Source organism: Lathyrus oleraceus, chromosome 3 (assembly GCF_024323335.1).
Source record: "Lathyrus oleraceus cultivar Zhongwan6 chromosome 3, CAAS_Psat_ZW6_1.0, whole genome shotgun sequence".
NCBI lineage: Eukaryota > Viridiplantae > Streptophyta > Magnoliopsida > Fabales > Fabaceae > Lathyrus > Lathyrus oleraceus.
The window spans coordinates 277,896,578-277,968,666 of NC_066581.1; the positions used below are offsets into that span (position 1 = coordinate 277,896,578).

Genomic DNA, 72,089 nt, shown 5'->3' on the forward strand with positions numbered 1-72,089 from the left:
TGTGATCTCGACTGCTGGGTCCGCCCGAGTGCGCCAGGGGAAGTGATCAACAACTGGACTGCAGAGGATATAGTCCAAGTTACTCTTCAGACAGAGTAATTTTCTTTTGTTTTTCATTCTGCACAAAACCCTACGTTCTGCCCAAGACGTAGTGGTTCATTGTAGGGCCACATGTTTTCATTGTTTATCATTAATAAAGGACGTTTTGCAAACAATTTTGTGGTCCCTGTCTTTCCATTTTGTTTTTCATTTTTCAAAAAAAAATAAAAATGGCAATGTTTTTGTTTTTGTGACTTTCTTGAACTCTTTTTCTAAAATAAAGCATCAACATGCAGAAATGATCTTATGGCATCCACTATGAACAAATCTGTTATGGCTCAGTATGATTTCGACAATCCCATCTACCAAGCCGAAGAGGAGAGTGATGAAGACAGTGAACTCCCGAAAGAATTGGCTAGATTGTTGAAGCAGGAGGAAAGGGTCATCCAACCTCATCAGGAGGAATTGGAGATTGTGAATCTTGGTACTGAGGACGCCAGAAGGGAGATCAAAATTGGGGCTGCTTTGAAACCTGAGGTCAAGAACAGGTTGATTGAGATGCTGAGAGAGTACATGGAGATATTCGCCTGGTCTTATCAAGATATGCCAGGGCTGAATACTGATATTGTGGTTCATAGACTACCTCTCAAAGATGATTGTCCTTCGGTCAAGCAGAAGCTTCGTAGAACGAGTCCTGATATGGCAGTGAAGATCAAGGAAGAGGTTCAGAAGCAGTTCGATGCTGGTTTCTTGTCAGTAACAACCTACCCGCCGTGGGTAGCCAACATCGTTCCTGTGCCAAAGAAGGATGGCAAAGTCAGGATGTGTGTCGATTACCGGGATCTGAACAGAGCAAGTCCGAAAGATGATTTCCCATTACCTCACATTGACGTATTGGTTGATAATACGGCTCAATCCTCGGTATTCTCTTTCATGGACGGTTTCTCGGGCTATAATCAGATCAAGATGGCGCCAGAGGACATGGAAAAGACGACATTCATTACACCTTGGGGCACGTTCTGCTATAAGGTGATGCCAATTGGGCTGAAGAATGCCGGTGCTACCTATCAGAGGGCCATGACGACTCTCTTTCATGACATGATGCACAAAGAGATTGAAGTGTACGTGGATGATATGATTGCAAAGTCGCAGACAGAAGAGGAGCACCTGGTAAATCTGCAGAAGTTGTTTGACAGGTTGGTCAAGTTCAAACTGAGGCTGAATCCAAACAAGTGTACGTTTGGTGTGAGATCAGGGAAGCTGTTAGGCTTCATTGTCAGTGAGAAAGGGATTGAGGTAGATCCAGCAAAAGTCAAAGCTATTCAGGAGATGCCTGAACCGAGAACAGAGAAGCAGGTTCGTGGGTTTTTAGGGAGATTGAATTACATCGCAAGGTTCGTATCTCACCTAACTGCCACGTGTGAACCTATATTCAAATTGCTTAGAAAGAATCAGGCCATCAAGTGGAATGATGATTGTCAGAAAGCTTTTGACAAGATTAAAGAGTATTTACAGAAACCTCCAATCCTGATCCCTCCAGTTCCAGGGAGACCGCTGATAATGTACCTATCAGTCACAGAGACTTCGATGGGGTGTGTATTGGGGCAGCATGACGAGTCTGGTCGAAAAGAGCATGCCATATACTACCTTAGCAAAAAGTTTACCGACTGTGAAATCAAATATTCACAGCTTGAGAAAACTTGCTGTGCTTTGGCCTGGGCTGCTCGCCGACTGAGGCAGTATATGCTGAATCATACTACCTTGTTGATTTCTAAGATGGATCCAGTCAAATACATCTTTGAGAAGCCGGCTCTCACTGGACGTGTTGCCCGTTGGCAAATGATCTTAACAGAGTATGATATTCAGTACACGTCACAGAAGGCTATCAAAGGTAGTGTTTTGTCAGACTATCTCGCCGAACAACCGATCGACGACTATCAGCCTATGATGTTTGAATTTCCTGATGAAGACATCATGTATCTTAAGATGAAAGATTATGACGAGCCTCTTGTCGAGGAAGGACCAGATCCGGACGACAAGTGGACCCTGATGTTTGACGGGGCTGTCAATGTGAATGGTAATGGTGTTGGTGCGGTGCTGATCAATCCTAAAGGTGCTCATATACCTTTTTCTGCCAGATTGACGTTTGATGTCACCAACAACGAAGCTGAGTATGAGGCTTGTATCATGGGGATAGAAGAAGCCATTGATCTGAGGATCAAAACGCTTGACATATTTGGAGATTCTGCTCTAGTGATCAATCAGGTCAATGGAGATTGGAATACGAACCAGCCGCATTTGATTCCGTATAGAGATTACACCAGAAGAATACTGACGTTCTTCAAGAAGGTGAAGTTGTATCATGTCCCTCGGGACGAGAATCAAATGGCTGATGCATTGGCTACTTTATCCTCTATGATAAAAGTTCATTGGTGGAATCATGTGCCACATATTGCTGTGAATCGACTCGAGAGGCCTGCGTATGTGTTTGCAGCCGAGTCTGTTGTTGCGATTGATGAGAAACCGTGGTATTATGACATCAAGAACTTCCTCAAGACTCAAGAGTATCCTGAAGGTGCATCGAAGAATGACAAGAAAACCCTGAGAAGGCTAGCTGGAAGCTTTTATTTGAATCAGGATGATGTGCTGTACAAGAGGAACTTTGACATGGTCTTGCTCAGATGCGTGGATAGACACGAAGCAGACATGTTAATGCAAGAAGTGCATGAGGGTTCGTTTGGTACCCACGCTGGTGGTCATGCAATGTCCAAGAAATTGCTGAGGGCCGGATATTACTGGATGACTATGGAATCCGATTGCTTCAAATATGCTCGGAAATGTCATAAGTGTCAAATATATGCTGATAAGGTGCATGTACCACCAAGCCCGTTGAATGTCATGAACTCGCCTTGGCCGTTTGCCATGTGGGGCATTGACATGATCGGGAAGATTGAGCCTACTGCTTCGAATGGACATCGCTTCATCCTGGTTGCGATTGATTACTTCACCAAATGGGTGGAAGCAGCTTCCTATGCTAATGTTACCAAACAAGTGGTTGCCCGGTTCATCAAGAAGGAAATCATCTGTCGTTATGGGGTTCCCGAGAGAATCATTACTGACAATGGTTCGAATCTCAATAACAAGATGATGAAAGAACTTTGCAGAGATTTCAAGATTGAACATCACAACTCTTCTCCCTACAGACCAAAGATGAATGGTGCTGTAGAGGCAGCTAACAAGAACATCAAGAAGATTGTGCAGAAGATGGTCGTTACGTACAAGGATTGGCATGAGATGTTGCCTTTCGCTTTGCATGGGTACCGTACTTCAGTACGTACGTCGACCGGGGCAACCCCGTACTCCCTTGTGTATGGTATGGAAGCAGTCCTACCAGTTGAAGTGGAGATCCCTTCTCTAAGGGTATTATTGGATGTCAAGCTGGACGAAGCCGAGTGGATTCGTACAAGGTTTAATGAGTTAAGCCTTATCGAAGAGAGACGGCTAGCAGCTGTGTGCCATGGGCAGTTATATCAGAGAAGGATGAAGCGAGCCTTTGATCAGAAAGTGCGTCCTCGGACATTTCAAACTGGAGATCTAGTTTTGAAGAGGATCCTTCCTCCCGGTACCGACAACAGGGGCAAGTGGACTCCTAATTACGAAGGTCCATATGTTGTGAAGAAGGTCTTCTCCGGTGGAGCCTTGATGCTTACAACAATGGACGGTGAAAATTTTCCGTCCCCTGTTAACTCAGATGTAGTCAAAAAATACTTCGCGTAAATTGACCCGCTGGACAAAAAGAACAAAAGAGTCCAGGCAAAAAAGGGCATCCCGGCGAACCAAAAACAGAAAGAAAAGGTTCGGGCAAAAATTAGGGATATAAATGAAAAGAATTTGTACACCCGGTAAGTCGAAAACCCGCAAGGGCGACTTAGGCAAAAATGGGTATCCTGGTGGATTGAAAACCTGAAAGGGCGATCCAGCCAAAAGAGGGATTAAAGCGAAGGCTACAGGCTGAGTTATCTGTACATCATCTCGCTTTGTCAGCTGCCATCTCGAAAGATGTGATCGGTCCGGTCATTCTTCTCAGAAAGCAAGGAGTTGGGAGGAAAACTGATGATCTATGGGTTATAACAGGATTGGGAAATAGTGGATGCCGTATTCACATTGCCATTAGGATAGTTTATTTTCCTTTTGTGCGCGATTACCTCTTTCTAGGAATTGCTTCCCGATGTATTCGCCTTTTCAGGCACATTTTCAATCAATAAAAGTCGTTATTCAGATAAATAGCTCTCTTGTTTTTATTTTTACTGTTTTGTTTGCAAAAACGTCCGAATTTTTGATAAACATTGCATATAATAAAACATGAAGGCTTAACAATAACTTGCAGAAGGATAAAACGTTTGAAAATCATTTTGAATGTTGAGGACACTTGGGCATATCTTGTCCATGTGCCCTTGGGGCATTGTGTTGTGCTGTATTGCAGGTCGACATCTGTAAGCTTTTCCCCAGCAAGTTCTTCTCGGAGCAAGTTTGATATCTGTCAGAGTTGTATTCCCCTGCAGAGGTGTCTGTGGATGGTATCTTCTTTCCCCAGCAGATCTAAGGATTGCCTACCTCCAGCAGGCCTGTGTTGGCAGATTTCCCCCAGTTGAGATCCCCACTGAATGCCTGGCAGATGTTTCCCCAGGAGTTCCCCCAGCGGAGTTTGTCATGAGAATGTTGTTCCCCAGCACGGCCGTGAGTGCTTCTCCCCAGCAGGGTTGTGAAGGTCTGTCTCCAGTATGATATGATGTGCTATCATCCCCACCAGAGTTGTTCTCCTCAGCAGAGTGGTGTGGGTTCGTTCTTCAGCAAGTTCCCCGAGCGGAGCGGGTTTCAAAGAAATATTTCTCCAGCAGAGTTCATCCTACTTGTGGATTGGACGGGTTCCCGCGGCAGATCAGTATTGGCATCCCCAACTGAGCTTAGTCTACCTGTGGATTGGGTGGATCGTCCCCAGGGGAGTAGTGGTTATTCCCCGAAGCAGAGCTGTTCTACCTAAGGTTTGGTGGAATCTTCCCCAGTGAAGTCGCTTTATCAATCTCTGGTAAAGTGATCTTGTTACTCCTCAATGAGTATCATCCCTGAAGAGCTGCTTAGTGTCTACTTCCCCAGCGGAGTATTGAGTGCTTCCCAAGCGGAGTCCCCGAGTGGATTGGATCCTGCGAAGGATGTCCCCAGCGAGGTCTATCCCGTTCCCGGCAACAGTTTTGTTTCTCCAGCATGAGTGAGAAGTCGGTGCTTTCTCCGCAAAGCATCCCCAGATGAAGGCTCTCCCCGCAGAGCATTCCTCAGTCAGAGTCTCCTTGCCAAGTTGGAGTACCTGATCCTTTGGCTCCGTAGCCAGGATGCATTTGCATTTTGCATATAGTAATCATTGCATCCTCAAAACGCGTAGCATTTCCATTCAATATGGAGCATTACGCCATAGAAAAATTCAAACATATGCATTCATGTGTTCGAAACCAATCAGACAGTATCCCCGGCAGAGGCGGATGTTTGTTTAACTTGTACAGCACGTTTGCTACAGTTGCTCCTGATGGCATTCAGGATAATCCCCACAGAGGTTTATTTCCTCATCCGTTGGTGAAAAGAAAGCATGTTTCTCCCCAGTGAGACCCCCTGCCAGTATGTGGCCTTGCCCTGTCATCTTGTAGATGTCAGTATCCTGTCAGCACCCGCGTGTGTTGTTTCTTTGGTGTCGGTAAACACCATCTTTCGGTGCTTTCCCAGTCATGCGTAGTGTCTGGTATTCTTTGGTGTCTGTAAACATCATCTTTCGATGTTCATAACGTCGTCCCTTCCCTAGTGAAGTTCCTCCTCTCCGTTGGTGTCGATAAACGTCGAGTTTTTCCCGATCATCCGTTGATGATTTGGCTGTGTTCACTCTCCCCAGAGTTCACTCCTCTCCGTTGGTGTCGATAAACGTCGAGTTTTTCCTATGCGTCCGATGATGTATAGTTGATATCTTTCCCCACAGGGTCTTCCCCAGTTGAACCTCCTCTCCGTTGGTGTCGATAAACGTCGAGTTTTCCTGTGCGTCCTATGACGTATAGTTGATGGTTCCCCGCAGATCATTTGGTAATACTAGATGATTCCCCTCAGAATACTCCTCCTCTCCGTTGGTGTCGATAAACGTCGAGTTTTTCCTATTCGTCCTATGACGTCTAGTTGTACCTTTCCCCAAGTGGATCTACCTCCCCGTTGGTTTCGATAAACGTTGTGTTTTTCTCATTCGTCCATGAACGTCTGATTGTATACCCTATTCCCAGTTCATTCATTAATGTCTGGTTGACTTCCCAACCAGAATTCCCAGTAGACGTCCTATTCGGTTTCCGGTTGTGGTGCCTTTCCCTCGTGAAGTGGCTTTCTCCTTCTCCCTTTCGTCCTATGACGTCTGGTTGAGTCTCCCTTTCGTCCTATGACGTCTGGCTGAGTTTCCTCCTTCTCCCTTTCGTCCTATGACGTCTTGGCTGAGTTTTCTCCTTCTCCCTTTCGTCCTATGACGTCTGGCTGAGTTTCCTCCCTTTCGTCCGATGACGTCTGGTTGAGTTTTCTACCTCTCCGTTGGTCTTGGTAAACGTTGAGTTTTTCCCCATTACGTCCGCTGACGTATGGTTGTATCTCTCTCCCATTCATCCTATAATGATTGGTTACCTCTCCGTTGGTTTTGGTAAACGTTGAGTTTTTCCCAGTACGTCCGCTGACGTATGGTTGTATCTCTCTTCCCATTCATCCGATGATGTCTGGTTACCTCTCCGTTGGTTTCGGTAAACGTTGAGTTTTCCCCATTTCGTCCGCTGACGTATGGTTGTATCCTTTCCTGGTTATCCCCAGTAGAGTTGATTTACCTCTCCGTTGGTCTTGGTAAACGTTGAGTTTTTCCTAGTTGTCCGTTGGCATCTAGTTGAGATTTCTGTTCCCATTCATCGTGTGTCGATGTCCGGATGTGGTTGTACCTCTGAAGCAGAAAAAGAAGAAAACAAAAAATTTCCCAGCAGTGTGCAAATTTCTACGGTTCTTGGTATTCAATCCCTGTTTACCCTGAAAGTCTGACAGCCGTTGCTCTCATCCATTCGGGTTCCCAGTTGATTGAATAGGGGCAGCTGTAGCACCTCAAATTTGCACCCTACCATTGTGTACATTCATTGCATACTAGGTCATAGCATTAACCATGTTCACTGCATAACATTGCATTGTCCATTTGCCCAAGTGCAAGCTCAGTTGATGAACTAGGTCAACTGATCAGGAGAATCAGGCAATCAAGCAAGCAAGTGCCATTTTCATTGAGACAAAGCCCTAGGGTTGATTTTTTAAGCTCATATGGTCCAAGGATCATTTTGAAGTGGTTTGGCCAAAGATTGGATGCTCAGAAGTCACCAGTCATTGTTCAGTCAACCAGAAACCCTAGAAAGTCAACTGTGGTCAACTGTGCCCGATTTTATGGATTGGAAGGTGGGAAATGGTTTGAAAGGCTTCATTCATGTCCATATAAGTCTCATTTGACTTGCCGAAGACCAAGGTTGAAGATTTGGAGGCCAGACAGAAAGTTTCCAAAAATAGCAGATGACCTGTAATTTCAGCTGCCCGAAATGGAAACTTTTTCTCCTCAAAATAACTTCATCATACAAGCTTCAAATGGAATTGTGTCCAACATGAAAGTTGAAGATCTTGTTCTCACAATTCCAAAAAGTCCAAGAACTTGAAAATCCAATGTACGGTTTGCAAGATATGGCTCAGTGAATTTCAGAAAAGACCCGTAATCAGAAGGCCATAACTACCACATGGTTTGTCCAAATTGCAAGTTCTTTATATGCACAAACTCCATTTGACATGTACTTCAAGGGTGCATCATTGGATTTTTCCAAAAAGGGCCAATGCAAAAAGTCACTTTTCAACTGGACTGTTAATTGAACCAGGGGCAAAATCGTCCAACTTGTGAAATAATTGGAATTTTTGAGTGGGGATTTTTGCAACACCTCACAAATGGCATTTGAAATTTGTTGGAATATTCACAACATGCCTAGGCCTTGTGGTTTGAGAATTGGGTTTGAAAATGAATTGGAAAAAATGGACACATAAGCCATCACATGGTGAAATTGGAAAATATTGGGAATTTGAAAATAAGGCCTATACCAACAGCTCCCAAATGATATTTGTGGTTTGCTCAAAGTGTTAATTTGCTGTTAAGAAGCTTCTAATGATCAAGAGCCAAAATTCCAAATGCATGACATAAGCTCATTTGCACTAATCACCATTTTTTGCTTAATCATCATTAAGGAATGGTTTAAGTGCTTGGTATATATATTTAATCCATAACAGAAATTAACAACTAATCATTTTCACAATCTCACAGAAAATTGCACAAGAAAATTCTCTCATTTCTCTCATTTTCTTCAAAAAGTTTCACAACACTCTTTTGCATCAATTCACATTTTTCATGGATCTTTGAGCGAATCTTTGGTGAAAATCATCATTTGTATTGGTTGTATGAGTTCTGTTTGCAGGTGAAATCAAGAATCATTCACAAATTACAACTGTTGGAGCAACTTGCACCTTCCATAGCAGTCACGGATTCTTGCTGATCCAAGCATCGTCGAGCTAGATCGAACACTCCACGCATCTTCCACAACACTATTACGCAGCTGTTTCACATTTTAGAGCTGGAAATCGCGTCGAACCGCTACTGCACTCCAAGAAGAGGTTGGAATCAAAACTCGTAGTTACTTCGATTTCGTTAGGGATATTGTAGATTGTAGCTCATAGATCATGTATCAATCTGTGGATTATATTTTCGTTGAGAATTGGCTGTGTAATTCGCGATTTTAGTTTCGTCGCCATTTGCTCATTCGTTCGATTCGCACTGGATATTAATCTATAAATGAAATCGATTGCATATTTGTGTTCCTGGTGGAAAACCGGTTCGACCGGTATATGATTTATGTATTTCCATTAACTTTTGACCAAAACCTAAGCGGGGGTTGAAGACGATGAAGAACAGACGAAGAACAGGAGAATTTCTGGAAAAAATGCTTCATAGATCCGTCATGATCGCGTTTCACCTTGGTCCCGTGTTTTTTCATTGCCAGAGCGAATTACCAGCTGACACGTCAATAATTGAAACGGCAGTGTATTAGGCGTGACTATAATTATTACTACTTTGCCACTGCATCCTAATTTAATTAAAATAAATTCCAAATAAATATTAAATAATTATATAAAAACTTCTAAAAATCACAAAATGGCCAATTTTAATCCAAAAAAAATGCAGGGATTTTTTGTTGATCATATTTTTTTCTCTATTATTTCATAAAAAATCAAAAATAATTTGTGCTTGGTAAAAAATTCAAATGGACCTAGAGATATTCCAATGTATACATATTTTCATACATGTTGCCATTTTAATTATATAAACTACATGCTTAAGCCAAATAAAAATGAAAATTGAGATATTGATTCTTGACATCCTTCTGGATTTTTTGACATAGGTTTGGTAATTTTTCGGCCTATGGTTTATTATATATGAATTATTGAATTTGGATGTGTAAAAATGTGACATAGTTGGACATGCTGTATTCCCCTAATTATTTACCATGCTTCCCTCTGGCCAATGGCCTTGAATTTTTGCATGAAGCTTGTTTGACATGTTAACATCCCCTATGAATTTTTGTGGATTTTTACAATCCATTTTCAATTTGATTAAGAATTTTGCTTGCTGCCTAACAATTTTTGAACCTAGCTAGTGTCACATTTTTTAGTATGTTGCCATATTCTCATAATTAATCCAATGACCTTGAAAATTGATAGGATAGTTCTTAACCCCTGTAGCTATCTTTTGGCTTTGGTCCTACTAATTTATAATGTACCATTGCTGTTTACCATTGGATTGAAGTTAGCATACATTTGTAGACTTCTTTTGATGTTGTTTTTACATGCTTTGACATGTCTAATTAATTCCCACTGTTCCTTTTATCCAAATTGCTTGAAAATTGACATGTGGCTTGTTGAATGTCTTCTGGTTAGAATGTAATTTTTGTAGATTTTTTGGATCCTTTTTGGCATTTATTTGGATGTGATCTTGCTGGTTGCTTGTATGTGACTCATATTTGCACCTTTTGCCTTATATGTTGCATAAATTAAAATGTGTGCATAGTTTGGATATGGGACCACTTGGGATCCCTTTGTATTTGATATAATTTGACTTTGATCATGAATTGGTTGCTGTTTTAGGATTTTTCCATCTTTTTGACCCTAGGCTAGTCCTAGTGGTCATGTCACTTACATTTGAAGTTAGTTGTGCCTTTTCAGGTTAAGGAGTTAATGATTAAGGAATTTGCTCCACATTATGGATTGTGTTACTTGACACATATGACTAATGTATTTGTTTTGTAGTATGTTTGGTTCATGTGAGCCTTGTGCTATGCACATCATTATTCGTATAATTGTACTTTGTTAATTGATTCTTATGCTGTTATCTGATTATGAATGGGATGCTGATTATGTTGGATTGTTTCCAGGTACCCTTTAGTCGCTCAGTTCTCTTAAGAACTTGCTTTGCTTTGCTTAAATAGCAATTGGCATTGAGGTATAGAACTTTCTTCTTCATGTAGTCTGGAGACCCGGCTGTTACCGGGCCGGGCAAACTGTCTGAAGTCCTCCTTAAGAGGCAATGCTTGTGTATGTTTATATTTGTCCTAAGCAGGGAAAGTCCTCATTTGAGGCAATTGGTGGAAGGTAGGGATAAGCAATCTATCCCCCACTATTCATTGAGTCTTCTCCTTGCTCCCATTACATGGTTGTAGCATTGAGATCCAAGCCCAAGATCTTGTACATTCTACAATCGAGTCTATGTCCTGAGCGTAGAAGGGTCCCCCCATTCTGGACCCACGCTCCCTTGTCTGATGCTCTCTCTGACTTGAGATAGAAGCAATGAGGCACACCCCTCATCACCTTTCATCTAGCTTCACCTTAGCCCCTCAATGGCAAGGTTAAGAGCTAACCTGACCCCGATACAGAGGCTTGTTTGTTGGTGTTGATATGACCCCTCGACTAAAGCCTAGCCTTGATGTTTGAGCCCCCTTGTTGGTGTGTTTATTTCATGCTGTACATGTTTGTGTGGTGTGATTGTATCCCCTAGGTTTGCTAGACTCCGCGTAGTCTCGTTTGCATGTCAATTAAGGTAGCACGGTTCCTTCGTATAGGACTTCCTTTCTTGCTTGAGCTTTCCTAAAACACAAACAAACATTATCCCCTCTTAAGGATACGTCAACTCCTTCTACTACAGGTGAGTAAGTCTCCAAAGGTCGAGCATCAGGTAGATTGTGTAGTGACGTTGTCCACCTAAAAAACACAAACCAACAGGAATAGTTTAGCCGAACTACGGCAACTCTGATTCTCATGTTCAGATGAGATACGTAGGCACGAGATGCGATGTCTTGTCGAGTTTTGACTAACACCTAACACTAATTCTTTTCTCTCGCCCTCGTTGCGATTGAGACCTTCCCTTTCTCTTGCCTTGGTTGCAATCGAGACCCTTCTTCTTGTTGTGTGCTTGGAAGCTGATGTAAGTCCATCGAGTGGCGTTCGGGTTCCAGTGTGTGTGTGTTTCGGTTCGGATGCTGATGTAAGCCCAGTGATTGGCATTCAGGCTCCACGTTTGCCTTTGCCTGTGTTAGTTTGTGTGCGTGTTAGCCGAGCTACGAATGCTCTGATTCTCCTTCGTCCAAAGGAGATACGTATGCATAGGATGCGATATCCTAGCGAGCATGTGTCGTTTTCCCAGTTTGAACTACTTGGACTCTGATGTCTATGCTTGATAGACTAAGTAGGCCCAGGACGCGATATCCTGCCGAGTCAGTTTCAGTCTGTTTTCTTGCGTCTCTTTCAGCCAGTATCTATGTGTGTGTGAGCAGTGTTTTAGCAACCATTTTCCTTCCTTTTGTGCGTGGATCCCGTCGAGTACGACGGATGCGTAGGGGTGCTAATACCTTCCCTTCGCATAACCGACTCCCGATCCCTTTCTCTTTGGTCGCGAGACCATGTTCTTTTCCAGGTTTACTCTGAGCGTTTCCTTTCCCTCTTTTGGGATAAATAACGCACGGTGGCGGCTCTGTTGTTCTTGTTTTCCCGCCGGTTTTTCGCGTAATGCGACACATAGTTCCTAGCATTGTGGATCCCATTGGTCTCTATTATGATAACAATGGTGCTATCGCACAAGCTAAGGAGCCTAGATCTCACCGACGATCCATACACATACTCAGGCGTTATCATCTCATTCGAGAGATAACAGATAAAAGATATGTGAAAATATGCAGAGTACCTACACTTGACAATATCGTTGACCCACTGACAAAGCATCTTGTGCAGCAGAAGCATGATGGCCATACTAGATCTATGGGCAATAAGGGTATGCCTGATTGACTCTAGTGCTAGTGGGAGATTGTTGGTGTAAGCCCTAGAGGCCAATACTTTTGGTACTTGTATCAAATTATTTATTAATATTAAAAGGCTTTTTCTTTATTACGTTTGTTTAGTAAAGTCCCTGGAATAGATAGTCCGTTTAATGTATTAAGTGTGACTTAATCATGAGAACACATTAAACATAAGGACACTATTCTTAAAGTATCCGTAGTCGAGCTTTAGTGTGAATTGGGATAACATTAAAGCATTAAGACTTTTATGTTTGTAGACTGATGATCACATCTCATGGATCATGGATAAAGAGTTATCAAGTCTTAAACATAGGTATGAATATTAGGAGTAATATTTATACCGGATTGACCCGCTATGAGAATACTATATAGAAAGTTATGCAAAGTGTCATAAGTTATTCTCATGGTGATAATGGTGTATACCACTCTTCGACCTGAAACCACTATGGACCCTAGATGTAGAGCCGAGTGCTTTATTGTTGATCAAACGTTGTCCGTAACTGGATAACCATAAAGACAGTTGATGGGTACTCCACGAAGCATGCTGAGGGACATGAGTGACCTAGATGGAATTTGCCCATCCTGCATTACAGGATAAATGTCTATGGGCCCAATATTGAACTGGACAAGGATGACACGGTCTATGCCTTGTGTTCAATATAGACATAAGGGCAAAAGGGTAATTATACACATAAGTATTATCACAGAAGGAATTGTCAGATCACATGACATTTTCGTGTCTTGGGTAGCAGTGATGTGTTGCTAGATACCGCTCACTGTTTATTATGTTAAATACGTGATTTAATATAATTGCCAACGCCGCGAAAACCTACAGGGTCACACACAAAGGACGGATTGATGAGAGATAGAGTAACTAAGGAATACCGTAAGGTACGGTGCCCTTAAGTGAATTATAGAACATCGTAAGGTACGGTGTACTTGAGTAGAATACGAAATATGGTAAGGTACCATGGGCTTAAGTGATTTTGGGCATATTATAAGATATGGGCCAAAATACACTTAAGTGGGTTTTTAGCTTGAAGCCCACACAAGTGGTTCTATAAATAGAACCCTTGTGCAGAAGCATTTTTTTTGGTGGTTGCATTATTTTCGTTTTCTCTCACTCTCTCTCTCTCACTCAAAGACTTCACTCGTACCAGCTAGCACTGAGATTGAAGGAATCCGTTCGTGTGGACTGAGTAGAGACGTTGTCATCGTTCAACGTTCGTGATCGCTCCGTGGATCTGCATCAAAGGTTTTGATCGTCACAAGAGATCTGCACCAAAGGTTTCAACCGTCACAAGAGGTAAATATTCTATCACTGATCATGACCATTCGTAAGGATCTCTAAAGGAGAAAATTTTAATTTCCGCTGCGTTTTGGACCGCAATTCTCCTTCAATAACTTCCCAGATTATAACACTGAACCCCATTTGGAACGTATGGTCTCAAACAGCTCCCCTAGCCTAAAATATGTTGCTTGCACTCAAGCGGTTATAGGTAGGTTTCATATGCCTTTGAAGATAAAGTTCATTGATTCCACAAGATCTATTGTCATGTGGCCCCAACGTTGACCGTTGTCGTATGCCTTCTCCGATGGAATATTGTCGATCCACCGTACTGCATATGCGTTTGACAATTTGATGTCTTCGCGGTAGTGTTTGAAAGAAGATTATGTTAATGCATAACCTGCATTGACAACCTTTTTCCAAAATGTTTTGTCTTTGATCTCCCGCATAAAATTTTGAGCGATATGTCTAATGCAGTAGACATGCGTCAACGGAGGATCCTGCCAGCCATTATCAATGTTTTTATAGGCACTCACTATTGACGGGTGTCGGTCAGAGATCAAACAAAAGTTAGGTTGATGAGAAACATGCAATCGGAGATTTTTTAGGAAAAAACTCCATTCCTTAGCAGTCTCCCATTTAACTAGGGCAAAGGCGATTGGAAAAATGTTGTTGTTTCCATCTTGTACCACTGCCATTAGTAGCGTTCCTTTATATTTCCCGTACAACCATGTACCATCAATTTGTATAATAGGTTTACAGAAAGAAAAACCTTTGATACATGGTTGATACGCCCAAAAGAGTCAATGGAATATTCCATTTCCAATAGCACAAGTCCCGTCTGGGGTATACAGCGACAACGTTTCCAACTTGACAAAAGTCCATGGAGCATACTGTTAAGAGCCACCAAGTATTTTGGAAGTTGTTTGTAAGACTCCTCCCAATTGTCATACACTTTTTCAACCACCTTTGTCCTAGCTATCCAAGCCTTCCTATATGATGGAGTATAGTTGTATTGTGTTATAATATGCAAGATTATTGTACTCACCTTTAACAATGGATTGTCGGTAATAACAGATAAAATTTCATCGCATATTAACTGAGAGCTAAGTTTGCGATGGTCTTGCATTGGGTTTGTGAGCATGCATGTGTGAATTGGAGCCATAGAACTAATCTTCCAAGAATCACTCCTCTTCCGGTAAGAAGCTGACAATCGAAAAAGACAGATCTCATTTCGGCAATAAATCTTATACCTCATTGCATTAGTTTGATCAACTCTGTAATCAACTGATAATTCCATGTGATACTTTTTAATGGCTTTTACACATTCTTCTTTTGTGGGAAATGTGTCTCATTCTTTCAATGATCCTTGAATTTGCACATAAGGATTGTAAAATATATATGCTGAAGGTTTATCTGCACCCAAATTCAAGCTTGACATGTGTTGAGGTGAATAATATACATGAATAGCTGTTAATGGCTCCTCTTCTTCTTCATCATTCACCATTGAATCAACCAATAACTCGACTTCTTTTTCTTCCTCATCAACAACATTGACTTCAGCTTGTTCGCCGTCATGAGTTTCACAAAACACTTGTGACTAATCAACAAACTGAGACATTTGTTGTTGTTGTGGTAATATATATATATATATATATATATATATATATATATATATATACACACATACCATTATACACATATTGTTCATGACTGACAAACATATGCTGAACATCGTCATGATCTCGAATCTTCAAATGATAAAACTTTACTTGGTTGTCTGCAAACTACACCGTATTTTTATAGATGATTTGTCCCACATGACTACACTGCAATTTCTTTTCTACGCCTTTTTTTTCAAATGTGAAAAATTTGATCGTTGATTTATTGTAAACCGAGTTAATTCTGTGTTGAGAAAACAAAAACTGAATAATTGATGCTGAAATATTTCACCATCGATATGGGCACTGATCATGTAATGTGGTGATGAAGACACTTTTTTAAATGTAAGTTTAGTGTTTGATGGTGAATGCATTGATCTTACATTAGCATGCAGTTAAATAGGGGATATGGTGAATGTACTGATCACACAAATAATCTGCAAAGACAAGACAATGCAATTCAAAGAATCCATGCAGAGACAAGACAATGTAAAACATGCGCCTGCATGATTATCTGCCTTAATAATCCAAAGCTAGCCAAAGCATGCGCCTGCAAAAAAGATGCTTCTGCCATAATAATCCAAGGCAGGCGCCCTTATTAATGGTGCATAAAGCAAGGCATGCGCCACTAGCCTTGATGCCTATTCCTTGTATGGATAAAAGGCATGCATGCACTACTATCCTTGACGCCTACCCCATTCTTCACATGCATGCGCCCTAACCTTACCCCTACTCCCATGTTTCACATACTTCCTATCTCATATATAAATATTGCAGTAACTCACAACACTCAACATCCACAACACTAACAATCAACCTCTACAACATGCAACCTATACAACACTCAACCTCTGCAACACTCAACCTCTGCAACATTATGTCTCTATTGACTATGGGTGATGAACACCGAGGAATAATCAACAATATCGCGACATTTGTATGTTATTGCTTATTCTTATTCCCATTACTTCTTCTTACTTATTTCTTACTTATGTTTCTATTGTTTATTACTTCTTCTTACTTTATTTCTTACTTATGTTTTATTAGGACCCAAAGTGATTTCGATGTCGTGTACATGAATATATATCACACGATCCTTTGATAGAACCATATATTCGAGGATGCGGTTTTGGTAATCTACTCAACATAGTCTCATACTCGGTTGACTACAAATTTATTCTTGCTTTGTTAAAGAGATGGAGACCCGAGACCCACACATTTCACCTTCCTTTAGGTGAGTGTACCATCACACTTGAGGACGTCTACATGTTGTTAGGTCTAGTATCGACGGTAAGGCCGTAAATGGTAGAGTTAACCAGGATAACTATATATGCAATGAATAGTTGGGTGCCCCTTTGTGTGACGACACAACTACGGGAGAGACTTCTGGTCAAGCTAGGGGTCAATATATTAACTTAAAATATCTTAAACAATATTATGCGAGTATAACATTAACCGAAGAATCCACCGATTATGAAAAAATAATTAAAGATCAGTTTTATACTATGATTCTATTTGGTAATTCTTTTATTTCCTGAAAGTATTGGTAATACAGTAAATATTATGTATTTGTCGTTGGGGAGGTAAGCACATATATTTGGGGTTCATCTGTTTAGACCAATCTATATAGTGCGTTGTGTAAAAATTCCAAAAATAATACTTGTACGTTTTATTCATGCGCGTATTTGCTAAAAGCATGGGTTGGTCAAGAATGTAGGCACTCGCCCTAGTAAACGAGAAGTGATTAATATTCCCCTTGGAAACAAAGGGATGAACTACAACAGGTGTCTAAAACACGCTGTAGTAGTCTATCACAATCTATTAGAACACATTGGACCAGACGATGTAGTACTACTACACAACTCTACATTTGATTTTAAAAAATTATCCAATTACATATTATTTAATCATGTCATATTCTTATACAGTTTATCTGGAGGCCATATCTGGGTCTTGATCATCAGGTTAACCATGATGGTGCTGTAGTTTGGACAGCAAAAACACCAATTATCTAGTTCACTATTGTTGACATGCACCATATTGACCGTGTAAAACTGCAGTTCGACATGCAACAACAAATTCCAGAACCTCCGACGTGTTTAGGAGATTGGTATGAACAAAGAGTCGATGCCCAATGGAATTATTTCAACTAGAGAGACCTCACAAAAGAGATGTGTCATCATTGGAGGAATCGAAGACAACACATCTTAAACGAACCAGTCATACAGGGTGCTAGATCAACTCAACTTTATATGGTATGGTTTATGTCAGTTACAACGCCACAATTTGTGTCTGAGCCAAGGTATTTGATTGATCCATGCCAATGAGCTTCGTCATCATAAGACTAACAACAAATCCACGTATAAGAACAATGCCAACCCATCAAAACCCAACGACCAACCTCACACCATCACCCTGCCATATACACCCAACAACCAAACATCCAACCTCGCAACCCATTCAGGCCACACACCCAAACTCAAAACCAAGAATCAAACCCTAACCACCAACAACCATATGCAGCCACCACAACAGTCAATAGCCCATATGATTCATACGATTCAGGTTCATGACATCGTAGCCCCCCACCAATGAACACCCAAACTGTTGGTGTAAGCCCTAGAGGCCAATACTTTTGGTACTTGTATCAGAGTTATTTATTAATAATAAAAGGCTTTTTCTTTATTATGTTTGTTTAATAAAGTCCCTAGAATAGCTAGTTTGTTTAATGTATCAAATGTGACTTAATCATGAGATCACATTAAACATAAGGACATTATTCTTAAAGTATCTGTAGTCGAGCTTTATTGTGAAGTGGGATAACATTAAAGCATTAAGACTATTATGTATATAGACTGATGATCACATCTCATGGATCATGGATAAGGAGTTATCAAGTCTTAAACATAGGTATGAATATTAAGAGTAATATTTATACTGGATTGACCCGCTATGAGAATACTATATAGAATGTTACGCAAAGTGTCATAAGTTATTCTCATGGTGATAATGGTGTATACTACCCTTCGACCTGAAACCACTATGGACCCTAGATGTAGAGTCGAGTGCCTTATTGTTGATCAAACATTGTCCGTAACTGGATGACCATAAAGACAGTTGATGGGTACTCCACGAAGCATGCTGAGGGACATGAGTGACCTAGATGGAATTTGCCCATCCTGCGTAACAGGATAAATGTCTATGGGCCCGATATTAAACTGGACAAGGATGGCACGGTCTATGTCTTGTGTTCAATATAGACATAAGAGAAAAAGGGTAATTGTACACATAAGTATTATCACAAAAGGATAAATGATGGTACCAATTACGGAAGCGTCGTTGCCCCCCCCCCCCAAGCTATTGGGGACAAATGATGACACATATATCAAATACCACTCGACCTTCCACCGAACTTTCACACCAGCCACCATTGGATCATGTTAGCACTCAAAGACCCCAAACACCTCAGGAAAATCGTGAGAGACCTCGAAGACAGGCTAACGCACCTGAATGTGGAACAATGGGCGTTTCAATCGGGCGGGTCATTGAATTTCTTGTCAATTCTATGTAATTTTTCATTATAATATAATATAATTTTTATTTTCAGTATTTCATTTAATTAATTATAATTATAACATTTAAATTTTTTAAAACATATATGAAAGGAGCATGTGCAACATGCATTGGCGCATCCACTACAGCACACAGTATGTAGTGTACGCGTGCGTCAATGCATGTGGCATCAAGGCATGCATGTTGCGCCTATATCTATTGGATTTGTATGCATGCGTCCAGAGCCTTGGCGCCTCCTATGTAGGTTAGTTGGATGCGCCAGTTCAACATGCGCATCAGTAGAAAAAATTGTTATTTCGGTATATTTTTTGAAAATTTAGTTATTTTGGAATTTTATTTGAAAAAATTGGTTATTTTAAAAAAAATTCTCACTAATTGGTTGAATTTCAAAATTAAAAAAAAAGGGATCAAGTGTTAAAAATAGAGGAAAGGATCAAATTTTGGTTTTGAGTAACAAATCCATTGGCTCTTGTTTTCGTCTATTTTGGAGCTTTCTCTCCAAACTCTCAAAAAGTAAAAGTGGCCACCTTTAAAAACAAAGAGAATAGTTCCATCGTTATCTTCTTCTTTCTGTAGATTTTTAGAATCACCTTTTTCTTTTTCCAGAAAAAGTCATCTTATCATTAGGGATGGAGCCAAATTTTTTGAGTAGTGGGGTCAATATAAATATAAAATTTCATTTTCAAAAATATAAATTATAATTGCTCTCTACGATTTTTCATGTTCTGAAAATGTTGAATGATTTTCTCATTTTCAACATCAACAAAAATATCTCTCTCAATGTAAGTAACTAAGCAATCATTTAACCAATCATCATCCATGCGATTTCGCATTTGATTCTTTATAATATTCATAGCAGAGAAAGCTCTTTTAGTTATTACAGTTGCAACCGGTAATATCAGAGATAACTTTAAAAGCAAATATACCAACGGGTACACATCATGTTTTTTGGTCTCTACGAGCTTGATAGAAAGATCACCAATCCCCTTTAATTCTAAAAATTCACTGTCAGAGCATACATCTAAGAAATAGTTTTCAAGCTGATAATCTAGTGCCAATATTTCAACTTGAGAAAACTCTGAAGGATAAAATTGAGCTAAACGAATCAACCTCTCCTTATCAAATACAGGAAATGAATCTCTTGGACTTAAATAAGCTACACCAAGGAGCAACTCAATATTCACTACTGTAAAACGATTGTTCAACTCTTGAAGTTGTCGATCAATCACTTCATAAAACAATTCAACTTGAAAATTATGTAAATTAGATACTTTCTCCATTTTTCTCTTTGACTTGTTTTGTGCCGGTTGAAAAGTGTCATCCATATTTGGAATGTCAATATCATTATGCTCACAAAATAATGAAACACCATTCAACAAAGAATCCCAACCATTATATCTTATAGTTTGTAGCCTTATTTTGGACACTTTTACTAACTTCATATTTGTCCTTAAAACGGATTTAAAATACCAATCCGAATTAAACTTACGAAACGTATCTCCAAATTTTCTTTATGGAAAAATAATTTCTTTTGGTTGACAAGGACCCTTTTGCAAATAATATCTTCTAATTTCATCTCTATCACTTGGATGATAATCTGATATTTTTGGCCTTAAACCGAGATCATTATGAAGTTTTTCCAATTAAAACTCCAAAAATCTTTTTTTCATGGGAGGACCCAGTTTGGGGCTTCAACGTTCATTAGGTGTCCAAATTTTCTTTTGAAATATTTTTCCATTGCTTATAACTAAAAACAAAATAAAAAATCACAATAAAAATCATATTCAAAAAATTCATAATAATACTATAAAATTGATACAAACACAACAATTTCAAATAAACACTACAAAACTCTAAAAATAAATTTTCTGTCATTAACATAATCTCAAGCTCAATAAAGTAATAATATATCTTTTACTCTTATTACAATAATAAAAATAAATTATAAATTCATAAAGATTAAAATTTAAAAATTTACCTTTTAAAAGATCAACAATGGAGAAGAAGTTAGAAAGAGAGAGACACTTTGCAGTGAGAGAATAAGGAGTGGGAGAAAGATGAATACGAAAAGTGGTTTGTTTCTATTTGGAAAGAGTAACAGAGAATTAATAGGAATATGAAAAGAAATAGGAATTAAACTTTTTAATTTTATTAAAAGAATTTATTTTATTTTAAATGCAGATGGATGTGTGTGACACTCCGTATCATTTTATTAAGTGGGGGTCATTATTAACTTTTCTTCCTAATTTTTAGTAAATTAAATTTATTAATATACTACTTATATTATTAAATATTGATCAATGATGAATGTGGTGGGGGCATAGGCCCACCCTTTCTTCTTAGTACCTTCGACCCTGCTTCCCATAAACCCATTGTCGCGACCTCATTCACCACATCTCACAACCGAACCATTGTCCCTTCCACCATGAAAACACATCCGAGCATCTTTTCTTCCTCACCATTCGTAACCTCTAGCAACCAACCTTAAACACCTTCATTTTCTTCAACTGAAAAACACCCTTAAAGCATACTATATCACCTCTTTTTCTTCACCCATAACAACCTTCGAAAATCTTCAAAACCACCTTCATTTTGTTGGTGTAAGCCCTAGAGACCAATACTTTTGATACTTGAATCGAATTATTTATTGATAAGAAAAAGTTTTTTTCTTTATTATGTTTGTTTAATAAAGTCCCTAGAATAGCTAGTCTGTTTAATGTATGAAGTGTGACTTAATCATGAGATCACATTAAACATAAGGACACTATTCTTAAAGTATCAGTAGTCGAGCTTTATTGTGAAGTGGGATAACATTAAAACATTAAGACTATTATGTATATAGACTGATGATCACATCTCATGGATCATGGATAAGGAGTTATCAAGTCTTAAACATAGGTATGAATATTAAGAGTAATATTTATACTGGATTGACCCACTATGAGAATACTATATAGAATGTTATGCAATGTGTCATAAGTTATTCTCATGGTGATAATGGTGTATACCACCTTTTGACCTGAAACCACTATGGATCCTAGATGTAGAGTCGAGTGCCTTATTGCTGATCAAATGTTGTCCGTAACTGGATGACCATAAAGACAGTTGATGGGTACTCCACAAAGCATGCTGAGGGACATGAGTGACCTAGATGGAATTTTCTCATCCCGCGTAACAGGATAAATGTCTATGGGCCCAATATTGAACTGGACAAGGATGACACGGTCTATGCCTTGTGTTCAATATAGACATAAGGGAAAAAGGGGAATAATACATATAAGTATTATCACAAAAGGATTTGTCAGATCACATGACATTTTCGTGTCTTCGGTAACAGTGATGTGTTTCTAGATACCGCTCACTGTTCATTATATTAAATACGTGATTTAATATAATTGCCAATGCCACGAAAACCTACAGGGTCACACACAAAAGGACGGATTGATGAGAGATAGAGTAACTAAGGAACACCGTAAGGTACGGTGCACTTAAGTGAATTGTATAACATCGTAAGGTACGGTGTACTTAAGTAGAATACGAAATATGGTAAGGTACCACACGCTTAAGTGATTTTGGCATATTATAAGATATGGGCCACATACACTTAAGTGGGCTTTTTAGCTTGCAGCCCACACAAGTGGTTCTATAAATAGAACCCTTGTGCAGAAGCATTTAGGAAGTTAAAATTTCGTTTCTCTCTCTCTCTCTCTTACATACACACACACACACACACACACACACACACACACACACACACAAAGCCTTCATTCGTAACAGCTAGCACTGAGATTGAAGGAATCCGTTCGTGTGGACTGAGTAGAGGCGTTGTCACTGTTCAACGTTCGTGATCGCTCCGTAGATCTGCATCAAAGGTTTCAATCACCACAAGAGGTAATGATTCTATCACTGATCATGCCCATTTGTAAGGATCACTAAAGAGAAGTTTTTTTAAATTCCGTTGTGTTTTGGATCGCCCTTCTCCTTCACATTTTTCATCTCTGATAACCTCCATCTCCACAAAACCATGTGCACTCCTTGTTCCGCATCTCAATTTATCTTCTTCCACCTTTAACCCCACTGAAACTCATATTACTTCAACCTCCTACGCCAGAACAGTACTCAAAGCAGAGCAATAAAACTCATTCAGTTTCGAGTTTTCCATCCAAACAACGTTCGATAACTATGCAATATTCTTAAGTTCAGTAATACATTTCGAAACAACAACAACAAATCCAAGCAGCCACAACTTGTTGTTTCTCCAGAAGTAGCATTTCATGTTTCAGTAACGGTTTCGATTTGGTTTTGTTGCATGCTCATATTACATTTGTTTGTTTGCTATTGCATAAATGTTTATATGATTCAAAAGTTTTGTTTGAATATTTTGTTTCCATCACGTATTTATTTTATTGGGTGGGTTATGTTTATTTTGTTTCGATTTTGATTTAGTTATGTTTTTGGTTTCCGAGTTGCTGAGATTTTTGAATATTGTAACATTTTGAAACGATTTAATGAGTATAATATATGTTTCAGTTGTTGGCTGATTTGTTTGCATTGCGTTAAAAATCAGATTTTTAATCTGTGGATTCGATATTTTCATGTCGTTATGCTGTCTGATTTGTATCGATATATTAATTGGATTTCTCCGCATTATGACTATTGCACACGACATTTCATTTGTTTTAGATACACACAAACCATATTTAAGCACATTACTTATTATTTTCGCATGCGTTTCTTTGCTATACGTTTTTTTTAATGTTGATTGTGAGGTTTACTTCATCTCAATTTAATACTATTTGCTTTACCATTTTGTACGTTAAACCTCACTTTATGATTTCATTATTGAGTGTTTTGAGTTCATTCTCATTCTGTTCCATTTTGCGATGACACATTTCACGTTAGCAATTCCTTTGATTCATGATAGCCTACAACGGTCAAACGTCAATGCGTTTGAATCAAACTTGAACTCTACTTTCATTAGCTTTGCACGTCTTTGTGTTATGTGACATTGATTCACATCCTCGCATCATGATCTTGATCCCTGCATGTTTCATTTTTGCTTTACTTCTTTTGATTCAATTAAGATAAACTTGTGTTATGCATTGTGTCACTATCTCATATCTTTTGGCTTACTCTTAAGCTTTTTTACAATGATATTTTTTGTTCATGTACACTTATTTGCATGCGTTTGCTTGATTGAGTTTGCTTTAACCGCTTCATTATCATACCTCGATTCAAAGAAATGTACCCTAATTCCCATGATGTGTACTAATTTTATCTCTTTATTCTTGATTGCTTATTATTTAGATAGTTTCTAACACAAGCGTAAAATCAACCTTTTTTCAAAAAAAAAGAACAAAAATAAAAACTTGATCCAACGTCGAGTACTTTTCTTAAAGATCAAACCATTTCAAACTTGTCATTTTAATCCATTTCTATCATCCCAACTTCTCAATCATTTTTCTTTTAGCCATTTCAGACCAAACCATTTCAATCTATTTCTACCATTCTCAATTTCTCAAACTTTTCATCTTCCACCATTTTCAAACTCTCTAACCATTTTGTCAAACCTTTTTGCAAATGTTAATCAAGTGCTTGATCCAACGTCAAACCATTTTCTCAATCAAAAATAAAAAACACTTAACCACTATTTAACACTTTTCAATAAATTTGATGAAAGGAACAAGGTGTAGTCCATGATCTCTTGAGAGTTAGGATCCGAGATGTAGTTCTCACCAATCCAAACACTCATCATCCTCAAATAAATCCTTTAATGCTTAATAAACCTCAACTAGCATTAGTGTGTTTTCTCAATCAAAACTTCAATACATCTAAAAATATCAAGACTCTTTCACAAATAAAATGAAAAAGGAACGGGGTGTAGTCCATGAGCTCCCGAGAGTTAGGAAACGAGATATATCTCTTACCTTATTGGACTCTCTGATCATTCAAAAATACTTCAAACCAATCAAACTCTTTTGTCTCCCGTGTGATTGATCCTCAAACCTTTTTCATAAACAAAAGGTATTTTGTCTCAAGATGATGCAATGACATTGTTTTATCCACTTGAACATGTGAGTAAGCTAGCGACATTTTTCGCGAATGTTGATTTGTAAATCCATTCGGTCGTGATACGAATGTTCCCTTTTCCACTTGTTTTAGGTAGCAAACAATATTTTTCATCAATCGACACAAAATAGATTTCGCTAAAGTAGACCAACAAAGAAACATTTTCTACCCAGAACTACGTAGCCTTCAATTTTCTATTGCACCCAGAGATACGTAAGAGTGAGATTCAAAGTCTCGTTAGGCACCATAATAAAAATAAATATTTTTGTCATCTTCTTTTCCTTTTCAATAACTCAAGAAGCTTAACATTTTTAAGCTAACACTAATGCACACAACTAACTAAATGGTTCCCGTTGAGTACAACGGATGTGAGGGGTGCTAATACCTTCTCCTTACGTAGCTGACTCCCGAGCCCTGATTTGGTTGCGACGACCATAATCATTGTCGTTATTTTAGGGGTTTTATCGATATTTTCTCTTTCCTTTTTATGAATAAATAAAGTTCATTGAAGACTCTGTTAAGTTCATCATGTGCGCGTTATGTTCTCATTTTTCGAGGTGCGATACACCCATATCTCAATTTTATCCATCTCGACATTCCATGCACTGATAACTCCATAAAATATCAATAAACTAGATTCTTCAGGACAATAATAACAAGATAAATCATCAGGTAGAGCAATCTCTGAGATTGTCATTTCCTTTAAATCAAAGGCAATAATAACATGGTTAGAGATATAAGGACTATAAACCGGCCAATGAAGAGCCCCATTTAAGAGTAATCCTGATTTGAAACCATATCCGCTTGAAATATAAGGAAAAAGATAATAACCCCCAATTTGTTTCCATTTATTATCCCTCAAGGAGAAAATCTCCAAGTCAATGGAAGTAGAACCATTGTATTCATATGACCCCAAAACTACAAAGTAATCACCCCCTGACGGTTCGTATCCAAAGCCATACATTAACATGAAAACATTATCACAATATGCAATGGTTCCCGGAGAGGCGGGTATTTGTTTGTGGGCACCGGTGGATGGATTCCAAAGGTAGAAGTCCTTATACCCCAAAAGGTTTGGGATGCACCCTTGATTTACTAGGCACCTCGTAAAAAGTCAAAAATACACTTAAATTTTAGAGATACATATTCAAATGCACTCATGCATACACAACTAAATTTTATATTTAAATTTAATTTGAAAATGCATTTTTAGAATATTTCCAAAAATACATTTTCGGAACTAGTAAAACTAAAAGGTTCGAAACTTTCTTGATGATGTTGCTTTTGTTAATATAGATTTAGTTATTTACTTTTGCAAAATCTCGGCATGATAAGTGTCTTCATAACATGAAAACACTTAAAATATATCATGACTGTCAATGTTAAGATATCCACGTGACTTGAGTTCAAGCAACTGACAAAGTTGCTCCTTGTCATGCTCATGTCATGACAGTGTATGGAGTGGTGGATATGTGATTTAACTTATTTAGCTATAGGGAACACCATATTTAAGAATTGTTACTAATTGGACCGAACCAACGAGTAAAATTTGTAGTGGTCTTAAATGATGACATTTTTTGTCTTCTAGATTTCGAAAATGTATTTCCAAAGACACTTTAGAAAATTATTTTTGGATTAAATTTAGTCATAAAATTGGGACGTGACTAAAAAATGAATAAATGTTATGTGTATGGAATACGTCTGAAGATGCATTTCCGAATTCTAAATTTTGAGAGGTATCTTCGTACTTTTATAGAGTGATATTCCACCGCATAAGGTGGGATAAGAAATCCCCCAAAGTTTTTACCATCTTAAGTTAACATTGAAAAACACAACATAAAACTTAATGGTACAAATGGCCAATAAGTAATTATATCAGTTATTATCATATTGGCTTCCCAATATTAACTTTAGTAATACTCGTCCTGATTTTAGAATAATGTCATTTATCTAATAAAATATATGTTTTACGATAAATGTATTTTTGTAATTAGAGTTAAGCTTAAAGTGATTTTAGTCTTTCTATTTTATTTTTTAAACTTTTAGTCTACTTAAAAAAATTAAATGAGAGTTTTTTTTGTCATTTACCATTCCTACTCCATTAACTAGAATATCAATTTCATCTTTCAGAATATCCCACAGCTCATCATCAAGAACTATGATATCAATACATCTTGCTTTTCCACCATTCAAACTCTATAGAGTCTCTACCAAAAGTTGGAGGTCTAGCAGTATGGTTATTCTTTTCAGAATTACTATAACCGTGATTAATAGTAGCATGAGGATTAGGAGTACCATTACTAGTTCTAAATACTTTAGACATGTTTCAATATGTTTTCCTCAGGATATTTTATGTACCACTGTTAAGTGTTTAACATAAACTGTGCTCTGATGTCAAGTGAAGGTGAGAAAAACACAAGAAGTGGGGTTGAATTATGTTAGACTTTGTATTTCTTTTTTTAAAAGCTCTTATCATATTCTAAACACAAAGTATAGAATATGAATCAGAGGTGAGAGATAGGTAGAAGATAAGTAATTCAAGAAAGAAGAGAGATACACAAAGTTATCATGCTTCCTCTCACAACTCGAGAGTAATCCATTCCCCTTGTACTTATAAGAGGTTTTCACTATAATCACACAAGATTACAATTTTCTCAAAAACACAAGCAAGATACTTCTAATTCTTAAACACTAAGTAAGAGACTTCTATGCTCAAGCACACAAGCAAGAGACTTCCAATGCTCAAGCATACAAGCAAGACATTTATATACTCAAGTACACAAGCAAGACATTTTAAATGCTCAAGAACATAAGCAAAAGACTTCTATGCTCATGCACACAAAAAAGAGACTTCAAATGCTCAAACGTTAATTAAGAGTCTTCTAACAATCTACCTAACCGATAAAAGATTAATAGGATAATACACTTGATATATAATCATATGTATAGACAAAATATAATGCAAAAAGGAACTCTTTAAGACTTAGTGATTTATAAAATATAAAAAGGTAAGAATATGTTTTGATAGAGCAACTTCTCTTTGAATGTCAATAGGTCTTCACAATTCTTCAAGTATTAAGTTCCTTATATAGATATGGAAAAGAGTCGTTTGAGATCTTGCACAAGAGATTCCATGAGAAGTTTGAATAGAGATGTTGAGATGTTTATTCAAATGGTTAATGTCATTGAAAGCTTGTTTGAAATCTCTTTGCTACAAAAAGAATGATCAGTTGTATCGCTACGCGAAAAATACAGTGTCGCCATCAGTTTTTATTTATTCCAAAGGAAAGGGAAAATATCGAGAAAACCCTAAAGAATGGTCATCACAACCACGAACAGGTTCAGAAGTCGGTTATGCAAGGGGAAGGTATTAGCACCCCTCACATCCATGGTACTCCATGGGAACCATATAGGATGTTTGCACTTGAATGGGTGTTGTTATTGAAATGTTTGCTTGCCAAAGGTTTTACGGAGTGGAGGTGGATTTTAAATTAGTGTGCTCGCCAAGGATTGGGTCCTTGTGCCTACGTATGCCCACTTGTTGAAATGAGAAATCAGAGCCCCGTAGTTCGTGGGTAAAAATGTTGTTTGTTTTGTTGATTTTATAACCTTGAAAAAGGGTTTTCGATGGTGTCGCTCTAAGGCTCAAACAAAAGGTTTGAATGTGTTGAATTGTTTTTAGGTTTTGAGAAATATGTTATTGATTTCGGATTGCACTAAAGACTATGGATAAAGGCGAATACCTCGAACTACCAAACCAAACATCTTGTGTTCGAAGCGTTCAGAACGAGTGTAGGAAAGCTCCATTCTCATCCCTTCTTTACCACTTAAGGCTCGTGGTGTACAATTCTAATCGTATTTATTGTGTTTTCGAGTTCGATTTGAAAAAAAGACCGCTTGACGTTGGATCAAGGGTTTGCTTATTGATTGCGAAAGAGTGAGCGTTCCTAATGCCTAAGGAGTAACTAAAAGGCAATAATAAAGAAAGCGAGTAAAAGCATACATCTGAAATGGGAGGGGGTACACGTAAAGTACAAGGGAGTGCAAAAATAAATGGTCTCATTGTCAGGTAGCCCAAGAGAAAGCCTTGTGTGTGCATAGGGTCCTAAGCTAGAAAGCGGGTAAAAGATTACAAGTCTTCTTGAGTCTTGAATGCTCCTTCCAAGTTCGGGTTGAGTATTTGTCCAAGGTCTTTTGCAAGGGGTCCTAACAAAAATCTCTAAGTCCATTGTCCAATGTTCATTCCATGCTTGGGAGTTATTGTATTTTTTTGCATTTTTTAAGGTCTATTCCATTTTTAGTTCATTTTAGAATGAGATGAAGAATGATGATACAATATGATAAAAAAGACAAAATAAAAGCAAATAAAGTAAATGACAAAAATTAAATGTTAGGAGCGAAAATTAAAAGTTAGAGGTTAGATGTGGAATTTAAAAGTTAGATGCAAAAAAGTAAAGAGTTAGAAGTTAATTGTTAGAAATTAGATCAAAGTAGAATAATGTTAATGAACAATAAATATCAAAATCGATTCTAAAATATTAACAAAACAAAATCTAAAACAATTAACCAACCAATGAATATCTCACAAATCATTACCAAATTAAAATCTAAAATAATTAATCAAAATTAATATCTAAAATTAACAATCAAGTTCTACACAAATAATATCATAATTATTAATCTAATTACTCTAAAATTAACCTAAGCTAATCCTAATTATCCTAATACCAATTAATTCAAAAAATATGATAAAAATGAGAAAAGGCCTCACAAAACGGCCAGACTGGGCCTTAAAATGATAAGGAATAGGCTCATGCGCAAGGGGTGCCCTATTGGACTCGAGGTATGAAGCCAAAATAGTTCGGGCTCAATTTGAGCCTAAGGCCCAGCGTGAAAATACCATAAATAAGGAGCCAAAGGCTAACTTCTTTCAGAAAATTTTACCTTGTACCCCTACAATTAATCCCATACCCCTACAAAAATTTAAAAATTCCCATTTTACCCTTAATTGGTTTTAACCAATTTACCATTTCATTTTTACCATTCAGTTGAAAATTCCAAAAATTACACTTTCACACCCCTCGCACCGGAACACTTGCAAAAAGACTTCCGGTATGTATTTTTCCAAACCGGAAGACTTTTGGGAAGACTTCCGGAACACAAAAAAAGCAAACCGGAACACTTAAGGAAAGAGTTCCGGTTCACATAAAAAAATTTCAAAAAAAAATTGCATACCGGAACTCTTTGGAGAAGTGTTCCGGTTTGCTTTTTTTGTGTACCGGAAGTCTTTCTTTAAGTCTTCCGGTACGTGTTTTTTTTTTTAAAATTTTTTTTTTTTTTTTTTTTTACAGAAATGGATAATCTTCCCAAAATATGTGTAGATACTACTGATGCGTTTATGACGACGGAAAGATTTGGTACACGAGAAGAGGTTATCAGATGGATTAAAGAGGTTGGAATCGACAATAAAGTAACTGTTATTATCAATCGTTCAGATACTGAAACGGGGAAGAGAGGGAGAAGTAACAAAATAATATTTGGCTGTGATAAAGGTGGGAAACACAAGATTAGTGATAGTGGTACCCAAAGTGCGTCCAAGAAATGTGGATGTCCATTTAAAATCAGGTCGACTCCGGCGAAAGATGGATCTGGTTGGAAGATTGATGTAAAATGTGGGTTACATAATCATGGTTTACCTGATAGATTAGAGGGTCATTCGTTTATTGGTAGGTTGACCACAGATGAGAAGCAACATGTCGCTGATTTGGCAAAGAGACATGTAGCACCTAGAAACATTTTGCTTTCCTTGCAAGACAAGTTTCCTGAGAATGTCACTCGTATGACGCAAGTATACAAGCATAAGAGTGTGATAGAAAAAGAGATAAGAGGTCCAAGGAGTGAGATACAACATTTGTTTAAGCTTATTGAGGATGCAGGATATGTGTATTGGAGTAGAAAAAAGGATGACTCGGAAGTGGTGAGAGAGATATTTTGGGCACATCCTGATTCAGTGAAGTTGTTGAATATATTTCCGATTGTGTTAGTTATGGATAGCACCTACAAGACAAACAAATATAGACAACCTTTGTTTGAAATTGTTGGCATGACATCGACTGAGTTGACTTTTGTTGTTGGATTTGCATATATGGAGTCTGAGCAAACAGAGAATTTTTGCTGGGTATTGGAGAAATTAAAAGAGTTGTTTGTGAAGAAAGACATGTGTCCACAAGTGATTTTGACAGATAGAGATCTTGCTTTGATGAAAGCAATTGAAGTTGTGTTTCCCAACTCGATTAATTTGCTATGTAGATTTCACATTAACAAAAACGTTGGTGCCAAATGCAAACAACATGTGGTGAATGACCTGCAAAAGACGATAGACACATTATGGATGGAAGTTGTCTGGGCTAGTGATGAGGTTGAGTATAGTCAGCGGTTGCATCAACTTGAGCAAGCATGTGTTGATTATAGTGGATTTATTAATTATGTGAAAGACACATGGTTGACTCCACATAGGCATAGATTTGTTGGAGCATGGATTAATCGAGTCCTACATTTGGGTAACACAACGACTAATCGGTACGTCTTATAATTTTATATTTGATTTTTTTTTATGTTTTTTGATGTGTTATTTTCAATATCTGATATTTTTAATACTTGATATTTTCAATATCTAATGGTATTTTTTATATCTGATATTTTTAGGGTTGAATCTGCTCATTGGAAGTTAAAGCAGATGTTAGGAAACAGTATAGGTGACATGGTCAAATGTTGGGAAGCCATGAATAACAACTTGAGGTTACAACTGGGAAACATTAGAGCTTCATTTCAAAAGAGTTTTTACGAAGTTGAGAACGCGCACGTAAGTCCCTTTTATGGTTATTTGCGTGGTTCCGTATCTCGAGCTGCTTTGAGACGTATTGCTGAAGAGTTATTGAGAGTTGATTATGTTGGAACTAACAGGCAAATATGTGGTTGTACTCTTAGAACATCTTATGGGTTACCTTGTGCTTGTGAGTTAGGAAGATACAGAGTAGGTGGTATACCGATACCCATTGATGCTGTTCATGTTCATTGGAGGAAACTAACTATGGAAGTTGAGTTAGAGATAGGTGAAGATGATGGATCAGAGGTGGATATGACAGCTGCAATGGATGAGTTGTGGAGACGATTTAGGTCATTAGATGTTGTTGGGAAAAGGGCATTAAGGAGTAGGGTATGTGAACTAGCATACCCAACAATGACAACATTGTGTCCACCACCTGAGAAAATAAAAACCAAAGGAGGAGTGAAGAAGAAAGGGAAAATAACATTGTGTCCAACATTGTGTCAACTATTATTCATTTTCAAATATAGTCCGTTTACTTACCTCACCGAACCATATATGTCGAGCAACATGATGCTCGTACTTCACCAAAAGCGATGTATCGTACGGCCCTCCTGGATATCCAGTCGGCTCAGCTGCAGCTGCAGATGAAGATGCACCCCGGTCTAACGTGCGGACTGGAATCCGGCCATCTGCACCTCTTCTTCGAACCACTGCAAAAATAATGTAAAAAAAAATAATTAAAAAAAAAAAAAAAATTACGTACCGGAACACTTCAAAGAAGAGTTCCGGTACACATCATCCAAACCGGAAGACTTGAAGAAAGTGTTTCGGTATACAAGTATACAAACCGGAAGACTTTCTAGAAGACTTCCGGTTCAGTGTCCATAAAAACAACAAACCGGAACACTTTAGAGAAGTGTTCCGGTATACACTTTTCAAACCGGAAGACTTACTCTTAAGTGTTCCGGTATACAATGCAAAAACGCCAAAAAAATTTCTTCTCCGGAAGTCTTCAACGAAAATGATAAAAAAAATTTGAAACGGAAAATATACCCTATTTATATGAGGGTATTTTGGTCAAAAAAATTTAAATGTAGGGGTATGGGTACAATTGTAGGGGTATAGGGTAAAATTTTCCTTCTTTCATCTTCCTCTCGTGTTCTCTCTCTCTCCTCTCAAACAACACGCTAGAAAACTTCGCACACTTCCGTCACGCCTAACCTTCGCCGGCAACAATGGAACACATGAACATCGGCAACCTCACCTACTCCATCTCTAAACAAATCCAACGACACCTAATCTCCACTCCGACGCGAACCGAATCGCAAGTCGAACGAGACCTAGCAACTGACAGGAAAATGGAAAGAAAGGAAGGCAATGCGAATCGAAGACATTACTCTGAATCGCAATCCAAATCCAGGTATAATCTTGATTTTTCACTTTTCTCAGATGTCCGTGCTTCTCCTTCTTATCGTCACGCTTGTATGTTGTTGACTTCGCAGAGCTTGAATTCGAATTTGTTTCCATTGTGCGTCGATCTTTGTTTGCTGTTTGGATTTACAGTGGTTGATGTGGAGTTGTTATGATGTATTGAATCGTAGGGATCGAAGGAAACACGGGGAAGAAGGAGTCGAAGGTTTAGCAGGTTACGTTCTTTCAGGAAGGTTGAAGTGGTTGATGAGGAGCGACGGTGGTTGAGGTGAGGTTGATGAAGCGCGGCGGTGGTTGAAAGGATGTGGATGGTGGCGCGACGGTGTAAGAAAGGATGTTGATGGTGGCGCGACGACAGAAGAAAGGATGTGGATGGTGGCGTATTGAATCGCAATATTGAGGGGATTTGCGGTGGTGGTTATGGAGGATTGAAGAAAAAGTTCGTTATCGATGCAAAGAAAAATGGAAGAGTGAGGAAGAAGAATTTTGGAAAAAGAATTGAAGGGGGCCAAAATTCGTTGCTAATCAAGGTATTTATAGAATTTGAAGCTTGCGTTTATGGATATTTCAATGCCGTTTTGCCTTTGCTGCATTCTGCTTGCGTTTTGTTCTAGCTTGAACGCGTTTTCACTTGCCACTGCGTTTTGGTTGCAACCTTTGTATTGCTATGCTGCCGCTGTGTTTTCTTCGTTTTGGCCTTGGTTGTTGCCGTTTTGGATTGCGTTACGCGTTTTCGACTGCAGCCTTCATGTTATTGTCGTTACCGATATGGTGTACTGCATACTGACTTGCGTATTTTTCCTTTCCAATTTCTTCTTTTCATTATTTCATTCAAATGGATGGATTAGTTGGTTTATGAACAAATTGTGAATTGTAATGTTAATGGATCTAAGTGGATTATTGAAAAATGAAATTGGATATGGTTTAGTATATTTGGATAAAAGAGAAAATGGATAATGGAATTGGTTAAATGGATTTTGGTTTTTGGTTAATGGTTAAGTGGGCTAAAAAAACGAATGGGCTTATTTATCTTTCAATGACCATGGCCTATCAACAAAATCAAAAAAGACAATTCTATCAATAAAAAAATGGAATTCTAAAATCAAATTTGAAATTAAAAAAATTAAAAAAGGTTAGTGATTTCTAAAATTAATTTGATAAACGAAATGCAATGTCCTTAAAAATCAATTCGAATTTCAAAGGTCGTCTTGAACCTCCAAGGATCAATTTGGAGTCAAAATCAACCTTGAGATTAAAATTAATTTGAAAAGGAGATATGACACCATGATGCAATGACGAATGCAATGACAAAACTTGCAGATCGGCTTGAATCGTGGTTGAAATGAATGAATGAATATATGTCATAAGAAGCATGTAACCAAGAATTAAATGGCTGACTTAAAATGGACCTGGATCCAAGAATACAATGAGGTATGAAACCCAATGAGCACCTGGTTAACAAAATACGTGGTGAACCCTGATTATCAAGGCATGATCAGGCCTGATCAAATGCCTTCAAATCAAACACTTTACCATGCAAGTGAAATTACCCACCAATGCTGTAAACCAAGGGACTAGGGTCTGATTGCCTAATCCACCTCAAATTGCTGATGAACCCTAATATCCACTAGGTGCAAGCATAACTCCATAACTTCGAGTTACCTATCTCCTTGTGTTGAACCATGTTTATGCAAATGATATGAATGCTTAAGATGATATGCAAATGTTTGGTATTAGTGACATATATGAATATTGTGAATGGTAGGGCGAATTTTGGGGTATGACAGTTGCCCCTATTTAATCTTCTGAATGTACGGATAGCAACATTGTCCAGACAATCAAGGTGGGAGGGGATTAAATACTAGAATATCATGAAATTTTCTCGGACCTATGTAATGTGAAGATAGGTCACAAGGAACTTCTTCACTGGGATATGTGGGATGAACAAGCTTTTCTTCGTGCAGGGCAACTGCTAGGAACTTGAATGTTATTTGGTGGATGGGTATATGAGATGTTAGATGTGTATGACGTATGCAATATGCTAATGCAAAATGATTGATTATTTTCCGTCTTTCTCTTAGCTTTTTCTCTTTTTTCTCTTATTCCATTCATTTTTTGTTTTCATCTCTTTTTTCCATTCTTTTCTTATTTTCTTTTTTTGTTTTCATTCGTAGTCGAGCTTTATTGTGAAGTGGGATAACATTAAAGCATTAAGACTATTATGTATATAGACTGATGATCACATCTCATGGATCATGGATAAGGAGTTATCAAGTCTTAAACATAGGTATGAATATTAAGAGTAATATTTATACTAGATTGACCCGCTATGAGAATATTATATAGAATGTTATGCAAAGTGTCATAAGTTATTCTCATGGTAATAATGGTGTATACTACCCTTTGACCTGAAACCACTATGGACCCTAGATGTAGAGTTGAGTGTCTTATTGCTGATCAAACGTTGTCCGTAATTGGATGACCATAAAGACAGTTGATGGGTACTCCATGAAGCATGCTAAGGGACATGAGTGACCTAGATGGAATTTTCCCATCCTGCATAACAGGATAAATGTCTATGCGCCCAATATTGAACGGGACAAGGATGACACGGTCTATGCCTTGTGTTCAATATAGACATAAGGGCAAAAAGGTAATTGTACACATAAGTATTATCACAAAAGGATTTGTCAGATCGCATGACATTTTCGTGTCTTGGGTAGCAGTGATGTGTTGCTAGATACCGCTCACTGTTTATTATATTAAATACGTGATTTAATATAATTGCCAATGCCGCGAAAACCTACAGGCTCACACACAAAAGGACGGATTGATGAGAGATAGAGTAACTAAGGAATACCGTAATGTACGATGCCCTTAAGAGAATTGTAGAACATCGTAAGGTATGGTGTACTTAAGTAGAATACGAAATATGGTAAGGTACCACGCGCTTAAGTGATTTTTGCATATTATAAGATATGGGCCACATACACTTAAGTGAGCTTTTTAGCTTGTAGCCCACACAAGTGGTTCTATAAATAGAACCCTTGCGTAGAAGCATTTGCGCAGTTGCAATTTCGTTTCTCTCTCTCTCTCTCTCTCTCTCTCTCTCTCTCTCACTCTCACTCAAAGCCTTTATTCTTAGTAGCTAGCACTGAGATTGAAGGAATCCATTCGTGTGGACTGAGTAGAGGCGTTGTCATCGTTCAACGTTCGTGATCACTCCATAGATTTACATCAAAGGTTACAATCGCCACAAGAGGTAACGATTCTATCACTAATCATGCCCATTCGTAAGGATCACTAAAGGAGAAATTTTAATTCCGCTGTGTTTTGGATCACTCTTCTCCTTCAGTGGTATCAGAGCCACTTACAAAACCATGCATCTGATAGCTGTTTATTTTCTGTATTTTCTGTATTAATATGATTAAAAGACAGAATGAATCAAAGAATAAACGAATAATTAAATTTGGCATCATGTGTGTACGATTTGGATGATTTGATGTTGACTATGCTTCGGAATCCGACATTAGTATGGTGAAGCAACGATACATCAATCGTCCATAGGTTATGCAATTAAGATCGATCAAGTTATATATATGATATAAGTATTCCTGATGCAAAATACGGTATATATGATATACTGTTTCTGTTTCGTTCATTCAAACACTTAATGGTTGTTTTCCTTTGAGCGATCAATGGTCGTTTGCTTCTTGATCCGACTTTAGTATGGTGAAGCAATGACATGTTGAATAATCATACTGAATCAACAATCAAGGTGTGTTTGACGGTCTGAAATTGGTGCATTAGGGTTAATGACGGCACAAGGGTTGTGTTGTCAAAGAGTTATGCGATTAGGGTTGTGACTGCGTAAAAGTTGTGCTTTAAAGTATCAAGTGTTGATGCGAAAAACGATGTCGATTTCAAATGAATTTTTCATTAAAAATTTCAGCCAGGGGCGCTGCCCCTACAACCCCGCAAGGGGGCGCTTCCCCCTTGACCTATTATCCGCTGACCGGGCAGCGGAACCCCCGTCCACTGACCGGGCAGCAGACTCCCGACTAACTCTACGTAGTATGATCGGTCGCCGAAATTTAATTTGGTTTTAATTAATTAAAAGAATTAAAATTAATAATAATGATGTGTTTATTATTATTGTCTTGTGGTGATCGGTTATGGCCTTAGTTTTCCTTTATTTTGTTTTGGGTTTTTAAAATACGACCTGCGTGTCGTGCCTCTCTTTTAATCTCTTAATGTAACTTCTTATCTCATCTCACTCCCTCGTATGTAAAACGAGTTTCTTTTATGTAATGTAATGTTATGAAGAAAGAGAAGAATTCAATATCAAAGGAGGACAACCTTGAAGATCTTGCTTGGAGAAGCTTAGATCGTTATTAGGTTAGCTTAGGTTCTCTCACTGACTTGGGAGAACAATTGCTCTAGGGGCCATACCTGTTTCATTATGTATGTTGATGCATGTAAATGTATGTTGATGCATGTGAGAGACGATTTATATGATAAATAAGCCGGTGAGATCAGAATAATTGCAAATTCCCTCAAATTAAATATTAAGTATATGCTTTCCAAGTTTTAGCACTCATCAAGACTAGTATCAGATAACGTAGGTTTCGCCTACGCGAGGTGCATGTTCCATATTAGTAAGGTGCGATGGGATAATTGTAATATCCAATTGCTAAAACAATGGGTCAAACTTAACCAAACAAATTATAATAAGATTATATATGTTTAGAAGCAAGAGTTGGAAATGATCCATGTGATGGATTGGAATAAGGAGTTATTCACCCAACTAAAATATTCGAGAGTTGTATTAGATACAATTGGAAGGAGTTACTACCTAAATAACCTAGTTTTTTGTAATCCGCCTACGTGGACTTAAAACAAAGTGAAATGTGGATCTCGACCCACTAGAAAATCTTCCAACGGGATTTTCGGAATCAAATGGTGAGGGTCATTTATTTTGAGTAAAATAGTGGAAGCATATTTAATTAAAGGCCTAATTAAATATGTTATTGATACTTATATTTTCATTATTTTCATGTAGATTACCATGACAACAAACACCTCTAACAACATTTTACGATCAATCTTTGACAAGGAAAAATTGTCTGGGACAAATTTTCTAGATTGGCACCGAAATCTGAGGATTGTCCACAAACATGATAGAAAGCTATATGTCTTGGAGAAACCTGTTCCTGAAGAGGAACCTCCTAGTTCTGCACCTAAGGCAGAAAGAGATGCTTATAAGAAGCATGTTGATGATGCCAATGAAACTGCTTGTCTCATGCTAGCTTCCATGAACTCAGAGTTGCAAAGGCAACATGAGAACATGGCAGCGTTCGATATGATCGAACACCTGAAGATGCTCTATCAAGAGCAAGCAAGGCGTGAAAGGTTTGAAGTTTCAAAAGTCCTTTTTCAAGGAAAGTTAGTTGAGGGATCCCCTGTAGGTCCCCATGTGCTCAAGATGATTGGGTATGTGGAAAACCTTCAGAGGTTGGGTTTTCCCCTCGGAAAGGAACTTGCGACTGATTTGATCTTGCAATTATTTCCAGATAGATTCAGTCAATTTATCCTAAATTTCAATATGAATGATATGGACAAATCTCTTCCTGAACTGCTAGCCATGTTAAGAACTGCTAAGCAGAATCTGAAGTCAAAAGGGAAGTCCATTCTGATGATCGGAAATGGAAAGAGACAGAACAAAAGACCCACCAAGCAAGGTGATAAAGGGAAAGGCAAGGAAGTTGCCAAACCCAAACCCATTGTTGCTTCTTTGAAGGCTAGTGGAGGCATAGCAAAGGAAGGAACCTGCTTCCATTGCAGTAAGACCGGACACTAGAAGAGAAAATGCCCAAAGTAACTGGAAGATAAGAAGAATGGAGTAGAGACTTCAACTTCGGGTATTTTCGTTATTGAAATTAATTTATCTACTTCTGCATCATGGGTATTAGATACTGGATGAGGTTCTCACATTTGTACCAATGTTCAGGGGCTAAAAAGGAGTAGAGATTTAGCAAAAGGTGAAGTTGACCTACAAGTTGGCAATGGAGCAAAGATTGCTGCTTTAGCCGTAGGAACTTATGTATTGACTTTACCTAGTGGTTTAATAATTCAGTTAGAAAACTATTATTATGTACCTACAATTAGCAGGAATATTATTTCCGTTTCTTGTTTGGACAAGTTTGGTTTTCCATTTATAATAAAGAACAATTGTTGCTCAATTTATTTGAATGATATATTCTATGCTACTACACAAATGAACAATGGACTATATGTCCTTGATCTTGAAATGCCTATTTATAACATTAATACTAAAAGGATGAAACCTAATGAGTTAAATCCAACTTACCTTTGGCATTGTCGATTAGGCCATATAAATGAGAAACACATTTCCAAACTCCATAAAGATGGACTCTTAGACTCTTTTGATTATGAATCATATGAGACATGCAAATCTTGTTTAATTGGAAAGATGACAAAGTCTCCATTCACAGGAAAAGGTGAAAGAGCTAATGATCTTTTGGCCCTCATACATACTGATGTATGTGGACCACTGAACATACCGGCCAGAGGAGGTTTTCAGTACTTCATCACATTTACTGATGATTTCAGTAGATATGGTTATGTGTATTTAATGAAACACAAATCTGAATCCTTTGAAAAGTTCAAGGAATTCAAGAATAAAGTACAAAACCAACTAGGTAAGAATATTAAAACTCTCTGATCAAATCGAGGTGGTGAGTATTTAAGCCTAGAGTTTGATGACCATCTGAAAGAGTGTGGGATCATATCCTAACTTACTCCTCCTGGAACACCCCAATGGAATGGTGTATCTGAGAGAAGAAATCAAACCCTGTTTGACATGGTCCGATCCATGATGAGTCACACTGATCTTCCAAACTCCTTTTGGGGACATGCACTATTGAGAGCAGCTTACACACTTAACCGTGTTCCATCCAAAAAGGTTGAGAAAACACCATATGAGATATGGAGTGGTAAGAAACCACATATGTCTTACATGAAGATTTGGGGTTGCGAAGTTTATGTGAAACGGCAAATTTCAACTAAGCTTGAGCCCAAATCTAACAAATGCTTATTTGTGGGGTATCCTAAAGAAACAAGAGGGTATTACTTCTACAATCCTTCTAAGGGCAAAGTGTTTGTCGCTCGAACTGGAGTTTTCCTAGAAAAGGATTTTATTTCCAAAGGATCAATAGGAGGAAAGTAGAGCTTGAAGAAATTCAAGAATCACAAAGCATTGATACACCTATGGAGGAATTAGAGCAGGAAACACAAGTAGTTGTGGAAGAGCAACCTGCTCAAGTAGAACAAGACCAGCGTAGGTCAAGCAGGACACGTCACCTACCTGAGAGATATGAATATATCATAACTGATCAAGGTGATGTATTACTCATGGATCAAGATGAGCCTATGACCTACCAAGACGCCATAACTGGTCCCGAGTCTGAGAAGTGGCTAGAAGCCATGAAATCTGAAATGGATTCCATGTACAGAAACCAAGTTTGGACCTTGGTAGAGCCTCCTGTAGGAGTTAACCCTATAGGATGCAAGTGGGTCTTCAAAAAGAAGACTGACATGGATGGTAAGATACATACCTATAAGGTAAGACTGGTTGCAAAAGGATATAAACAAATTCATGGGGTTGACTATGATGAAACCTTTTCACCAGTTGCAATGCTTAAATCTGTTCGGATTTTACTTGCTATCGCTGCATATCATGATTATGAAATACGGCAGATGGATGTCAAAACTACTTTCCTTAATGGGAATCTTCTTGAGGATGTGTACATGACACAACCTGAAGAATTGACATACCAGAAGAAGCCCAAAAGATATGTAAGTTACAAAGATCAATCTATGGATTGAAGCAAGCTTCCAGAAGCTGAAATCTTCGTTTTGATGAAACAGTAAAATAATATGGATTCATCAAGAACGAAGATGAGCCTTGTGTCTACAAGAAGGTTAGTGGGAGCATGATCATTTTCCTGGTATTATATGTAGATGACATATTACTCATTGGAAACGATGTCCCTACACTGCAACAAGTAAAGTCTTGGTTGGGGAAATGCTTTTCTATGGAGGACCTAGGTGAAGTAGCCTATATATTAGGAATCAGAATCTATAGAGATAGATCACAAAAACTGCTTGGCCTAAGTCAGAGTACGTACATAGACAAAGTGCTGAGACGCTTTAATATGCATGATTCCAAGAAAGGATTCATACCTATAAAACATGGCATGTGTCTATCAAAAACATAATCCCCTTCAACTAAGGAAGAAATGGATCGCATGAATAAGATTCCATATGCATCTGCAATAGGGTCTATCATGTATGACATGTTATGTACTCGACCAAATGTCTCGTATGCTTTGAGGGCAACGAGTAGGTACCAATCTGATCCTGGTGATGCTCATTGGGAAGTTGTCAAGAATATCCTTAAGTATTTGAGAAGGACTAAGGACTCATTCTTGATATAGGGAGGTCAGGAAGAGTTGGATGTAATTGGATACACCGATGCTAGCTTCCAGACAGATAAGGATGACTTTAGATCACAATCTGGTTATATGTTTTGCTTAAACGGTGGCGCTGTGAGTTGGAAAAGTTCAAAGCAAGATACAGTTGTTGATTCTACAATCGAGGCCGAGTATATTGCTGCCTCAAGTGCAGCAAAGGAAGCTGTTTGGATCAAAAAGTTCATTAGTGAACTTGGCATAGTTCCTAGCATTGTGGATCCCACTGGTCTCTATTGTGATAATAATGGTGCTATCGCACAAGCTAAGGAGCCTCGATCTCACCAACGATCCAAACACATACATAGGCGTTATCACCTCATTCGAGAGATAATAGATAGAGGAGATGTGAAAATATGCAGAGTACCTACACTTGACAATATTGCTGACCCACTAATAAAGCCTCTTGCGCAACAGAATCATGATAGCCATACTAGATCTATGGGCATTGGGGGTATGCTTGATTGACTCTAGTGCTAGTGGGAGATTGTTGGTGTAAGCCCTATGTAGCGGGGTATTCGTTACCATTAGAGATATTGACTAAATCCAAGGTAAACCATACAAGTCGAGTCGCCACCGCACTTCTATTTATCCAAAGGAATGGTTAGAAAGCGAACAAAAACCTAAAAGTTTTATCGAATCAAAAACTAGTAAAAATGTCAGAGATCTGGGTAAGGGGGTTGGTTATGTAATGGGAAGGTTTTAAGCACCCAAAACATCCTAGGTACTCCTAGGGAGCCCTTTTCATAAGTGTTGTTCTAGTCTAAATGGTGTAAGTATATCTAAAGTACTATTTACTAAAAGGAAGGTTAAAAGAAAATGACTCGCAAGGATGTCGCATCCACTGCCTACGTATCTCATCTGAGTATGAGAATCAGAGTCTTCGTAGCTCGGCTACCTATGGGTTAAAGATAAGTGTGCTCGGTAAGACGTCGCGTCTTATGCCTACGTATCTCATCTGGAATGAGAATCAGAGCAAAACGTAGTTCGGCTAACTAGGGGTTAAGGATTGCCATCTGAACATGGACTTACAAAAGAGGACACCAGTTGTGTCAAAGGAGGGTGGGCAGTGTGTTCAACGTCCTAGCAGTAGGTGTCGCAGCTCGCTGAATCGAGTCTTAGGCAGTTACCTCTTTGCAATAGAACGGACTGACATGCCACAAGATCGGAGACGCAAGGAAGGTCTAAAAGGGGGGAAGCTCTGCTCTAGAGTTGTCATGCAATATGGACCTATGTGTTAGGATTTACAAAGGGGAACATCTACCTAATGTTAGCATGCAAAGAATAGGGGAATTCTACCTATGTTATCATACAAAGGGTTCTACCTAATGGGTGCTACCTAAACGGAACAAGAGTCGACGGATGGAGCGCGGAGAGGAGTTACGGATAAGGGTAGATGGTGATGCTGGAGGCAATCGACTTACAGGTAGATGGCGATGCCTGAGGCAATCGACTTACAAGAGGATGGATGAATGCGTGCTGGTTCTGTTAAGTTTTGAAAATGATTACTCGACGTTGGATCGAGCTTTTGATCTTAATTTGAAATGGTTATCGGATGTTCGCTTTAATTCTTGTATTAACAGGTGACTAAAAAAATAAAGAAATAAATATTATACACTTTATGGGAGAGGGGCACATTTGTTATGAATGGGGATTGTTCATGGCAAACAAACAATAAGAATATATGCCTCATTCATCATACAAGTAGGCAACAGTTATCAATCAGATCGGATAAATAAACAATATATAATCAAACCAAAGAATCAAATAATGGAGCAGTTAAACAATGCATAGGAGTATGAACATGTTAAATAATCAAGCAATAGAAAGCATGAATGAGAGAAACAAGTATAAAAGATAACAGATGAATCAAACAGATGAGAATATGCACACGAAGGGTCCACTGAATAATTTAATCAGGAAATGAGGTAAGGACCAAATAAAATCAAGGTAAAAGGCCTATAATACATGACATATGAGATGATCAGGGGAGGATTAAAAGATATCTTCAATTGCTATAAGCAATCCCTAAGTCAAACATCGATCATAAAGAAGTCAACTGAAAATTCAAGTCAACTTAAAAAATAACAAATAAATAGAAAATTAATCAAGAAAATTATGAAAAATTAAACTAAATAAGGTAGGGTCAGGACATCATCATCCCCTAAAAATATTTTAAAAATAATGAATATTGGCACGTGAATTAATTAAAACAAAACATAGGTCAAACCAAAAGTCAATTAATAAGACTAGGTTAGAAATAAATCAAGAATAAATTGAAAATAGGAAATAAAATTCCAAGAAAAGGTCAGGTTGACCATGAGACGGTGATAAACCTTCATCCTAAAAATCAAATGCTAAAAATAATTTTAAGTCATAAAAATAAAATCAATAAAAAAAGTGTGTTAAAATGGACCATTTAGAATAAATAATTAAAATAAAATATTAATATTAAAAAAATATGAAAATAAAAATTATATAAAATTAAATAAAATGTTAAGAAAAGTGAAAAATATTTTTGGGTAATTTTATGGACGAAGAAAATATTTTAAATAAGAAAAAGAAATATGAAAATGGAAGGATTAATGGTGATGAACATGGTAAGCAAGCGTAGATATATCAAAACATGGCCATGGAAGAGATGATTACCTAATGGAAAATAGAAGTGGAATGGAATCTGATATGTGATAAAGCTTTGCCTCCTTGCCAAGAAATTCCAATGCTCCTTTAGGGTTAGTGAAATTCTAGTTATCAGACTTTGGATGTCACACTGGTTGTTATGACATCCAATTCTGCACAGACAGGGATTATGCAGAGCTTAACAGTAAGTGCAGTAAATAACACAAGTAATTGTTCACCCAGTTCAGTCCAACATGACCTACGTCTGGGGGCTACCAAGCCAGGGAGGAAATCCACTATCAGTAGTATCAATTCAAAGCTAAACTCACCCGTTTACAACTTATCACTTAATCCCTACCCAATGCAATTTCAATCTTAACCTAAGATCAGAGTTCCTACTCACTCCCCCTCAATCACCTCAGTGATTACTATCTTTAAACATTATTAAAGACAAGTTGAAGTCACACTTCAAACAACTCTTGATTGTGCTTCACAGCTTTAATCAAGATACACAACACTCACGCTTAAAAGCTTTGAGTGACACAACACTTACAACTCAATGAACACCCTATGCCAAAGATATCATCTACTTGATAATGACTTGGCTTACAAGATACGTCTAATACAAGACTCACAAAAATACAGCAGTGAAGTATGATGTACACACTTAATCTTCACGCCTCAAAATCCCTGAAACTGAATGAAGGAACGCCTTCCTTTTATATTGCAGTATCCTGGGCTTTTGCACCTGTATTCTCCTGAATTTAAGGTCACACAAGTTCCCATAAATTCAACATTTAGGTTACTAACAAATAGGCTATTTGTTAGGTTCATTGACTGTAGATTGGTTGTTGATTTCCTGGTTTTTCTCTAAGCTGTTGACTTCCTGAAGAATAGCCTGAGAAAAAGCTGAAACAGAAAACTGAACAACCTACAATATAGCATATGCTGTCAGGCATGAATGTCACGACATTCAGCTTGACATCAAGGTCCATATGCTGAGTCTGTTTTTCCAGAAAACAGACTGTACAATTTTGCTGACCTGTACATGATCAAAATGACCATACTACAGTGAAAGCTTACATTAATAAATGTCAAAGTGTCCAACTTAACATTTACACAATTGGCCTTAAGTTAGTTCTGTTATTCTCTTGAAGAACAAACTAAGTTACATGCTGAAGTATAGCAGAACACCACTCTGTCTAATGTTCAGTAGCTGTTGTCAATGATGAATGTCATAACATCCAGTTTGACATTCAGTCAGTAGGCCTTATGCCAGGTCTGGTCTTTCCTTGATAACCAGACTGGAAATAAATACTAAGTTCTAACAGAACACCTGTTGTTCTATTCCTTAGTATCTGTTGACAGGTATGAATGTCACAACATCCAGTTTGACATTCAATAAAACCTGTGTTAGCTAGTCCTGCAGTAACTACAATGTAGTCACACCTACATGTCATGACATCAGTCAAGACATTAGTAACCATCTAGTGTTTTACCATATAATGCAACCAATTAAACACCTACAAACTCCCCCTTTGGCAAATTTTTGGCTAAAACACTTTGATCCCCATAACAGAGTTCATGGCAGCGGAATCACACACCTAGCAGGAAATAATACTAGCTAATACACTCAGAGTGGTAGCACACTCACACACATACAGAAGTTAAATAAAAACTTCACACACATTTGCTGCAGGGGAGAGAAGTTAAATAAAAACTTCACACACATTTGTTGCAGGGGAGAGAAGTTAAATAAAAACTTCACACACACATAGCAGCATACAAACAGAAGTTAAATGCACACTTCATCACACATACGCTGCAGTAGAGGAAAACTTCAATCTGTCAGAATGAGAACCTGTTTTAACAAATTTAACAAAGTAAACTTTTGTAAACTTTTGTTGTCTTGGGGTATCACTTGTCACTCCCCCTTTTTGTCAAAAATGTTGCCAAAGCAACACATTAAGTTACAGATCCACAAATAGTAATGACAGAAAACACAGAAAGACAGGTATTTAATCCTCAGCCTCATCATCAGCCTCCTCTTCAGAGCTGGCCTCCTCCTCCTCCTCAAAGCTTTGCTTATCAGCTCCATCCGTGTCCTCAGCAGAAGTCTCCAATTGCAAGATGAGCTTTTCCAGAGCATGCTTTCTAGCCTCCAGTTCTTTGCACGTCTCTTTGAGAACTGCAATAACATCAGCTTTGTCTGGTTGGTTGCCAGCTTTGGATGTTTCTCCTGATGTCAAGACAATGTCAGGGACATGCTTGCCCAGGAACAGTTTGTAGCTGAAAGCCAATAGACTCTCTCTTCTCCTCACAAAGTCATTATCTGTCAGGATATGTGGAAATTGATTCATCACAATTCCACATATGAGAGATGGAAAGGCAATGGGTCCCTTCACACTAAAGCTCCCAGCATGTTTCATTGTCTGATCAAAGATGTAAGTGCCATAGTCCACCTTTGTCTTGGTTCCCACTGCATAGATGAACTTCCCTAATGCCACAGACACAATTGACTTGTGATTAGTGGGTACCCAGTTGGCTGCTCCAACTTTGTGAAGTATTGCATACTTAACACTTAGTTGGCTGGCTACCAGCTTCCCTTTGAGAGGCCATTTCTGTACTTGCTTGGCTGTGATGACTTGACAGATAGTGTTGTCAGTCACTTCAAGTTCTGGCTGCACTTCATCTGGTCTTCCCAAATACAGATTTATCACTGAAGGGGAGAAAGTCACGCATTTGCCACGCACATAGACCTTTCTAAATTCTTTGGATTTCCCATCAGCACACTCCTCAGACAGATTAACAATGAACTCCTTCACTAAGGTCTCATAGCATTTAGGGAGTTTACTCACAGTTCTCATCAGTCCTGCTTCTTTGATGAGATCCACAATTTCCTTACACTCCAATGCATTCTGGGCCAGTTCTCTCTCCAATGCCAGCCTCTTGTGGTATACATACTTCCACCTGTTGACACTGGAGGCAAAGTGGAAGGACACATTGTCAATGGGAACTTCTGGGACACTGGTTGCCAGCCTGCTGGAAGAAGGCTTCTTCCTGGACATGGATGTTGTGACATCACATGGGACATCAGATTCAGACTCAACCACCACAGCCTTGGTCTTCAACTTCTTAGGCACCTCTTTGCTCCAAGCTTTTGTAGGTCCATAACCTTTCCTCTTGTGTGCACTCTCTGACTCTGGTTGCTTGTGAGGATTTGTTTCACCAACTTCCTTAGAGGGGGACTTCTGCTCCACAGTCTTATTTTCCCTTCTAGACCTAACTCTCTTGGCTATCCTAGGGACAACTGAAGCCAGAAGTTCATTGTCCGAGAGCTCTTCCACGTTAATCGTTTCAGTTCTAGGGTTGTCCTCAACACTTTGAGTAACATTGGCCTTCTCACCTCTCACTTTGCCTGAGGGTTTGTCAATCTTTGACCCCTCATGAGCATCTGGTTGCTCAACATTATCAGTGACATTTTTCCTCAACACTACAGCTTTATCTTGACATGCAGCACTATCAGGAATGATTGTGTTCAAGGGAACAGAAACCCCAGGAACATTTCGATTACCAGATAGTATCTGAGTGACGATAGTTGCAATGGAGTTATGTACATACCTTGACCCTTCCCTTGTGTGTTCATCAAGAGCGATTTCTGATGAAAACCCGGTGACCGTCTCCTTAGGTCTTCTTGCATGGGACGAAGTTGCTGCGTCAACAACTGGATCCTCCTGGGTAGGATGGTAAGACTCGGTGCTGAGAGAATCAGACATGGTGGTGTAGGAGGAGGTATCGGATTGACGAGCCATGCTGAAAATCTTGGAGGGAAGATGAACCGTTTCTTTGGACGAGGGTTTGCACGAGTGGAGAATGAAGCGACTGAATATGAAACGCTTTATGCAAGAGTAAGGTCGATTATATTTTGACCACTCAGAGCTCACTATTAGTTGTTTAATAATTTGACTTATTAAACAGTAGCTAACTAACTTCATTAGTTGCTATAACTTTTCAGACGCACGCATTCCCTTTTTGCCCTTACTAGTTTCACACTTAGTAATGTACAATGTCATGACATTCCGGGTGACATTGTATTCCGTCTGCATCAGGTTCCTCCATACTAGAGAGGACCACTTGCTACCACAAGCTAGGTACTGAGTTTCTGCAGACGTCAATAATACACACCTCTGTCTGTCCCTTGCTGTCATATCAGTAGCATGATGACCAATGGGAACCAAGGGCTCATTACTTTTGATCAGACACTTTCCACAGTCTGTCCTTTTACCTAAAGACAGATATGAGACTCTTCTCATAGCTCCCTTGGAACTGCTCTTCTTCACTCCTTTTACCTGAAGGGGATCAAGTCTTCCATGTCCCAGCTTCCCTTCCTGATCTCCCTTGGCCAAAGGACATTTGGGAAGGTTGAGATAGTCTTTAGATTTCCATAAATAGCAATTATCTTTGGATCTATCTCCTCTCATCACTTCTTGATTGCACCCATTCAACACCACACATCCTCCCTTGGTAAATTCCACCTTGTATCCTTGGTCACACAGCTGGCTGATGCTTATGAGGTTCACAGTTAGTCCTTTTACTAACAATACATCACTCAATTTTGGAGTTTTTGGACAGTCCAGCTTCCCAACACCCATGACTTCTCTTTTAGTTCCATCACCCAATGTCACAAACTTGGTGTTAGCAGGATGTAGATTCACCACTAGGTTGTTCATCCCAGTCATATGCCTTGAGCAGCCACTATCAAGGTACCAATCTTGTCTGATATGTCCCCTTGAAGAAGTGTGAGCAAGGTTAGCAACACACTGTTGATTCTCAGGCGAGAAGTGAATCTTAGATGCCAGCTGCTTAGGATTGACCTGAGGTGTCTGCTTAGCCGCCCATGTTTGTTTCTTGATGGGGACATTATGCATACACACCTGTTTCTTAGGCCTACCTTGAGGGGTCTGGTTTGGGTAACCATGCAGCCTATAGCAGAATGGTTTTATGTGACCAAATCTACCACAGTAATGACATTTCCATCTCTTGAATTTCTTCTTCTGATGATTGTTCATTCTGGTTCCTCGATGTTGTGACTTTGGATGTGACTTCCCTTTGGGTTTCTGAACTTTAGCCTTTGGGCGTTTGCGTTCAGCTGAGGATCTTTTCCCAAAGCCTAAACCAGATGTGGTTCCAGACTTCTGTCCTGTCTTCAGGATCTCTTCCAAGGTGTCAGATCCCTTATTCAACATTTTGATGGATTTGGTCATTTGGTCTAGCTTAGAGATCAGCGAAGAAATCTCACCCTTCAGACCCTCTATGACTTTCAGCTGCTCTAGTTTCTCAGCTTCTAGCTCTTTGATGAGTTTCTTATGCTTTTCTCCTTGGATGCAAACTTCAGCACTTTTAACACATAATTCTTTATATGAGACAGCAAGTTCATCCAAGGTGAGCTCATCTCCACTAGAGTTATCCTCAGAGGCACAAACACTGGTCAGTGCAGTGACATGTTTGGCCGATTCTCCTTCAGATTCACTCTCAGTGTCTTCTTTTGACCAGGTGACAGATAGCCCTTTCCTTTTCCTCATGGGAAAGGTAGGGCAGTCATCCTTAATATGACCATATCCTTCACATCCATGGCATTGGATTCCCTTGCCTTGGGTGACCTTTTCTTCAGAAGTTGATCTTTTATTTATGTCAGACGGGATGTTCTTGACATTAGGTCTACCCTGTTGATCAAATTTCTTTATGAGCTTGTTGAACTGTCTCCCAAGCATGGCTAAGGCTTCTGATATACTTTCATCACCTCCAGTATATCCTGCTTCTGACTCCTCTTCAGCATTAGATACAAAGGCTATGCTTTTGTTCTTCTTCTCAGCATACTCACCCAAGCCCATTTCAAAGGTTTGGAGGGAACCAATGAGTTCATCCACCTTCATGTTGCAGATGTCCTGCGCCTCCTCTATGGCTGTGACCTTCATAGCAAATCTCTTAGGCAAGGACCTGAGAATCTTTCTTACAAGTTTCTCTTCAGCCATTTTCTCACCTAGTCCACCAGAGGAGTTTGCAATTTCAAGAATATTCATGTGAAAGTCATGAATAGTCTCATCCTCTTTCATCCTCAGATTTTCAAACTTGGTGGTCAGCATCTGAAGTTTGGACATCTTCACCTTGGAAGTACCTTCATGAGTTACCTTGAGGGTATCCCAAACTTCCTTAGCTAGTTCACAGTGGTGTACCAGCCTGAAGATGTTCTTGCTGATTCCATTGAACAATGCATTCAAGGCCTTGGAATTTCCAAGAGCTAATGCCTCTTGCTCCTTGTCCCACTCTTCTTCAGGAATCTGCATACTGACTCCATCTTCACCTGTCCTCATTGGATGTTCCCATCCTTTGTTGACAGCTCTCCAGACTTTGCTGTCTAGAGACCTTAAGAAGGCTATCATACGAGGCTTCCAGTCATCATAATTAGAGCCATCTAACATGGGTGGTCTGTTTGAGTGTCCTAAATCCTTGTCCATGGTACTAGAAAGTAACTTCCCTAGATCTCACCCAGAAATTCACAGGCAGGGTGCCTGCTCTGATGCCAATTGAAATTCTAGTTATCAGACTTTGGATGTCACACTGGTTGTTATGACATCCAATTCTGCACAGACAGGGATTATGCAGAGCTTAACAGTAAGTGCAGTAAATAACACAAGTAATTGTTCACCCAGTTCAGTCCAACATGACCTACGTCTGGGGGCTACCAAGCCAGGGAGGAAATCCACTATCAGTAGTATCAATTCAAAGCTAAACTCACCCGTTTACAACTTATCACTTAATCCCTACCCAATGCAATTTCAATCTTAACCTAAGATCAGAGTTCCTACTCACTCCCCCTCAATCACCTCAGTGATTACTATCTTTAAACATTATTAAAGACAAGTTGAAGTCACACTTCAAACAACTCTTGATTGTGCTTCACAGCTTTAATCAAGATACACAACACTCACGCTTAAAAGCTTTGAGTGACACAACACTTACAACTCAATGAACACCCTATGCCAAAGCTATCATCTACTTGATAATGACTTGGCTTACAAGATACGTCTAATACAAGACTCACAAAAATACAGCAGTGAAGTATGATGTACACACTTAATCTTCACGCCTCAAAATCCCTGAAACTGAATGAAGGAACGCCTTCCTTTTATATTGCAGTATCCTGGGCTTTTGCACCTGTATTCTCCTGAATTTAAGGTCACACAAGTTCCCATAAATTCAACATTTAGGTTACTAACAAATAGGCTATTTGTTAGGTTCATTGACTGTAGATTGGTTGTTGATTTCCTGGTTTTTCTCTAAGCTGTTGACTTCCTGAAGAATAGCCTGAGAAAAAGCTGAAACAGAAAACTGAACAACCTACAATATAGCATATGCTATCAGGCATGAATGTCACGACATTCAGCTTGACATCAAGGTCCATATGCTGAGTCTGTTTTTCCAGAAAACAGACTGTACAATTTTGCTGACCTGTACATGATCAAAATGACCATACTACAGTGAAAGCTTAGATTAATAAATGTCAAAGTGTCCAACTTAACATTTACACAATTGGCCTTAAGTTAGTTCTGTTATTCTCTTGAAGAACAAACTAAGTTACATGCTGAAGTATAGCAGAACACCACTCTGTCTAATGTTCAGTAGCTGTTGTCAATGATGAATGTCATAACATCCAGTTTGACATTCAGTCAGTAGGCCTTATGCCAGGTCTGGTCTTTCCTTGATAACCAGACTGGAAATAAATACTAAGTTCTAACAGAACACCTGCTGTTCTATTCCTTAGTATCTGTTGACAGGTATGAATGTCACAGCATCCAGTTTGACATTCAATAAAACCTGTGTTAGCTAGTCCTGCAGTAACTACAATGTAGTCACACCTACATGTCATGACATCAGTCAAGACATTAGTAACCATCTAGTGTTTTACCATATAATGCAGCCAATTAAACACCTACAGTTAGGGTTTCAACTTCTTAAATAGGGTGGATTAGGTGTTCTCATGGGTTTTTTAATAAGTGATTTATCCATAAGAATAAAAGTGTGAAGTGAGATGTAAAATGTTGTTATTTTGGGCCAAACCTAAGTGAATGGATGTCCAATGCATGGCCAAAAGAGGTAAAAAAAATGTGTTTGGTTTGTGCAGCATGCTTAGAAAATCTGATTGGGCCAGCCAGGCCCAAAATCTGCCTAGAAAATCAAGTCATGATGCCCACTTTAAATGAATGTATCTCTCAAACCATGGATCCAAATGAGATGACTCCAAAAGGATGTGAAAGAGGACATGGAAAGGTACAATTGTTGTGAAGAAAGTATTTTCAAATAATGCCTTGAAGTGCAAGAAAACTGGCCAAGAAGTCTTGACAAATTTTGAAGATTTTGGACTTATAAATTTTTCTAAGTGTCCTAAAAAAATGTCTCACTTTGACTAAGCATAACTTTGTCAATTCTAATCCAAATGGAGCAAACTTTATATCTCTAGAAAGCTTGGAACAAGAGGAACAACTGTCATGTCTGAGAAAATTTCAAATGGAGCTTTTATCTTGATGCAAAATGGGCTTAAAGTGAGTGCAATGATCATGAAAACTTGCCCTAAATGGAAAGTCAACCATTTCCAAATTAAGTAACTTTTCCAATTCCTGATCAAATGATGAATCCATGACCCAACCTTGATCAAATTTCACATGTAGGATCCCCTAGGCATGGATTTTGAGATTCCACTCTCAAAATGTTAGGAGTTGACTTTTCTGGCCCCACAGTTGACTTTTCCCAAACTATCTGATTCCCGATTCCATTGATCAATTGAAGCACTTCTAGCTCAAATAAAGAGCTGATTTTTTGTATGTATACCCTTGTGGACATATGGAGGGCCATGGAAAAGAGTTTCACCCAAAGAATCAGAAATAAACTGATTTTATACCAAACCCTAGTTTTAGGGCAAAATGATCAGGAATTGATTGCACTGATTGCCAATGGATCTTTCTGAGATAATTGTGAATCTTCCTAGGCTAAGATGACTCTCTAATCATGACATGGATGAGCTCCTATACTTCCAACCAAACATTGCCTGTTGCAGGTAGCCATGAAACCCTAATTTCTGATTAAATCCAGATGAACACTCTGATAGCTTTGAATCCTTCACTGATGAACTGAGGACCATAATAAGATACTTGGACCCCCCAGAGACCCTTGAGACTTGTATACTTAGAAAAAGAAGTCCAATCCTCAATCTTGCTTTATGTGGGCTCCTTCTGTTAAGGAGTGATCGATCAAAACCTGATCTCCATGTCACTAATGCAGTATGCAATGAGTATGACCTAATATGATGCTAATGAAGTGTAAAACATAATCCCATGCTTCCAGGAAAAATGAAGGGTAAATTTTAGGGTATTACAGCTGCCCCTATTCAATCAGCTAGAAACCCGAAAGGAAGATAGCAACGGCTTCCGCACTTTCGAGGTATCAAGTGATTGAATACGATAAAAGCCCAAAAATTTATACTGAAGTGAAAAAAATGAAGTAACAATGCCTGTCAGAATCGGCCAAGAGGTGGTCTTGAAAAAGAATCCGTCTGGTACGGTGAGAGTCGCTCTGAACACCGAAACAAGGAATGTTAGCCTGAATACCAAAATAAATGGTAACACAGAAATACTCATGGCTTGAATGCCGCTCACCAATCTGAATACTGGAAATGACTTCGATCTGAGCATCGAACGATACTTGATTATCAAACATCGGTCTGAACACCGGGAAACTGGCCTGAATGCCACTTCGGTCTGAATACCGGAAAATTGACCTGAATTCCACAAGTTGCATCAACCTGAATGTCGGAAACTTCTTCGATCTGAACATCGGAAGATATTAGATTATCAAACATCGGTCTGAACACCGGGAAACTGGCCTGAGTGCCACTTCGGTCTGAATACCGAAAAACTGGCCTGAATGCCACAAGTTGCATCGACCTGAATGTTGGAAACTTCTTCGATCTGAACATTGGAAAACTGGCCTGAATGCCACTTCGGTCTGAATACCGGAAACTTGGCCTGAATGCCACAAGTTGCATCGACCTGAATGTCGGAAACTTCTTCGATCTGGACATCGGAAAACTGGCCTGAATGCCACTTCGGTCTGAATACCGGAAACTTTCATGCCTGCCAGCATCGGCAGAAATAGGGAAAATGATAATTGAGGCAGCGCGTGTGCCAACGACCCCTACTGGGAATAATAAAGATAAGTCATGAACAATCTTCAGTCTGAGTATTAGAAATAACTTCTGGCTTATCACTTGGGATACCGAGAATGCCTTATGCTTTACATGCGTATGTTTGAATTTTTCAATGGCGTAATGCTCCATGAAAATGGAAATGCTACGCAATTTGGGAATATGCAATGCAATATGATTCTACATCCAGGGATGCGAAATGCTTGATTAGAGAGAACGCCAAGCTGAGGCAAGGAATTCTGCTGGGGAAATGATCACCATCTTCTGGACCCTGGCAAAGCTGTTGGAGATGCACATCACAAAGAACTCTGTGGGGAAATGACCCGCCACACGGTGTTCTGGCAAATAACAAAATACCGAGGCTCTGACTGGGGAGAGAATGGCACTGAAAACTTGCTGCTGAGGAAAGCGACAGTGGTTCTGGCAACCATAATCTGCGAGAGAGACGACTCAGCAGGGGAAGCAAACACCAATACGGTACCGAGATTCTGCTTCAAGGAAAGAGACCATGGGTCTAGCGTCGAGATCATCGATCTGGCATCGAACTCTGAGGAGCAACCGCTTTTGCTGGGAAGATACAGTATGGCACTGTCAACTCCGCTGGGGATATACAGTCTGACACTGTCAACTCCGCTGGGGATATACAGTCTGACACTGTCGACTCTACTGGTGAATGTATAATCTGAAACAAATGCTTGGGGAAGTACAGCAGTGAGAGTCTGCCGGGGATTGAAGAGTTCAACGCTCGGACCAGCTCTGCAGGGATAAGATACCAAATTCCAACTGTTGAGGAAAAACATCTGCGATCATTTGATGGGGACCTTAAGGAAATGCCCCGAGTGTACCTGTTCTGAATAGATGATCCAAAACACTTAAAATTTACAGCAATTTTCAATGTTTATTAAGCACGTACCTGTAAAGCTCTTATGTTTCATGATGCAATGTTTATAAAAAATTCGGACGTCATTTTTGCAAACAAAACAGTAAAATGGAAATGAACACAGAGATGTACTGAATAACATGATTTTATTGATTGAGTGGCCTCTGAATAGGTATTTACATTAGGAAGCAATCCCTGGAAAGAGGTAATTACACAACAGATAAAAACAGAAATTAATCTAATGGCAATGTAAAATGGATTTCTATCGGGTTCCAATTCTTCTAAGATTCGCTCGTCTTCAAGATCCTCCAGATGATTAGCTTTCCGAAAAAGGCGATTGGACTGTTTCCCATCCTTCGGAAGTTTCCGGTTATCGACAGGAGATGATATTTATAATTACTCAGAACGCAGCCATTCGCTTAATCCCTAACTTTTTCCTGGATCGCCCTTTCGGGTTTTCAATCCACCGGGATACCCATTTTTGCCTAAGTTTCCCTTTCAGGTTTTCAACTTACCGGGTGTACAATCTTTTCATTTTTAATCCCTAACTTTTGCCCGAACCTTTTTCATTTTCTTGGTTCGCCGGGATGCCCATTTTTTTTGCCTGGATTATTCTTTTTATCGTCCAGCGGGTCTATTTTATGCGAAGTATTTTTTAACTGCGTCTGAGTTCACAGGGGAAGTGAAGTTTTCACCATCCATAGTTGCAAGCATTAAGGCTCCACCATCAAAAACCTTGGTGACAATATACGGTCCATCATAGTTAGGAGTCCACTTGCCCCTGTAATCTGTTTGAGGAGGAAGGATCCTTTTCAACACCAAATCTCCGACTTGGAAGCATCAAGGACGCACTTTCTGATCAAAGGCTCTTTTCATCCGACTCTGATACAATTGCCCATGACAAATGGCTGTCATTCGCTTCTCTTTGATAAGACTCAACTCATTGAACCTTGTCTGAATCCATTCAGTTTCGTCTAACTTGACATCCAACATGACTCTTAGAGAAGGAATCTCCACTTCAACAGGTAGGATTGCTTCCATACCATACACAAGGGAATAAGGGGTTGCCCCGGTCGATGTACGTACTGAAGTACGGTACCCATGCAAGGCGAAGGGTAGCATCTCGTGCCAATCTTTGTACGTAACGACCATCTTCTGCACAATCTTCTTTATGTTCTTATTTGCTGCCTCAACAACACCGTTCATCTTAGGACGATAAGGGGAAGAGTTGTGATGTTGAATGTTGAAGTTCTTGCACAACTCCTTCATCATTTTGTTATTGAGATTAGAACCATTATCAGTAATGATTCTTTCAGGAATCCCATAACGATAAATGATTTCTTTCTTGATGAATCGGGCAACCACATGTCTGGTGACCTTCGCAAATGACGTTGCTTCGACCCACTTGGTGAAATAGTCGATGGCAACAAGGATGAAACGATGCCCATTGGAAGCAGTCGACTCAATCTTTCCAATTATATCAATTCCCCACATAGCAAATGGCCACGGCGAAGACATCACATTCAGAGGATTTTGCGGCACATGCACCTTATCAGCATAAATCTGGAATTTATGACACTTACGAGCATATTTGAAACAATCAGATTCCATGGTCATCCAGTAATAACCCGCTCTCAACAATTTCTTAGCCATTGCATGTTTGCCGGCATGAGTACCGAAGGAGCCTTCATGAACTTCCTGCATTAACATGTCTGCTTCGTGTCTATCCACGCATCTGAGCAAAACCATGTCGAAGTTCCTCTTATACAACACATCGTCTTTGTTCAAGAAGAAACTGATCGCGAACTTTATGAGTCGAATTTGGGGTACAAACTGCAAGTGCACAGTTCTATCGCGTAGTTTTAAAAGATATCGATCCCACAGGGACTTATGAATTGATATACCGTTATCTAAGGTTACTTCGTAAAGCTAAGGCGGGTAATACTTTGATTGTTTGGGGAAAAGTTAAAACTAAAAATAGGATCTAAATTAAATATCAACTAAACGGATATCGGTATGTAGTTCGTCGTAATTAGGGAATCAATTCTTCGTTGGTTTCTTGGTTTTAAAATAAATCTTTTCAGTTGACACTATTTATTAAAAGTCTTATCTCAAACTCTCGCTCTGTTGAATAAACTATGATTTTATATCAACGTAGCTGTCACTTATTAGTTAAGTCAAAAACCACTTTTTGAAAACAATAGAATCCGTAGAAACTCTTTTTAAGAAAACACTAATCGTTTAAACACCCTTATCTCAAACTCTCGCTCTGTTGACTTAGGTTATATAATTAAATTCAAATGCTTAACTCTCGTCCTCACATTCATTCTTTAAAAATACTTTTTGAAAAAGATTAGAATTTAATTAACTCTAAAAATTGCTCTCGCCCTGATCTAGAATTAATGTCCAATTTACACTGTCCAGTCAAAAACTCAAACTCTCGTTCTATTGCTTTTAACTTCTTTATGTCTTTTACTTTCGTACCAAAACCTTGTTATTAAACCTGTAAATTGAGACCGTGAAAAGAGTGATTTTAATTTCAAACTTAATTAAACCAACTTGGTTTTGATTCCTTCATTCCGCTTACTCTACATACCGATACCTAAATAAATTAGCCAGACATGCTAAACAGACTTAAATAATTATCATGCATAAACAAATTCATCTCAGGCAAATAATATAAATAAACAGTAAAGCAGGGCATATATAAATTCAAACAATAATTAAAGAACCTGAGTAATTAACAACAGTCTTGAACACTCCACCACAGACCGGTTGGATTTGTTCTTGAATTCTTCAATCAAACAGAAAAATAAAAGCGAAGGAATAAAAAAACTAGATTCTAACGTAAGGTTAGATCCGGTGAAAGGTACACAATAGTTTCTGGTGTAGAAACTATTGTGCGAAAAAGAATTAATTAAGTGCTGAAAAAGAAAATAGAAATTGCAAAGGAAACAATATAAAAGTTGTAAAAATAATGTTGTAAAATATGCTTATGCTGCTGGAAGAGAAAAAGTGCAAAAAGAGAAAACGGCGAAGAAGCAAAACGTCCCGAGGGTTTGCCAAAAACTACAATTTATATTGGTCTCTTCTCGTAACTGCTTCCAAAGGTCTTCCGCGTCAAAGGGTCTTCACGTGCCAAATGGTCAGGCGTACAAATAAGCCTCAACGTCTCTGAAGCCAAAAATATAGGAGACTGGTGTGACGTCCGTCACACCATGTGTGACGCTCCTCACACAAGTGGATAAAGCGTGACGCTCGTCACAGCCTTTGTGACGCTCGTCACAGGCACAACGCCTGTGCTTTTGGGCTGGGCTTTGGCTTTTGATATTTGCTTCTTTTCATCCCTATTTGCACCTTCTTTTCTTCCTTTTTTTCTTGTGCTTCAAATAAACTACCTGAGATAAATAGAAAGAAAATACCGCGTAATATCGAATAAAATGAAATAAATTAAAGTAAATAATAATATAATTTAATTAAATTGAGTCCTAGAATGTGATACTATTTCATGTTATCAAACTCCCCCATACTTAGATCTTTGCTTGTCCTCAAGCAAAATACAGTATAGAACTTGTTTTAAAATTTTTAGCCAGATGAAATTTCAAAACACACATCAATTCGTACTAGGTTGCATGTAAACCTTGTTTAGAAGTAACTTGAGTTTAATCTTGACATCAACAACCACCGTCACAACCTCAGATAACCCCACCTTATGCAAACCAGTTCGAGTAATGCCATTATAGCTATCCTAGTTCCTTTACTCTTATTTCACCCGTTTTCATTCTAGCGAAATCACATTAAGCCCTTTATCTTTTCGCGCACATAGTGGAGTAACCGGTTAGTGATTCTGATCCCCTTTTTGCTAGAAGTTCTGGTACATAAGTCGGATAACTTCGTTATTCAGTCCATTGCAAATTGCGGGGGATCGGACCGTAGTCCGCCCTACCAAGTTCAGTACCAGATACCTGCTGAACCAACTCATAATGGATCTTTCTGTCGCATTACGCGAAAAAACCGGCGGGAAAACAAGAACAACAGAGCCGCCACCGTGCGTTATTTATCCCAAAAGAGGGAAAGGAAACGCTCAGAGTAAACCTGGAAAAAGCATGGTCTCGCGACCAAAGAGAATGGGATCGGGAGTCGGTTATGCGAAGGGAAGGTATTAGCACCCCTACGCATCCGTCGTACTCGACGGGATCCACGCACAATAGGAAGGGAAAATGGTTGCTAAAAACACTGCTCAAATAAACATCTATACAGGCTGAAGGAGACACAGGAAACAGACAAGACGGAAACTGACTCGGCAGGATATCGCATCCTGGGCCTACTTAGTCTATCAAGCATAGACATCAGAGTCTAAGTAGTTCGACTGGGGAAACGGCACATGCTCGCTAGGATGTCGCATCCTATGCATACGTATCTCCTTTGGACGAAGGAGAATCAGAGCATTCGTAGCTCGGCTAACACGCACACAAACAACCACAGGCAAAGGCAAACATGGAGCCTGAATGCCAATCACTGGGCTTACATCAGCATCCGAACCAAAACGCACACAAGGAGGCAAACGTGGAGCCTGAATGCCAATCACTGGGCTTACATCAGCATCCGAACCAAAACACACGCACACTGGAACCCGAATGCCACTCGATGGACTTACATCAGCTTCCAAGCACACAACAAGACACAGGAAGAAGAAGGGTCTCGATTGCAACTAGGGCAAGAGAAAGGGGAGGTCTCAATCGCAACGAGGGCGAGAGAAAAGAATTAGTGTTAGTCGTTAGTCAAACTCGGCAAGACATCGCATCTCGTGCCTACGTATCTCATCTGAACATGAGAATCAGAGTTGCCGTAGTTCGGCTAAACTATTCCTGTTGGTTTGTGTTTTTTAAGTGGACGACGTCACTACGCAATCTACCTGATGCTCGACCTTTGGAGACTTACTCACCTGTAGTAGAAGGAGTTGACGTATCCTTAAGAGGGGATAATGTTTGTTTGTGTTTTAGGAAAGCTCAAGCAAGAAAGGAAGTCCTATACGAAGGAACCGTGCTACCTTAATAGTCATGCAAACGAGACTACGCGGAGTCTAGCAAACCTAGGGGATACAATCACACCACACAAACATATACAGCATGAAATAAACACACCAGCAAGGGGCTCAAACATCAGGATTAGGCTTTAGTCGAGGGGTCATATCAACCTCAACAAACAAGCCTCTGTATCGGGGTCAGGTTAGCTCTTAACCTTGCCATTGAGGGGCTAAGGTGAAGCTAGATGAAAGGTGATGAGGGGTGTGCCTCATTGCTTCTATCTCAAGTCAGAGAGAGCATCAGACAAGGGAGCGTGGGTCCAGAATGGGGGGACCCTTCTACGCTCAGGACATAGACTCGACTGTACAATGTACAAGATCTTGGGCTTGGATCTCAATGCTACAACCATGTAATGGGAGCAAGGAGAAGACTCACAGAATAGTGGGGGATAGATTGCTTATCCCTACCTTCCACCAATTGCCTCAAGTGAGGACTTTTCCTGCTTGGGACAAATATAAACATACACAAGCATTGCCTCTTAAGGAGGACTTCAGACAGTTTTGCCCGGCCCGGTAACAGCCGGGTCTCCAGACTACATGAAGAAGAAAGTTCTATACCTCAATGCCAATTGCTTATAAGCAAAGCAATGCAAGTTCTTAAGAGAACTGAGCAACTAAGTGTACCTGTACAAAAGTCAAACAGAATCAGCATCCCATTCATAATCAGACAACAATATAATGACCAACAGTGTACAATCATAATCAAACAATGGTGTGCATAGCACAAAGCTCAAGGCTCAAACATCCTACAAAACAAACACATTAGTTTATAGGCCAAGCAACACAATCCCAAATGTGAAACAATATCCTTAAGCCTTAACTCCTTAACCTGAAAAGCCACAATCACATTCAAATGTAAGTAACATGACCACTAGGACTAGCCTAGGGTCCAAAAGAAGGAAAAATCCTAAAACAGCAACCAATTCATGATCAAAGTCAAGCTATTTCAATAACAAAGGGATCCCAATTGGTCCCATATCCAAACTATGTACCTATTTCAATTTGTGCAACATGTAAGGCAAAGGAAGCAAATGTAAACCACATATGAGCAACCAGCAAGATCACATCCAAAAAAATATCAAAACAACACAGTAAATTCCACAAAAATTATATCCTAAACAGAGGACATTCAACAAGCTACATGTCAATTTTCAAGCAATTTGGACTAATGGAACAATGGGAATTAATTCAACATGTCTAAGCATGCAAAAACACAACCAAATGAGGTCCAAAGATGGGCATCTACTTCAATTCAATGGTAAACAGTGAGATTAAATGGGAAATGGATGGGACCAAAGCCAAATGAAAGCTACACATGTCAGGAACTATTCTACCAAATTTCATGGTCATATCATTCATCATGCTCCTTCTATGCACAAAATAAGGCAAACTAGTTCAAAGGAAGCATTAAGCCTACAAACAGAATTATTGCATTCAAATACACATCAACACAATCCCAAAAATTCTCAAATAAATTACACCTAAACAGGACCTAATCCAGGTATGGCACACCAAATTTCAGCTTAATTGAGCAAATGGAACCATGTCAATGAAAATCAACAAAAACAGGCACAATTATAGGCTCCAAATCGCAACTTCAACACATGCTTCCACTTTAAAAATTCATAATTCAATGAAAACAACAAAGAAATGGATGAGACCAAAACAGGGAGGTCCTAACATGTGTCTACTACAAGCATATCAAATTTCATGAATTTCCAATACACTATGAGCATTTTACAATGATTCTACCAACCTATGTCACATGGATTTGCAAATTCAACCACCAGAAATGAAAAATCATGATCAATTAGAAAACACAATGAACAATTCCACAAAAATTACCAAAGCCACCTAACATGTCAATGAGCATCCCTACCAATTATCAGTCAATTCTAACAAGGATAGGTCATGCTAAAAAATCCAACAAACTGGCATCAAGAGGTGTGACACCAATTGTCACACCTAAGTTTGAAAAATTGTAACTCAAAGGCCAGGTAACATAAATTCATGAAATTTACATGGAAAAAATCCTCAGCCAATCAAGATTCAACACAAAAATTTTCAGCCATTTATCATACAATATGAGGATTTCATGATCAAATCATTCAAAGGTATCGAATTATGCACATGTGGAAGAAACCCTAGGTCAAATGCAAAATATTCCAAGCACAACTTTGACCAATAGGTCAAAAATCATCTACAGTCAAAGACAAAGTCAACAAAATTATTTTTGCATTTTTGTGATTTTTCTATAATTTTCTATGATTTTTTAAACATGCTAGGTATTTTTTATGATTTTTAGAATTAATCTTGAAATTAATTAATTTAAATTAGAAATGGCATTCTCGTAATTAAATGCGCGGGGGAGGGAAACTCCCAGTTTGAATTTTCAAACTGAAATATGGATCTAGCGCATGATTCTCGTCGTCTTCCACATGAAGAAATTCCAGAAAATATGAAGAACACGCAAAACACCAAATCCACAATTCCTAACCAAAATGCACAATCTCATAGTCATTGGAACCGTTACAACACATAGATCATGAATCTCCACTCCAATCATCCTAACAACTCCTAAATCGAGCGGATCGATCGATCTAAGGTTCTAGATCTAAACTTCGAGTCACGATTTCTACGCCTACGATCGATCATTTTCAATTCCAAAAGCAGCACGATAACCTACATACTATGCACTTTCTCACGCACACAATTATTCCACAAACCATGACGATCGAATTTCGACGATACCTGGTATGCAGTAGCGGATTCGATGGAATTTGCGCGCGATTTCCAGAAACAGCAGCAGTACCAGCTCGTGTAAGGATGATGTGAAGCTCCGTTTCGGTCAATTTTGCTCCTATTGTTCAAAATTGCAATTCACCATGTGAGGACCTTGGATGTACAGTTGCTCGTGGTGCGGTTTTGGGAGCTCAAAGGCACAAACAGATGGAGTAATGGACAATAGGAAATCAATGCAAAAAGAAGAATCCAAATTGATCAAGGTTTTGTGGAGATTTTTGGATTTTGGCTCTTGTGAGTTCTTGAAGATTCTTGGAGTTTTTTTGATGATTTTGATCTGAAAATTTGGTGAATGAGAATTCTGTTAGGTTTAGGAAGAGATTAAGCTTATATACCATGCCACTAATCCATGATTAAACAAGTGATTAACCAAATTGGTGTTTTAAGCAAATTGCATTTTTCACTCAAAATGGCCAAAACACCCTTCCTTCAAATCAGTCCAAATAGCAGCTCAATTTTGGTTCCAACAAGTCCAAAATACCATCTGTAATGTGTAGAAACAAGTTTCATTTCAATTGGATGCCTATTCTTGAATTTCACTATGTGGTAGAAAAGAGTCCAATTTTGCATTTCCACTTTTCAAGTCAAAACTCAAAATATGAGGCCTAGCCATGAAATGAGGATTCAAACACACTCCAAATGCCATTCCTGAGGTGTTACAAAAAGTCCCATCTCAAAATTCCAAATATTTTGACATTTGGACGATTTTGCCCCTGATCCAATTTAACAGTCCAGTTGAAAAGTGACTTTTTGCATTGGCCACTTTTGGAAAAATCCAATGATGCACCCTTGAAGTACATGTCAAATGGAGTTTGTGCCTATAAAGAACTTGCAATTTGGACAAACCATGTGGTAGTTATGGCCTCCTGATTACGGGTCTTTTCTGAAATTCACTGAGCCATATTTTGCAAACCACACATTGGATTTTCAAGTTCTTGGACTTTTTGGAATGGTGAGAACAAGATCTTCAACTTTCATGTTGGACAAAATTCCATTTGAAGCTTGTATGATGAAGTTGTTTTGAGGAGAAAAAGTTTCCATTTTGGGCAGCTGAGATTACAGGTCATCTGCTATTTTTGGAAATTTTCTGTCTGGCCTCCAAATCTTCAACCTTGGTCTTTGGCATGTCAAATGAGACTTATATGGACATGAATGAGGCCTTTCAAACCATTTCCCACCTTCCAATCCATAAAATCAGGCACAGTTGACCATAGTTGACCACAGTTGACTTTCTAGGGTTTCTGGTTGACTGAACAATGACTGGTGACTTCTGAGCATCCAATCTTTGGCCAAACCACTTCAAAATGATCCTTGGACCATATGAGCTTGATAAATCCACCCTAGGGCCTTGTCCCAATGAAAATGGCACTTGCTTGCCTGATTGACTGGTTCTCCTGATCAGTTGACCTGATTCATCAACTGAGCTTGCACTTGGGCACATGGACAATGCAATGTTATGCAGTGGACATTGTTAATGCTATGACCTAATATGAAATGAATGTACAAAATGGTAGGGTGCAAATTTGAGGTGCTACACTTTCATATTATGCTTTTGTATGATCTGCAACCTTTAGATTAAATGATCTGGTAAGGATCACCTAACTTAATTAGTGCGTTTCCTGATATATATATATATATATATATTTTTATGTTACTTTGGGAATCATTCACTTATATTCCTCGGTTCTCCATGTAGTTTGCTATTAAGATGGTGCTGACTTCTCGTATAAACTACTCGGGGTTACTATAAAACTAAAAGTTCAAGGGATTGGTATAATAGGTACTTATCCTGATTTAACATGTTGAGGTTCTTAGAGCGTTGTTATGGTAATAATTTTTTTTGTCTTGATTTCACTCAAGTTTTATAAAATAAGCGACCTTTATACTTATTGGGTGTGTTAAATTTTTGTTATGGCTCATGAAAATTGAGGGGAATAGATAATACGAATTTTTCACACTTGGGACTTAACTTAAAATAAATCTATATTATAAGAAATATTTTTTTTTATATAAGGAAATTACAATGAAAAGAAAGATACATACTTGAAAAAGAAAAAGGAGGATAGAAAGAACACGGTTTCCCCCCCCCCCCCCCCCCCATACTTGAATGAAACATTGTCCCCAATGTTTTAAGGAAAAGAAATGAATTACAAGGAGAAAGGAAAAGGAAACTAAAGTTAATGCTGCCTGCCGCCTCTTGTTCTTGGACCTGGTGATCGTTGATGTACTTCTAAGTTATCAAACCGGCTAAGCAAATCAGTGAACCGCTAGTCGGTTATGGCATTCCTCTCTTCCTGTTGTTGTTGCATTTGGCGCATCATTTGCATCATTTCGAGATTCTGTGCTTGCATACCATCAATAGCATCCATGATGTCGTTGTTGGTTGCAGGCCTTCTTCGTCGACGACGTCGTGAGGATGGGCCAGCTGCATTATCGGAAGGGTTGAGCGGGACTGATTGTTGTGCAGGAGCATGATCACCTTGCTCCATTTCTTCGAACTCGTTGGTAGACGGGTTTGTATGTGAAGGCTCGGTAGCTTCGGGAGCATTCAGATCATAGAGGTGGCGGTTGGGGTTGGTGACATCTGTTAGGGCAATGTTGGGTAGAACAATGCTTGGGACTGCCTGGTTATTCACCATAAGATAATATTTTCCGCCTACTCTGTTCTTTATTAGGCGGCTGGACCGACAGTAGCTTATGTCCATAAAGAGGGGAGGTAAAGATTCTAAAGTTTGGAGTCGGTCCCCTAGGTTTAAGCCAAGTGCTATGGTGGTGATTAATCCACCAATTACAAAAGGTTGACTGCCTCTAGCACATAAGGTGCGGATATGATGAAATAGGAAGGAGGCGGCATTTACCTTAGCATTCGGTTCGAAGACGCATTCGAGGAAGAATAACTCCTTTGCGTTGACCTTGCTGTTGTTCGGTCTTCCAAAAACTGTGTTTTGTAGGATGCGGATAAAGTACCGGATAGTTGGGTTATGTATATGGGAAACAAGGAGCTCTTCCCAGTTGTTGGCATCTACACCGGATATTTTCCTAAAGAGGTCGAAAGCGGCAACTGTGTTCCAGTTTAAGTTTGGAGGGATTCTGGGGTAGACTTGACCTTCTATGGGGAATTATAGCATGGTGCTCAATTGGTTTTGGGATAGGGAGTATTCGGTGTTGAACATACGGAAGGTTGCGGTACCGGTTAAGAATTCGTCTTCACCGGTGGGAGTGTTGTACGCATAGGAACTTAAAAATTCTAAGGTTAGGGATGGGTAGGTGGGTTGATTATGCGTGCATAGAAAGGTTAAATCAGCAAGACGGAGCATCCATTCTATACCTTGAAGTAATCCTAATTCTTGTAAACAAGTTAAATCAGGATACCTGGTAGAGGTGACACCTCGTTGTTGGAAACGCTCGAACTGCTCCCTTTGATAATTATCATCTTCGGATCGGAAGATGATATTTCCGAAATTTTGATTTCCCGCCATACTTATGAATGAGTTGGAAGAAGTAATTAGGAAAGAAAAGAAATATATTTGATTGTATAAAATAGTTGTGATGTAGGAAGAAAGGTATGGTGGGTATTTATAGGAAAAAGTTTGAAGTTGGAAAGGGAATGGTTGAAAAGTAAATAAATGTGGGTAAATGTGAATAAATGGGGAAGGTAAAAAGGTGAAGAGGTGTAACGGTCGTCTCCAACGGATTTGTAACGTTCACCTAGTCAGAAGGGTGTTACGCTCGTTACAGGGGCATGACGGGCGTCACAAGCACTTGGCGTGACGTCCGTGATAGATTGTGTGACGCTCGTCACACAGTCATATTGGCATGGTTTCTGCTTGCGTTCTTCATAATGATTTTGGTAATTTATCTTTATTATTTATTTTGTTTTGCTTCAGATTATTTTATTCTGCTATTTAAATTTCCCTGCATGCTATTCTACTTTGTATAATAGTGCATAATTATATTTTTCTTTAATAAGTTATGTAGGCAGCAACAGTAGAGAGTATTTTTGATAGATATTGCATAATTCATAATAAAATAGGATAATTCAATAGCTTCATAAAATAATCATAATGTAACATTGGAAAAAAAAAACAAAAATGCGAAAGAGAAACAAATACGAACATAATTTGAAATAACATTAAATAATAAAACTAACTAAAACTAAATAACTAAGAAAAACGACTTCTATCCATCTGCATGATCTCTGGCCGGAGGAACAAAGGAGTTAACACGGTATAGCAACTCGTGAAACTGATTTGTCATGCTGTTCATGTATCCCAGAAATTCGTGTCTCATGTTAGCGAACTCTTCTCTGAGGGCGTCTTGTTCTGACATCAAAGCTTCAATGGCGGTGTTATAATCAGTTCCGGGCATATGATGTCTAAGATCGGGTATTGCCGATTCTTCGGTCTGAATAGGTTGAGGAGGAGGATCAATATCATAATAACCAGATGGTGTCTGAGGGTCTGATTCAGCATAAGGAATCTGGTCATCACAAATTTCATAGTCCTGGATGGATTCAGTGGATCTAGCAGGAGAGGGGGTTTCGTTCAGATTGTAGAGCCAGTTATTGCGGTTATGGACGCTAGTCCTAGGATTGGGCATGGTGAATAGGCAAAGAACTTGGTTATTAATTATAAGCTCAAACTCTTCAGATCCTAGGTTTGCTATAAACATAGTGTTGAAGAGGAAGGGTATACTCATAGTCGTAATGCCACAAAAAGGGCTTAAGTCAAGCATAGGCTAATGTAATCCGATAGCATTACCAATCATGGTTATCAAACCGCCTATTCGAATTGGTGCTCGTTCATCTTGGATAAGGTGGTCTAAATTTGCCAACATAAAAGTGGCACCGTTTACTGGACGGTTCTGGGAAGCACAAAATATGATGAAGAGTTCATCACGTGAAACTGTGGTACTGTTTGGCTTCTTCCCAAATAAGGTGTGGGTCAGGATCTTATGAAAATAACGAAAGGCCGGGTTATGTATGTTTCCAGAGAGAAACTCATGTTCCTCGGGATCGTCATTTCCAGTCAAGTTACCCCAAAAGTGTTCAAGTTCTCTATATTCAAAAAGTTCTTCTTGGCTCACTGTGAATGTGTCAAAGGAGGTAGGGAAACCTAAAAGGTTGGTAAAGTCTTGAATATTAAATTGGTACTCCATGTTAAACATTCTGAACTGAATAAAACCTCTGCTTATTCCTTTTCCATGGCTGGGTAGATAGATCAGAGAACTAAGGAATTCTAGAGTCAGTCTCCGGTAAGTGACAAATTGTCTACGAATAGGAGAGGTTTCCCACCCTATCTGACTCAGCAAATACAGGACACTTTCTCTTAGTCCAAGGGCAGTCATTGCCCAGTCATCAGCATACAGACTAGGTAGCATCTCTCTCGTGGCTAGTTCCTCAAACTTTTGTTTCTGAGCTGTTCCTCTGAATTTGATACCCATACGATCAATTTGTCCCATCAGGTTAGTGTTAGCTAGAGAAAAGAAAAACAAGAGTTTTAGTCAGGATTTGGCCAAATGCCGAAAGAAGAAGAGAAAAGTTTTTAATAAATAAAAATAAATTAAGAATGAATACTAAACAAAAATTAAAAGAATAATTAAGGAAGAAATAGAAAATAATAATAGAAAAAAATAAAATATTTGTGGGTTGTCTCCCACTAAGCGCTTTGTTTAATGTCGCAAGCTCGACATAAAAATTATCAATTATAATCTATAAGTTCTGGAGGCATTTCGTCTAAGTGCAAGACTTGCGAATCTTCATTGTTTTCTGCATAGTGATAATGTTTTAGACGTTGCCCGTTTACGGTAAATGGTTCCATAGATTTGCCTTTAATTTCTACTGCTCCACTGGGAAAAACATTGGTGATTTGAAAAGGACCTGACCATCTAGATCGTAGTTTTCCCGGGAATAACTTTAGCCTAGAGTTAAATAAAAGAACTGTATCGCCTTGTTTGAAGATTTTCCTTGATATGCGCTTGTCATGCCATTGTTTTGTTCTTTCCTTGTAGATTCTGGCATTTTCGTAAGCGTCTCTTATGAGTTCCTCTAATTCGCTTATATCAAGGATTCTCTTTTCACCGGCGACTTTATAGTTTAAATTTAAATTTTTAATAGCCCAATAGGCTTTATGTTCTAATTCTACCGGGAGGTGACAGGATTTTCCATAAATGAGCTTAAATGGGGTTGTCCCTATGGGAGTTTTGTAAGCAGTTCGGTAAGCCCATAAAGCTTATGGTAATTTCAATGACCAGTCTTTCCTTGAAGTGGCGACTGTTTTCTCTAATATCTGTTTGATTTCTCTGTTAGACACTTCTACTTGCCCACTGGTTTGAGGGTGGTAAGTGTCGCATCCGCGAAAAACAACCGGTGGGCTGAAACAAAACAACACAGAGCCGCCACCGTGCGTTATTTATCCCAAAAGAGGGAAAGGAAACGCTCGAAGTAAACCTGGGAAAAGCATGGTCTCACAACCAAAGAGAATGGGATCGGGAGTCGGTTATGCGAAGGGAAGGTATTAGCACCCCTACGCCTCCGTCGTACTCGACGGGATCCACGCTCTAACGATAGAAAAAGGTTGCTAAAACAAACATCACACACACTGAAAACAACACAGGTGGAGGAAAAGGGGAGAGGGCTCGCTAGGATATCGCATCCTATGCCTACGTATCTCGTCTGGAACGAGAATCAGAGCTGCCGTAGTTCGGCTCACGCACGCCGAAACAAGACACACACAAACTCAGGCAAACATGGAACCCGAACGCCAATCGTTGGACTTACATCGGCTTCCGAACCAAACAAACCCACACTGGAAACCAGATGCCACTTGATGGACTTATACCGGACTCCAAGCACACAACAAGAGGATACGGAATGCCAATGGCTGGGCTTACATCCGTTTCCTACACACACAAGAAGAAACAAGCAACAAGTTACTAAGGAGTCGGGAACTCGAGCCTAGCAACTGTCAAACAAAACACACACAAAAAGAAAAAGGGTGAACACACAGACTAACAGGGAGTCGGGAACTCGAGCCTGATAGCTGGCAAGCACAACACACTCAAAAAAAGAAAAGGGTGCCCGGAGAGACCTCACACGGTCTCCTGCCTACGTACCTCATCTGGTATGAGGATCAGGGCGACGTAGTTCCCCTGAACGGGAAAGAAATTCTAACCAGATACAAAGGGAGACACACTACTAGGGAGCTGGACTCGAGCCTAGATGTTATCATGCATCATTGCCCTATGTTATGGTTTCTATCCTAACTTGCACAGGCAGCAAGCTAATCCTAAACAGGCAAAGCAAAGCATGCAAGCATAATCAAAACAAATCAAACATTCACAATTAGCACACACTATATCCAGACAAGGTGGGCTCAATCAAGGGTTAAGTTGCAAAAGCAACACAACTGTGTCAGGTGATGTTAGCTCTTAACCCTGACATTGAGAGTCAGGGTGAAGCCAGATGAAAGGTGAGTGAGGGGTATGCCTCACAGCTCTTATCCCTGGCCAGGGAGAGCTTCAGACAAAGAAGTGTGGGTCCAGAAAGTGGGAACCCTTCTACACTTATGACACTGACTCAACTGATCTTGGGTTAATGTCCACAAGGCGTCAACATGTGATGTGAGCCAAGGGACGACTCAACAGAATAGCAGGAGGTGGACTACACACCTCTTGTGTCTGCCAATTTCCTTAACAAAGGTCTTTTCCTGCTTGGGGACAAAAATAAACAAGCACAAACATTGCCTCTTAAGGAGGACTTCAGACAGGTGCCTGGCCAAGTAACAGGCCAGGTCTTCCAGACTACATGGAGTTAGTGATTCTACCTCAATTGGTTTACACAACCAAGCAGCAACACAAGCAAGTTCTCAAGGAACTATTAGCAACTAATGTACCTGAAATCAATCAAATATAATCAGTATACCAATCACAAAGTCAAAACAAACAGATAAAAACCAACAGTCAACACAATCAATCACATGTGCAAAGCACAAGCCCAAAGCAAGTGAGCTAAGCATCCTACAAAATAGAACAAGTTAGTTCATAACAATCAACCAAACTCAATCAACTTGCATTAATCTCCTTAAAGCAATTGCTCTTCAACCTGAAAAGCAAACTCAAACATGAGAAGCAAGACCACTAGGACAAGCCTAGGGTCAAAAGGAGGTGAAAAACTCAAAACAGCAAGTGAAAATTAACCAAAACCAAGATTAATCAATTAAGAATAAGGTCCAATTGGTCTCACGTCAAAACTATGCACCAAATCTATTTTATGAACAAAACATGTCAAACTATGCACTTTGGAATCACATTGGAGCAAACAGAATGATCACAATCATATCAATACCAAAACAACTCATTAAATTCCAAAAAAAATTCAAGCTTAAACAGAACACATTCAATGAGCAACATATCAAATTTCAAGCTATTTGGACAAGAGGAAGTATGGAAATTAAATTCACTAAGTCAAGTCATGCTTATACAAGTCCAAACAAGGCACAATTTCATGTATCAACTTCAAGCAAGCATAAAATA

At 38.9% G+C, this 72,089-nt stretch overlaps 2 protein-coding genes and 1 long non-coding RNA gene across 3 annotated transcripts; 2 read left to right on the forward strand and 1 right to left on the reverse strand.

The window, feature by feature from the left end:
- Nucleotides 1-25,626: 25,626 nt before the first annotated feature.
- On the reverse strand, nucleotides 25,627-27,423 carry LOC127130837 (F-box/kelch-repeat protein At3g06240-like). Its single transcript, XM_051059799.1, has 2 exons — nucleotides 27,272-27,423; nucleotides 25,627-26,203 (listed from the first exon to the last, which is right to left on the reverse strand). The coding sequence occupies exons 1-2, from the start codon at nucleotides 27,421-27,423 to the stop codon at nucleotides 25,627-25,629; spliced, it is 729 nt and encodes a 242-aa protein (XP_050915756.1).
- A 4,128-nt stretch (nucleotides 27,424-31,551) lies between these two features.
- Nucleotides 31,552-32,817, forward strand: LOC127130838 (uncharacterized). The gene is made up of 3 exons (XM_051059800.1): nucleotides 31,552-31,679; nucleotides 31,806-32,388; nucleotides 32,809-32,817. Exons 2-3 carry the CDS (start codon nucleotides 31,837-31,839, stop codon nucleotides 32,815-32,817), a joined length of 561 nt encoding a protein of 186 aa, XP_050915757.1. The 5' UTR covers nucleotides 31,552-31,679; nucleotides 31,806-31,836.
- A 257-nt stretch (nucleotides 32,818-33,074) lies between these two features.
- Nucleotides 33,075-34,260, forward strand: LOC127127003 (uncharacterized). Its single transcript, XR_007805185.1, has 2 exons — nucleotides 33,075-33,349; nucleotides 33,432-34,260. It is a non-coding gene; the product is annotated as an uncharacterized LOC127127003 (long non-coding RNA).
- Nucleotides 34,261-72,089: the final 37,829 nt, after the last annotated feature.

What these genes read in the sequence shown, in the direction of transcription:
- LOC127130838 (XM_051059800.1), top strand. Translation starts at nt 31,837, where the DNA reads ATGTTAGGAAACAGTATAGGTGACATGGTCAAATGTTGGGAAGCCATG.
- LOC127130837 (XM_051059799.1), bottom strand. Translation starts at nt 27,423, where the DNA reads ATGTCTAAAGTATTTAGAACTAGTAATGGTACTCCTAATCCTCATGCT. An exon ending in GAATGGTGGAAAAGCAAGAT is followed by an intron (nt 26,204 to 27,271) that starts GTATTGATATCA and finishes ACTTTTTACGAG; the next exon opens with GTGCCTAGTAAATCAAGGGT.